This window comes from Bufo bufo, chromosome 1 (genome assembly GCF_905171765.1).
Source record: "Bufo bufo chromosome 1, aBufBuf1.1, whole genome shotgun sequence".
NCBI classification, from domain to species: Eukaryota; Metazoa; Chordata; class Amphibia; order Anura; family Bufonidae; genus Bufo; species Bufo bufo.
Genome location: NC_053389.1, coordinates 419,540,505 through 419,612,593, shown reverse-complemented (window position 1 = coordinate 419,612,593; position 72,089 = coordinate 419,540,505). Strand labels below are relative to the sequence as shown.

The window sequence follows — 72,089 nt, the reverse complement described above, 5'->3', positions numbered from 1 at the left end:
CTCATTTTTGGCGGAACAATCTGTACTTTTAATTGATACCATTTTGGAGTATGCGTGACTTTTTGATCACATTTTATAAAAAAAATTGGGGTAAGAGAAGCAATGAAAAAATGGCAAATCGGACATTTTGACCCTTTTTTCCGTTACGCCATTCGCCGTATTGGAATTTTTTTTTATTTTAATAGTATGGGCATTTTCGGTCGCGGTGATACCCATGATGTTTATATTTATTGTTATTTAGTTTTTTTTTTTTATTATACGGAAAGGGGGGTGATTTAAACTTTTATATATTTTTTATATAATTTTTTTATCATTATGTGCCTCATATATGAGCTTATTACATTTATTTTTTATTTTTAATTTTGGTTTATCAGGAATTTATTACTAGCTTATTTTGCTCACTTTTGCTCATTTCTTATCCTGGCCTGCCATCTGGTGGCCAAAATAAGAATTGCAGTTTGAATACTGTTAGCCTACTCAGTAAGGCTACCAGTATTCAATGCAACTATCTATGCCCGGATTGGACACACGGAGCATAGGTAGGAAGCCCGGAAGCGCGTCATGGCAATTAGCCGCAGGTCTCTGCTGTATGTAAAAGCAGAGATCTGCCGCCCATAAATGCCGCTGCACGTGCGAGCGGGCGTCATGTTTACACATTGCAACAGCGCCGTACATGTATGGCGCTGGTAGCCTAAGGGTTAAAGAAAGCAGAGGTTAATAAAGTGATTTTCTAAAACTAGAGTATGCTGGTTAGTAACTATGATTAACTGAGATTGTACATGATTAGTTTGGTTTACAAGGCCTAACACATCCCATATTTTGTCATCTAGGTAGTCAGTGGAGTTAAACTTAAAAATTTTATTTTATGGTCTTCAGATAGATAAGAAGTCTCTACAATTTATGTCAGCAAGTTGTAACCACGGTACCAGAATCGCTAAATAAGGCAAAGTCTTTGAACTCACAGGACTGTGAGTACAGATCCAACAGTTTTTATAATTGTCCGCATCTGTCTTTTTTTTTTTTTTAACATGACCTGATGATGCCTAATAAGGGCATTGTCCTAGTCACTTTTTAGGTTCACATGTAGAGCTTGAATGCTCAGACCCAGGAGTAGCAGTGCAAGGATCTCCATCCTCAGGGTTGGGCACCTTTCTTCTGCAATGTGAGGCGTGAATCAAGTTAGGCTTTCCTTACACCTTTATAGAGGTTGCAGTTTTCAACAGGACCATCAAATCTGGGCTCAAAGGTTTTCCCCACGTGCCTCTTTATCATTACCCAGTCTCCAGGCTCAAGACTGTGTGTGCCTTCTACTGAATCAGGGTCTGGAATGGAAGCAAACCTTCATGTAACTGACCATACTATCAGTCTGCAACTGCAACTGTTGAGGAAAATACAATCCTAGCCTTGGGGCACTACCAAACAATACCTCAAATAGGGATAACCCCAGGGGTGTAGCTATAGGTCAAGTAGAGGAAGCGGCTGCTTTGGGGCCCTGACCCAGAAGGGGCCCATCCAGGAGGAGGAGGACTAAAAGATTTTGTCAAGGCCCCTCAACAGTATTACACAATGAAATGATATACAGTGGCAGTATAGACGGATGGAACAGCTGCCGGTGCTGATCTGAGAGAGTGATCTTTACTAGCCACAGGAATCGGGGCGGCATGAAAGGAAGGGGTTGCGAAAAAATTACTGGGGGAGGGGGGCCCAATTCAAAAATTTCCTGTGGGGCCCAGTCATTTCTAGCTACGCCACTGGATAACCCTGTCTTCTTGTTTGGAGTGGTTCTTATGGAATATAAGGCTAGAGGCAAACACTTTGTCCAGAGCCTCTGGGTCTCACGCAACCTGAAAAGAGATCAACACACACGAGAACAAACTCATACACTCCTACCTTTGGTAGTTGTATGTAGTCTATCTGCAGTCTCTGAAACAGGTAAAGTGGCCTAGGGGTGTGCTTGCTTGGAGTCTTCACCACTTGCCCTGGATTATTTAATGCACAGACCATACATCCTTGCACAAAACGGCTTGAACTGTAGAGAACACTGGAGCAATCCAGCCAATATTTACCACACCACTTACCATGGCACCTTTTGACAGATGTGTAGGCCCATTGGCCTCCTGAGCCATAACCGGGTACAGAGGGAGTGGCATGCAGATTCTGTCTTTGTTTCTCCAAAGTCCTTTTTCAACTAGCCCAGCCGCTTGTTTAGTCCGTAGTTCTTTTTCTTCAGGTGGGGCCCCCTTAGACAATTTGATCAGAGTGTCTTTGGATATATTCACTAGTGATGAGCGGCAGGGGTCATATTCGAATTCGCTATATTTTACGAATATTTTGTAGAATATACGTCGAATATTCACGAATTCGAATATATTTACTCGAAAAATCATCAAGGTAATGATTGCGTAATATGCAAATATTACACGATCAATACAGGCGTGGGTCAAAAACAACTATATAGCACTATAGAATATAGTGCTATATTCGTTTTTTAGAATATTCTGCTTTTTTTTCCATCTGAGGTTATGATTCCTCCCTGCTTAAGTTGCTTGTCAAGCAACATAAGCAGGGAGGAATAATGACTTCAGATGGAAAAAAAAATGACGAATATTCTAAAAAACAAATATATAGCACTATATCGCTATATATTTGTTTTTAGAATATTCGTTATTGCCGAATATTCTAAAAAACAAATATATAGTAATATATTGAATATAGAGCTAAATATTAGTTTTTTTGAATATTCGTAATTTTTTTCCATCTGAAGTCATGAATCCTCCTGCTTGAGTTACTTAAGCAGAGAGGAATCATGACTTCAGATGGAAAAAAAAATCTGAATATTCAAAAAAACTGATATATAGAGCAATATAGCTAATATAGTGCTATATTCGTTTTTCTGAATATTCGTAATATTCTAAAACAAGAATATATAGCAATATAGTGAATATTCGAAAAAAACAAAACAATATAGAGCAAATTAGCTAATATAGAGCTATAATCCTTTTTTTAATAGTCGTAATTTTTTTCAAATCTGAACGTCAGATGAGAAAAAAATTACAACTATTAGACCAAGAAGATTATAGCACTATATTAGCTAAATTGCTCTACATTCATTTTTTCGAATATTTGCTATATTGCTATATATTCTTGTTTTAGAATATTATGAATATTCTAAAAAACTAATATACACTGCTCAAAAAAATAAAGGGAACACTTAAACAACACAATGTAACTCCAAGTCAATCACACTTCTGTGAAATCAAACTGTCCACTTAGGAAGCAACACTGAGTGACAATCAATTTCACATGCTGTTGTGCAAACGGGATAGACAACAGGTGGAAATTATAGGCAATTAGCAAGACACCCCCAATAAAGGAGTGGTTCTGCAGGTGGTGACCACAGACCACTTCTCAGTTCCTATGCTTCCTGGCTGATGTTTTGGTCACTTTTGAATGCTGGCGGTGCTTTCACTCTAGTGGTAGCATGAGACGGAGTCTACAACCCACACAAGTGGCTCAGGTAGTGCAGCTTATACAGGATGGCACATCAATGCGAGCTGTGGCAAGAAGGTTTGCTGTGTCTGTCAGCGACAGGAGACAGGCCAATACATCAGGAGAAGTGGAGGAGGCCGTGGGAGGGCAACAACCCAGCAGCAGGACCGCTAGCTCCGCCTTTGTGCAAGGAGGAACAGGAGGAGCACTGCCAGAGCCCTGCAAAATGACCTCCAGCAGGCCACAAATGTGCATGTGTCTGCTCAAACGGTCAGAAACAGACTCCATGAGGGTGATATGAGGGCCCGACGTCCATAGGTGGGTGTTGTGCTTACAGCCCAACACCGTGCAGGACGTTTGGCATTTGCCAGAGAACACCAAGATTGGCAAATTCGCCACTGGCGCCCTGTGCTCTTCACAGATGAAAGCAGGTTCACACTGAGCATATGTGACAGACGTGACAGAGTCTGGAGACGCAGTGGAGAACGTTCTGCTGCCTGCAACATCCTCCAGCATGACCGGTTTGGCATTGGGTCAGTAATGGTGTGGGGTGGCATTTCTTTGGAGGGCCGCACAGCCCACCATGTGCTCGCCAGAGGTAGCCTGACTGCCATTAGGTACCGAGATGAGATCCTCAGACCCCTTGTGAGACCATATGCTGGTGCGGTTGGCCCTGGGTTCCTCCTAATGCAAGACAATGCTAGACCTCATGTGGCTGGAGTGTGTCAGCAGTTCCTGCAAGACGAAGGCATTGATGCTATGGACTGGACCGCCCGTTCCCCAGACCTGAATCCAATTGAGCACATCTGGGACATCATGTCTCGCTCTATCCACCAACGTCATGTTGCACCACAGACTGTCCAGGAGTTGGCAGATGCTTTAGTCCAGGTCTGGGAGGAGATCCCTCAGGAGACCGTCCGCCACCTCATCAGGAGCATGCACAGGCATTGTAGGGAGGTCATACAGGCACGTGGAGGCCACACACACTACTGAGCCTCATTTTGACTTGTTTTAAGGACATTACATCAAAGTTGGATCAGCCTGTAGTGTGTTTTTCCACTTTAATTTTGAGTGTGACTCCAAATCCAGACCTCCATAGGTTAAAAAATTTGATTTCCATTTTTTAATTTTTGTGTGATTTTGTTGTCAGCACATTCAACTATGTAAAGAACAAAGTATTTCAGAAGAATATTTAATTAATTCAGATCTAGGATGTGTTATTTTTGTGTTCCCTTTATTTTTTTTGAGCAGTGTATAACACTATATCAAATATATATTAGTTTTTTTGAATATTCGTCTTTTTTTTTTCAATTTGTACAGTTGTTCAAATTCGGCATACTCCTCCCTGACAAGCGTCCCCATCACCATGGGAACGCCTGGGGGTTAGAATATACCATCGGATCTGAGTTTTCACGATCTCAGGAGGAGTATGCTGAAGTGGAACAACTGTACAGATTGAAAAAAAAAAGACGAATATTAAAAAAAACAGATATATTCGATATAGTGCTATATATTAGTTTTTTAGTATATTCGTCATTTTTTCCATCTAAAGTCCTGATTCCTCCCTGCTTAATTTGCTTGTGGGCCAAGGACTCATTGGCCCACAAGCAAGAAGCAGGGAGGAATCATGTGTTCAGATGGGAAAAAAATGATGAATATGCGCTATAACAAATATATAGCACTATAGAGATAAAAATTTGCTTATTGAATATTCCCGCTCAACACTAATATTTTTTTAAGGTTTTAAGGCTCATACCGGGGTGGTATCAGCATTCAGTAGCCAAAGCACAGCTAACTTGGCTGCCTTATCAGCTCTGTCATTGCCTTTTATCTCTGCCGTGGTACACCTTGTGTGAGCCTTTGCTTTCACAATAGCAACTTCTTCTGGCAACAGAAAACCTATAAAAGGACACTGAAAGCTGATGAACTTATAAAAATATTGTTTTATTTGAGTACTTGATTAAAAACATACATAGAGATAACAGTGCAGCACAATCCTGGGAGAGTTAATAGAGTACAAAAAGGGTAAGGAGACAGGAGTGACCCGAATATGGATATATCTAAATAAGGCAAAGTTACCATGTAAAGTATATGTTGAAGGGATACCCACTGTTGGTAAGAGTACAAATAATCTCGTCAAATATAAAGTGCAAGTGCAAGCTTATATATATAAGCAAAGGAGAGGAGAAATAACCCTTCAATGTGGGTACCTAAATACATATATGTATATATACCTATTCAAGTAGTCTAGGCGGGTAAATAAAGTGCAAGTGCAAATCACATGACAATTTGTAAAAGAAAACACATAATGAGTGTTTAGTCAAAAAGCACAAGACAACCGCAAAAGTTAAACAGGTAAGCAGATGAACAGGGATAAGGTCACATACCGTGTGTAAAATGATGGTAAGTCCACAGGAAGACTGCACACCCCGACGCGCGTTTCGATTTGAAACCTTCCTCTGGGGGTACAGTCTTCCCACTGGAGCAGTCCCTCTTAAACAAGTGTTCCGCCAATCGGAGTCCATTAATCGGACACATGGGTTCTAAGGCACAGGTGAACCGCGCGGTGGCCAAACGCGCAGGTGCAGCTGCGTCTATTCACTCAAGGACCTTCCGTGACGTCAAAAGCGTCATAATCTCGCGGGATATTCAAAAGTCATATGGTAGCCGATATTACAACTACGTCTATTGTTCAAGGACCTTCCGTGACGTAATAAACGTCATGGTCTCGCGAGATATTCAGCAGTCACGTAACAGTTAGTTATACAACCAACAAGGTCATGCAGGCGGATCACATGATCGTGAGTTATAATCACATGTTTCTCCAATGGTTCGAACGTCATCCAAAAGGGGAGGACACAAGTAGGCACGTCACGATGTGTGAGCAAGTAAGTGTCTAAGCGCAAAATAATGCGCATATATATTCGTAAAATTGTGATGCACATTAAGTGCATAAGAAAAACAATGAAGGAATGGGAATTTGATGAGGTAAAATGAGTCGCGGCTACATAGTCTCTCCTGAAAGGGTAATAACCTATAGCGGATATCCTCACAAGGAGAGTCCACGGCCGCGCGTCATAACCTCAACAGGTGAAGTCACATATATAGCGTAGTGCAATTATATATATACATAGTGGTGCAATATGCACAACCTGATGAACAAGGTGAAAATTGGACTGGGTAAGATGAATCACAGCGATACAATCTCCCCAAAAGGAGGAGAGAGTGCATGGCAGGGAGTCAAAACCAAGCACAAAAAGAATATTAGTAATGTGCTTATAAGTGCATTGTGCAAATTTATAAAAAATTGGAAGAGGTAAAATGAGTCACGGCCACACAGTCTCCCGACAGGGCAACACCCAAACGGGACCCAATAAGGGAGACTGTATGGCCGGGAGTCACAACCAAACCCAAAGTACAAAAAAAGAGAAAAAAAGAAATTGTTGATGCACTGGATAAGTGCATTGTGCAAAATGCAAAATATTATTGCTAGGTGAAAAGGAGAAAAACAATCAATAAGTGAGAGAAGGGCACGTATATGACATACATATATGAACCTGAGGGGACAATACATATATGTCATTCATAAGCCATAAAAAATATTAATGTAAAAACACAAAAGAAACAGAGACGTGAAGTGACATTTCGATCCTTCAGATTGTATCATCGGTGACGTAGATAATCCAATAGAACATGCTCAAAGTGCTTGTAGAGAGCGTGGAAATAGATCTAATAACCTATAATAGAGAAACATTATTAATAGCGGGACTCCCCAGTGGGAAGATACATAAAACACTTATGAACATGAGATCCTATCTAAGGAAAAAGAAAAGTTAAAAAACAAAAATATATAGAACATTTTTGTTAGTAAAAATGTAAAATTACATGTTCACTGTAGGAAAGGGGCATACGACAGGGCATCATTGAGGCCCTTTGGTTGTTTAGTGTCCAAGGTCCAAATCCACTTTGTTTCCAATTGGGCCAGCCGTTTCATTAAGTTACCACCCCGCATTCTTCTGGCAACAGTAAAGAGTTTATTAGTTCAAGCACAGAGTCTTTGTTTTTAATGGGCTGACCTACAGAAGTCAAAAAGTCTCTAGCCCGCCAGATGGGTCCATTCTATCGGGGTCCAGCTGTTCCATTCCGCAAAAAACTGAATCCACACGGACGTCATCCGTATTTTTTTGCAGATCCGTTTTTTGCAGACCACAAAATACTGAAAAAGCCATACGGTCGTGTGCAAGAGGCCTCACACTAAGTACCTCACATACATTGCCTTGTTATTTTCTCTTAAAATTGCAGACAGTGTTCTCGCTATCACACATTCCAATGCCGTGACGTCACTCCCCACAGCTGCAAGCAGCCCCTGCATTCTCCCCTCTGTCTCACTCTTCATACTCAGCTTTCCGTCTCTATATGTTCTCTAACTCAGCAAACAGAGTTCCTACGGCTTCTGCCACATATTTACTGGGCAACAGGTCACACAGATACACGGACAGGCAAGACATAATACTTCCTATGCGTTACACCGAGTTTCCACACTCAGTTCTCTATTTGAATCACATCCTGTAATCGTCCGCAGTCCAGATACATACAGGGAGTGCAGAATTATTAGGCAAGTTGTATTTTTGAGGATTAATTTTATTATTGAACAACAACCATGTTCTCAATGAACCCAAAAAACTCATTAATATCAAAGCTGAATATTTTTGGAAGTAGTTTTTAGTTTGTTTTTAGTTTTAGCTATTTTAGGGGGATATCTGTGTGTGCAGGTGACTATTACTGTGCATAATTATTAGGCAACTTAACAAAAAACAAATATATACCCATTTCAATTATTTATTTTTACCAGTGAAACCAATATAACATCTCAACATTCACAAATATACATTTCTGACATTCAAAAACAAAACAAAAACAAATCAGTGACCAATATAGCCACCTTTCTTTGCAAGGACACTCAAAAGCCTGCCATCCATGGATTCTGTCAGTGTTTTGATCTGTTTACCATCAACATTGCGTGCAGCAGCAACCACAGCCTCCCAGACACTGTTCAGAGAGGTGTACTGTTTTCCCTCCTTGTAAATCTCACATTTGATGATGGACCACAGGTTCTCAATGGGGTTCAGATCAGGTGAACAAGGAGGCCATGTCATTAGATTTTCTTCTTTTATACCCTTTCTTGCCAGCCACGCTGTGGAGTACTTGGACGCGTGTGATGGAGCATTGTCCTGCATGAAAATCATGTTTTTCTTGAAGGATGCAGACTTCTTCCTGTACCACTGCTTGAAGAAGGTGTCTTCCAGAAACTGGCAGTAGGACTGGGAGTTGAGCTTGACTCCATCCTCAACCCGAAAAGGCCCCACAAGCTCATCTTTGATGATACCAGCCCAAACCAGTACTCCACCTCCACCTTGCTGGCGTCTGAGTCGGACTGGAGCTCTCTGCCCTTTACCAATCCAGCCACGGGCCCATCCATCTGGCCCATCAAGACTCACTCTCATTTCATCAGTCCATAAAACCTTAGAAAAATCAGTCTTGAGATATTTCTTGGCCCAGTCTTGACGTTTCAGCTTTTGTGTCTTGTTCAGTGGTGGTCGTCTTTCAGCCTTTCTTACCTTGGCCATGTCTCTGAGTATTGCACACCTTGTGCTTTTGGGCACTCCAGTGATGTTGCAGCTCTGAAATATGGCCAAACTGGTGGCAAGTGGCATCTTGGCAGCTGCACGCTTGACTTTTCCTCAGTTCATGGGCAGTTATTTTGCGCCTTGGTTTTTCCACACGCTTCTTGCGACCCTGTTGACTATTTTGAATGAAACGCTTGATTGTTCGATGATCACGCTTCAGAAGCTTTGCAATTTTAAGAGTGCTGCATCCCTCTGCAAGATATCTCACTATTTTTGACTTTTCTGAGCCTGTCAAGTCCTTCTTTTGACCCATTTTGCCAAAGGAAAGGAAGTTGCCTAATAATTATGCACACCTAATATAGGGTGTTGATGTCATTAGACCACACCCCTTCTTATTACAGAGATGCACATCACCTAATATGCTTAATTGGTAGTAGGCTTTCGAGCCTATACAGCTTGGAGTAAGACAACATGCATAAAGAGGATGATGTGGTCAAAATACTCATTTGCCTAATAATTCTGCACGCAGTGTACAGTTATGTTCAAAATATTAGCAGAGTGTTTAAAAAAGTGAATAAAGCTCAAAATCCTAATAGCTTTTATTTCCATACACACAAATTCATTGGGAACACTACACAATCTATTCCAAATCAAAACATGAAGAAAAATATATCAAATTTGTGTTGTTCCTCTAAAAATAATTGAAGAAAAGTGAATATTAGACTGTTCAAAAAAATAGCAGTGTTTCTATTCTTCTTTACAAACTCAAACATTCACTATATAAACTGAAAAATGTTTGAAGATTTTGCTTTCCTTTAAATCACTTAACTAATATTTAGTTGTATAACCACTGTTTCTGAGAACTGCTGTACATCTGTGTTGCATGGAGTCAACCAACTTCTGGCACCTATGAACAGGTATTCCAGCCCAGGATGATTGGACTACATTCCACAGTTCTTCTCTATTTCTTGGTTTTGCCTCAGAAACTGCATTTTTTATGTCACCCCACAAGTTTTATATTGGATTAAGATCCGGGGATTGGGCTGACCACTCCATAACGTCAATCTTGTTGGTCTGGAACCAAGATGTTGCACGTTTACTGGTGTGTTTGGGGTCGTTGTCTTGTTGGAACACCCATTTCAAGGGCATTTCTTCTTCAGCATAAGGCAGAATAACCTCTTCAAGTATTCTGATGTATTCAAACTGATCCATGTTCCTTGGTATGCCATAAATAGGCCCAACACCTTAGTATGAGAAACATCCCCATATCATGATGCTGTGGCTTGAATTCAGTGTTTGGGGGTCATCTGACAAACTGTCTCCGACCACTAGACCCAAAAAGAACAATTTTACTTTCATCAGTCCACAGAATGTCTCTTTAGGCCAGTCAATGTGCTCTTTGGCAAATTGTAACCTCTTCAGCACATGTCTTTTCTACTCTCTCTCTCACTATTTGTCTGGCAGTTTTCCTCTTTTTCTCCCCGGACTTACTTGGTATGGTTCCCATGGTCTGTCTCAGTCCAAACCCAGGATTTCGGTCTGGCTCACAAGGCACTTTAACACCCCAAATCCTAAATTAAATCCTTCCATGAAGGCAGACGTGAGAAGTTTTTCTCCCATTTGTCCTGAGGCATCTCACCCCATGTCAGTCCGGACAGTTCCTAGTCTTGACTCAAAGGAGATTACATCCTCTTTAGCCTCCTGCACTACGTTCTTCAGGCTCCGTGAACTCTCATTCTCCTTTGTCCTGGCCCATCTACCAAAAGTCCTGCAGTACTCTGTCCCTGACTGTTCTGTCTTTCCCAATCCCTCCAGGCCACATTTGGTCATTTTTCACTCTGTCGCCCTCTAGGGTATTCTTACGGCTATACTGTGCCTCCCCTAACTTCAGGGCTACCAAGTCATTTAAGTCTGCCCATGTTGCTCTGTAAGTTGCCTGTATCTGTTGTAACATTCGGGATGTAGGCATGGGTCGCGTCAGTGGGTCAGGTATCCTTGACAGTAGTCCCAGTTGGTCCTTAGGACTCCATGGAACATACTGTATAAGGTGCTGTTGAAAATAATGGGGAGCCGGAGGAGGTAGTGCTGCCTATTGGCTGTCTTGGCAATCTCCACCACCAGCTCCATCGGCGGTGGGCGCCTGAGGGACCTGTGGTATCATCCCTGTTCTCAATAGCACTGGATATAATCCAGTGCTGTATTTGGGGGCACCACACACTCTGCAGGTTTCAGTCCAATCTGGATTCTGATTCTCGCAGGTCCTGCATATCCATCCTCGGTCCCTGTGCAGGGGCCGTGGGAGAGGCATGCGCCCTTGAAGGATTATAAGGTGGTGGACCTCCAGATTTAACCTTTTCAGTTTCCTCTTCAGGGGGTTTGTAACAACTTTCCCCTGTAAACTTGTGGCTTCCAACCTTCGGTTTCTATCTCTCTTGCTACCTTAATCCAGATGTTAACTACATCTTCACATGCATGATCCTTAATCCACCCACTGTGGGTGTCCACAAAATGTCTCTTTAGGCCAGTCAATGTGCTCTTTGGCAAATTGTAACCTCTTCAGCACATGTCTTTTTCAAACCTCTAAATCGAGGTTTCCATGCTTCATACCTGCTTTTTCCAACAGCTTTCTTTAACGCATCTTTGCCACCTGTCTTTCCTACCAGTCGTTTAGCTGCCTCATACTCTTTGGGAACGCTTTTCTGATTACCCATTGTCTATTCCTGAATCTGTGCTTACTAGAGGGAACCTTAGGCCCCTTTCACACGGGTGAGATTTCCGCGCGGGTGCAATGATTGAGTTGAACGCATTGCACCCGCACTGAATCCGGACCCATTCATTTCTATGGGGCTGTGATCATGAGCGGTGATTTTCACGCATCACTTGTGCGTTGCGTGAAAATCGCAGCATGCTCCTCTTTGTGCATTTTTCACGTAACACAGACCCCATAGAAATGAATGGAGTTGCGTGAAAATCGCAAGCATCCGCAAGCAAGTGCGGATACGGTGCGATTTTCACGCACGGTTGCTAGGAGACGATCGGGATGGGGACCCGATCATTATTATTTTCCCTTATAACATAGTTATAAGGGAAAATAATAGCATTCTGTATTCAGAATGCATAGTAAAATAGGACTGGAGGGGTTAAAAAAATATATATATATTTTAACTCACCTTAATCCACTTGTTCGCGCAGCCGGCATCTCTTCTGTCTTCTTTCTTCAGGACCTGGGTAAAGGACCTGTGGTGACGTCACTACGCTCATCACATGATCCATCCCCATGGTGATGGATCATGTGAATGACCATGTGATGAGCGCAGTGACGTCATCAAAGGTTCTTTTCCTCACAGATGAAGACAGAAGAGATGCCGGCTGTGCAAACAAGTGGATTAAGGTGAGTTAAATTATTTTTTTTAACCCCTCCAGCCCTATTTTACTATGCATTCTGTATTCAGAATGCTATTATTTTCCCTTATAACCATGTTATAAGGGAAAATAATACAATCTACACAACCTTGAACCCAAACCTGAACTTCTGTGAAGAAGTTCGGGTCTGGGTACCACAGTCGGTTTTTTATCACGCGCGTCCAAAACACATTGCACCCGCGCGATAAAAACTGAACGGAACGCAATCGCAGTCAAAACTGACTGCAATTGCGTACCTACTCGAGCGGGTTTGCCACAATGCACCGGGACGCATCCGGACCTAATCCGGGCACGCTTGTGTGAAAGCAGCCTTAGACGTCAATTTTCTCCCACAGTGGCTTCCCCACCCTGTCCTTCCAGGTGTACCTACTTTGTTACTTTAAAGCCAAAGCCTCTCTGGGCTTCTGGCCCCTTCCCCTAGTTTTCTGCCAGATTCTACACACACAATAAACAATGTAAACAGCTGCCCCAGAACAATCCTAAGCAACTCCCAGCTAAAATCCTGGTTTAAATCCATCCACCACTCATTCACTTATCTGCTAGCCCTTTATCAGGGTCACAGATTCTTAAAGCGAACCTGTCACCATGATTTTGCGCATAGAGCTGGGGACATGGGCTGCTAGATGGCCACTAGCACATCTGCAGTACCCAGGTCCCACAGCTCTCTGCGCTTTTATTGTGTTAAAAAACCGTTTTGAGTGATATGCAAATTAGCTGATATGAGTCCTGTAGCCGGAGATGAGTCAAGCGTCAAGGAGCCCAGCACCGCCCCGCGTCCTCCGAATCTCCTCCTTGCCGGCTGACGTCACAGAGCTGGAGCGCCGAAATCTCGCGATGCGCGAGCTAGCGCATGCCTAGTTCGTTCCCTGTGCTGATGCCAGCACAGGGAATGAACATGATGCCGACACTGCGCATGCGCTAGCTCGCGCATCGCGAGATTTCGGCGCTCCAGCTCTGTGACGTCAGCCGGCAAGGAGGAGATTCGGAGGACGCGGGGCGGTGCTGGGCTCCTTGACGCTTGACTCATCTCCGGCTACAGGACTCATATCAGCTAATTTGCATATAACTCAAAACGGTTTTTTAACACAATAAAAGCGCAGAGGGCTGTGGGACCTGGGTACTGCAGATGTGCTAGTGGCCATCTAGCAGCCCATGTCCCCAGCTTTATGCGCAAAATCATGGTGACAGGTTCGCTTTAAACATAAATTAGGCACGACTGTAAAGTTACCTTATACTCTGCCGGACTCTCGAACAAGACAAATGCCAGACAGGGAGGTACAGACTACTTGTAAGAAAAAGCTCTTACCTCAGCGCTGATTTTCATCTGTTGTCCAGGTGTGGCACGTCCAGGCGTCGGAGGTCTCAGCAGGAAGGACTTAGTCGTGCCCCACATATCGGGCGCCACTTTTATGTTTGGGCAAAGACCCCAATGCCGGATGAGCGGTGGACTCCGAATTAGAAGTTATGGATATTCATAGAGAAAAACCAAAATAGGCATAGAGCTGTGTATCAAGAGTTTCTAAACTTTATTAAAGAAAGCAGAGGTTAATAAAGAGATTTTCTGGATCATTTCCAACTGAAGACGTAGTCAAATATTTACGTCATTAACTCATTAAAAACACAATCTGAAATGAGCATCTTCTTGGCTATATGCCTAGAACGTCTCCTTAATCTTAACTGTGGGTGCTAGCCACATACTAATACTCCTAGTGCTTGTTAAGATTCCTTTCTAACAAGCGTTGGTGGGGGCTAGGAGTGACCTTGAAGTTACAGTAACTTTCCACAAGAAGCTCACAGTTCATTACACAAAAATGGCAGTATGAAATACAAACATGGAGGCTGAGGACACAACATGGAGTCTTAACCCTCACACCATTCACATTAGTTATGCCTAGATATGTGCTCCCTTCACAGTAGTTATGTCCAGATATGTGCTCCCTTCAAAGTAGTTATGTCCAGATATGTGCCCCCTTCACAGTAGTTATGTCCAGATATGTGCCCCCTTCCCAGTAGTTATATCCAGATATCTGCCCCCTCACAATAGCTATGTCCAGATATGTGCCCCCTTCACAGTAGTTATGTCCAGATATGTGCCCCCTTCACAGTAGTTATATCCAGATATCTGCCCCTTCACAGGAAGAAACATAACCAGTAAATCCTCATATAGTTCTTCCGAAGATCATCACAGCTCACCCTGCTTCACCGCAGCACAGTTATCTCTGCTGTGGGACACATGGCGGATTTTGTCACTGAACATACTCTGATATCCAGGGGAGGGCACAGACAGCAGAGGGCCCCTGTGCAAAGAATGTGCTTAGGCCCCCCCAACCCCCAGGTCCCTCCCACCTCCTATGCCAAATTCTCAACCTAACCATCCTAACATACATACAGCAATACAAAACATACAGGGTAAGGCTACTTTCAGACCTGTGGCAGTACGATCTTGCCATCTAATCCGGCAGAAAATGCAAGGAATCAGCTGGACACAAGCCACAGCATACAGCCGATCTCTGCCATACGCCATTGTAGTTAATGGATTGGCGGGCATTCTGTCTGCATCCAGCAGTGCTGGATCCAGTGAATTCCAGCAGGCTGTTCTCTGCTGGAACAGACTGCCAGAATCACTAACACAGATGTGAAGGTAGCCTAATCCAGCGCCACATACCTCGTACATCCAGTGACGTCTCTTTGATGTATATGTTCTCTTTCTTCATCTTCTCCATTCAGACCAGACCGCCATGATGATTTCTTTCAGCCATCTCTCGTCTTTGCAGAGTTTGACAAACAGACATCTTAGATTGCTACTTTTCCATCATCCTCCCACCTTCTCAACACCCCATTATGCACCCCCAATACTCAGACGCTGTGCTCCCCAAAACTATACTGCAGAAACAGATAAACCTCCTGAAAATACTAGTTACACACAGATAGTTCCCCTTTAATAATTATTTGAACACAATGCTCTAAAAAATAACGGCACCCAGCAAATAGTGCCCTTGACACTAAGGGTACTTTCACACTAGCATTTTTCTTTTCCGGTATTGAGTTCCGTCACAGGGGCTCAATACCGGGAAAAAAAAACCGCTTCAGTTTTATACTAATGCATTCTGAATGAAAAGCAGTCCGTTTAGTATGCATCAGGATGCATCACTTCAGTCCCTCTTACGTTTTTTGGCCAAAGAAAATACCGCAGCATGTTGCAGTTTTCTCTCCGGCCAAAAATCCAGAACACTTGCCGGAATGCCGGCATTAATTTCCATTGCCGTTCTTCCGGTCCGTGCATGCGCAGAGCTTTAAATCTGTGAAAAAAAAATAAAAATACCGGATCAGTTTTTTCCGGATTACAACTGGAAATACGGATCCGGTATTGCAATGCATTTTTCAGACGGATCCGCATCCGGATCCGTCTGACAAATGCATCCGTTTGCCTCTGAATTGTCGGATCCGGCAGGCAGTTCCAGCGACGGAACTGCCTACCGGAATTCTCTGCCGCAAGTGTGAAAGTACATTAAACATAATGTGCCCCCCAAAAAAACTGTGCTAAGCTGATTCTGTGCCAGGGTGCCCCCACAGTAATAGTGCTCTCCAAAATCCCAACAATAGTAAGGGTACTTTCACACTTGCGTTGTGAAGATCCGGCAGGCAGTTCCGTCGCCAGAACTGCCTGCCAGATCCGGAAATCCATATGCAAACGAATAGCATTTGTAGACGGACCCGGATCCGTCTAACAAATGCATTGAAACACCAGATCCGTCTCTCTGGCGTCATCCAGAAAAACGGATCCGGTATTTATTTATATTGCATTTTTAAAGGTCTGCGCATGCGCAGACCAGAAAACCGGATCCGTTTTCCCAGAACACTTGCCGGATCCGGAATTCGGGCAAGTGTTCCAGAATCTGGGATGGAGAAAATACCGCAGCATGCTGCAGTATTTTCTCGGGCCAAATACCGTAAGATTGACTGAACTGAAGACATCCTGATGCATCCTGAACGGATTACTCTCCATTCAGAATGCATTAGGATAAAACTGATCAGTTTTTTTCTGGTATAGAGCCCCTGTGACGGAACTCAATACCGGAAAATTTTAACGCTAGTTGTGGAAGTATCCTAATAATTCTGTGCCAGAGTGCAGTAATAGTGCCCCCAACAGTAATTGTGTAACAGAAGTAATAATGCTCCCATAGTCCCCCCTGTTGTAATAAAGCCCACCATAATGCCCCTGGTAGTAATAATTCTCTTTATAATGTGCGACAGTCGAAAAACGCCCCCTTATAATGTGTGCCCGTACCAAAAATACCCCGTTGTGTTGCAGTAAAAAAAAAAAAAAAAACTCCTCTTAGTGCCCCCAGTAGAGCCGATGTCCTAAGAGTGCCCTCATGTGCTCCAATGAGCCGTACTGTGTGCCACTACAAAAAACACTTTTAGTGCCCCCAGTTGAGCTTAGGTGCCCAGAGTGTCCCCATAATTTGTGCCAGTATAAAATACTACTATATAGTGCCCCTGTAACGTTACATTACACTACTTTGTGAAATTTCCCTACCTCGTAACTTCCGGTCGCACCGGAAATGACGTGATGAGGCGTGCCGGAGTTGTGCCGATCTGCGCATGAGCAAAACGACGGTTTAGGGAAATCTCACAGCGGAGTTCAGCTGGACACCGGGACACTGCGCATGCAGAACATCCATCCGATCTCCGCGCCTGCGCAGTGTGGGGGTAGGGAGATCTGATGGCCATTTTTTCTGTTAAATAAATATATACAGTACAGACCAAAAGTTTGGACACACCTTCTCATTCAAAGAGTTTTCTTTATTTTCATGACTATGAAAATTGTAGATTCACACTGAAGGCATCAAAACTATGAATTAACACATGTGGAATTATATACATAACAAACAAGTGTGAAACAACTGAAAATATGTCATATTCTAGGTTCTTCAAAGTAGCCACACCCATGTCCCACCTCCAGCCACACCCATGTCCCGCCTCCACCCCTGGTCGCTGTCGCACCACGATCGTTACGCCCCTGATCCCGTCACTACAGAAATACAGCGCCCCATACCTCTTACATCCAGTGACATCTCCCTTGATGTAGATGTTCTCTTTCCTCATCTTCTCCTTTCAGACCTTCAGACCAGACCACCATTTTGTCGCCATTTTTCGTCTCTGCTGTTTGACAACAACAACAAAAAAATCTTAGTTTACTACTTTTCCATCATCCCATCTTCTGGACAAATCATCCTACTACCCCCAATACTGTGCCGCTGTGCTCCCCAATACTATACTGCAGAAACAGATAAATCCCCTGATAATACTAGTACAATGCAGAGCCCCCCATATAAAATACCCCTTCTTTGTGGCCTCAGTAGAAGCCCCCAAATAATGTGCCAGTAAGAAGTGCCCCCCATGGATGCCCCCCATGTGTCAGTAAGAAGTGCCTCTTTTCTCCCCCCCCCCATATGTGCCAGTATAAGGTGCCTCTTCCCCCCCCCTTCCCTTATATGTTCCAGTATCAAGTGCCTAATTTCTCTCCTTCCCCCAATATGTGCCAGTATAAAGTGCCTCTTCCCCCCCTTCGCTTATATGTGCCAGTATCAAGTGCCTCATTTCTCCCCCCCCCCCAATTTGTGCCAGTATAAGGTGCCTCTTTCCCCCCTATATGTGGCAGTTTCAAGTGCCTCATTCCCTCCGCAATATGTGCCAGTATGAGGTGCCTCTTTCCCCCCCCTTCCCCCATATGTGCGCAGTTTCAAGTGTTTCAAGTGCCTCATTCCCCCCCCCCCCAATATGTGCCAGTATAAGGTGCCTCTTTCCACCCCTTCCCCATATGTGGCAGTTTCAAGTGCCTCATTCCCCCCCCCCCCCAATATGTGCCAGTATAAGGTGCCTCTTTCCACCCCTTCCCCTATATGTGCCAATTTCAAGTGCCTCTTTTCTCCCCCCCCCCCCCAAATATGTGCCAGTATACCGGCCTCTGATAGGCTGCAGGCACAAGGCCCGCAGCCTATCAGAGGAACAGTCTCCTCTCCCTCCCCTGCCGCAGCAAAGCCGTCTGTATCGCTGTCCTGAGGACGGCGATACAGATGACTATGGAGATGAACGCTTCCACAATCACCGCCATCATTCACAGCTGATCCTGTGCTTGGGTCTGAGAAAGGCTTGTACCCGGGCACAGGATTGCAAACCCGGACTGTCCGGGTCATTCCCGTATGGGTGGCAACCCTACCCATAGTGCCCTCCATAATGTGCCAGTATAAAACGCCCCTATAGACTGCCCCCATAATGCTCCTTTCCCCCCTTCCCCATAGTGGTACCAAAATGGGTGCTCAGGTGGCACGATGATGCCATTGCACTAGGCCTGCAGCCTATCAGAGTCGCCTCTCTCCTGCCCCGCCGCACCATTCATCCGTCCAGAGATTTCTGGGCAGTCCATACGAATAGGCGACTTTGAAAAGAATAGATGTGTCCGTGACTTTTTTGAGGCTGCTGGTACTCTAGATTATTATGGTGGTAATTATCACCATTTTATAGCTCACGGTAAATGCTGGTAATGAACTCTTATCATTATATTAAGCTATAGACGTGTATTACTTATAATTTGTATCGTTCATTATGGTTTTCCAATTTGTCCGTGAAAAACGTTCGCTGTCCAGGATTTCGGGATGTTGTCTAGAAAACACAAACATTCTGGTTAGCAGTACCATATCTGATAGTGTGTTTAATGTAAATGTGATCTAGAATAGTTTAGGGTGTAGCACATGCTGTGGTAGAGCCCAATGTCCCCGCTCATTGACCAGCAGCTGACAGGACCGGCCTGTGACATCAGCAGCACAGCAAAGGAGGCCCAGACTGAGGGGTGTGGAGCTTAGTGACGTCAGAGGCGCGTCCCCGCGACGTTCTCTTTCCTTTTCCTCGTCACCGGTCTCGGTGCCGCGCAGCGTGAGCGCGCCCGCCCGCCCGCGTGAAGGCAAAAGGGAAATAACGGCAAAGGCTGCCCCCGCCGGCACCCATGGGAGGGTGTGTGGGCACTCACCACGACTCCTCGGGCAGCCTGAACGAGAACTCGGACGGGACCGGAGGTGAGGAAAGGAGGAAGGATGGTGTGGAAGAGGAGGGGGAGGGGAGATGAGAAGGGATTCGCTGCTCTTTTGTCTGACACTGGCCCGGTGCAGATCCCTGAGTGTGGGCAGAAAGTGCATGGGGGCAGGGGTTCACCTATGCCATGGCTGGTCCTCTCCCCACTACTTTAGGGCTCAGGTCAGACTGCGATTCTTCTCATGATGCTACAATGGAGACCCAACTCTGCCTGCCATCCTTCAGCGGAATTGGGTACCCACCTGGCATTGCGTTCAGTCTGATACAGTTTATGTATGTTCCTTTACATTTCATCACCCATTATTTATTTGGGAATATATATTCTAGCAGTTGCGCGTCGTCGACATGGAAGCCAGGGAACTAGAGACCGGCCAGGAGTGGTAGCGCCACATCTGGGGGGGGGTTGTCCAGTTTCCTCCAGAAACCGGACAGCCCCTTTAAGGGACGCCCGCCTCTTGATAAATGTGTAGCGTCTTCTGCTGTTCATGTGCCAAACGGAAATCTTCAGCGAGGAGCCGGAGTAGATTTCTGGCGCACATGTTGGTAGGTGAGCTCGCCTCCTGATTTTTTGGAAAAGTGGCACAGGAAGGTAAAGAAAAAGTCGCAGAACCGCACTTGCAACAAAATTTGTGCCTTCCACAGAAATAACGCTGGCTCTGGAATGGGCAGACTGGTTCAGAAGGCCTTGCGCCACACATAAGAAGCGCCAGTGTTAAAAGGCACGTGGACAGTGGGATCAGGGTCCTGTCAGAGATTTTGCATTGGAAACTAGAATCTTAGTTATGCCTCTGATGCCAGGTTCACATGGTTTGAATACAATGAGATTTGCACTTGAAGGGGTTTTCCGGGATTTTCATATGTTATTTATTTTATGCACTTATATATCCTGCAACGCTTTACAGACATTAGCATCCAAATGGGGCGCACAAGCTAAGGCTACTTTCACGCTTGCACTTTCCGTTTTTGAGATCCGTTATAGGTTCTCAATTATGGGGGGGAGTGGAACGCTTCCGTTTTGTCCCCATTCTTTGTCAAAACTGAACGAAAGTGCCGTAGAATGCATTCTCTTCCGTTTGGTGCGTCCCCATCGCGGACAGAATAACACTGCAAGCAGCGTTTTTCTGTCCGCGATGTGATGCGGAGCAAGACGTATTCAGCATGACTCACAATGCAAGTCAATGGGGACGGATCCGTTTTATCTGACACAATAGACGGATCCGTCCCCCCGTTGACTTTCAATGGAGTTCATGACGGATCCGTCTTGGCTATGTAAGACATAATACAACGGATCCGCTCATAACGGATGCAGATCCATGACGGATCCGACAAAAACGCTGGTGTGAAAGTAGCCTTCGTTCCCTATCGGTATGTCTTTGAAGTGTGGTAAGAAACGGAAGTACCCAGAGGAAACCCACACAAACACGGGGAGAATACACAGACTCCATGCTACCCTCAGGATAGGCCATCATATAAGATTGGCGGGGATCCAACTCCCAGCATCCCTGCCGATCAGCTGTTTGAGGAAGCCACTGTGTTCACCGGAGCTCTGGTGGGTGCCATGGGTATCGCAGCTTGAATGGGACTGAGCTGCGCCTAGGCCATGTGTCCGATGAACGACCTCACATGGCCTAGGTAGAGGTCTAAGCGAAGAGACCCCAACGGCTTCTTCATACAGCTGATTGGCAGGGGGTGCCTGGAGTCGGGCCTCCACTGATCTCACATGGATGACTTGGGCTACTTTCACACTACCGTTCGGAGCGGGTCCGTCTGATGTCTGCTCAGACGGATCCGCTCCTATAATGCAGACGTTTGTATCCGTTCAGAACGGATTCGTCTGCATTATAACTTAGAAAAATTTCTAAGTGTGAAAGTAGCCTGAACGGATCCGTCCAGACTTTACATTGAAAGTCAATGGGGGACGGATCCGTTTGAAGATTGAGCCATATTGTGTCATCTTCAAGCGGATCCGTCCCCATTGACTTCCATTATAAGTCTGGACGGATCCGCTTGCCTCCGCACGGCCAGGCGGACACCCGAACGCTGCAAGCTGCGTTCAGGTGTCCGCTCACTGAGCGGAGCGGAGGCTGAACGCCGCCAGACTGATGCATTCTGAGCGGATCCGCGTCCACTCAGAATGCATTAGGGCAGTACAGATGCGTTCGGGGCCGCTTGTGAGACTCTTCAAACGGAGCCCACAAGCGGAGCCCCGAACGCTAGTGTGAAAGTAGCCTTATCCTGAGGATAGGACATCAATATGAAGACCCCCTTATAACTAGGGGTAGCATAAACTAGGGACAGGAACCCTCGGAAAAACATTGGTTCACTTTCTTCAACTTGAGTAGGCATTTCTCTGAAGTGTGTATTGGACAGCTCCAGCTTTTGAGCAGTTGACTACAATGTACGCCAGCAAGTCCTCATATTCATGGGGTACCTGGCTCTCCCGGGCCACTGACTGCAGTAGGAGAAAAGATGTCCGTCAGCGGCCAGGTGGGCAGGAGAGCCAGGACCTCATGCTGTGTATTCAACACATCAAGCGCTGGTGCTGTTCAGTAGAGATTTTGGCAAAACCGTTGGTTAGATTAAAGAAAGTGACCCAGCATTTTGGTAATGGTCTCTGTAAAAAGCCTTTATTTTCCCACCTGGGACCCACCAATCAAAACTGATGTCGCGAAGTCATTGATAAGGCAGCAGGTATTTTAGGAAACTCTTGTCAGGTTCCCAATCAATTAAAAAAAAAACTGTAATATATTCACATTTTAAATTGAAATGCTGTGCCAAAGGCGTACTGAGAAGCCATAGACGGCATAGCCCAGGGCTTGACAAATTTCCTTGGAATCTAGGAGCCAGCTAAAAAAGTTAGGAGCCAGGCGGAGCCGCGTCATAAAATCTATATTGCGATATAATTTTAAGCATGTGCGATATGCGATATATATCGCAATATATTGTTTTCTATATTGGGGGGGGGTGTTTAAACTTTTTTTTTTAACTTTTTTTTTTTTTTTACTTTTTATTTAATAACTATTAGCCTCCTTAAGGGCTAGAACCCTTGTCATATATTCACCCTAATAGAGGTCTATCAGGGTGAATAGGACTTTACACTCTCCCTGCTGCCCTGTGCTTTGTGCACACAACAGCAGGGAGCTGACCATGGCAGCCAGCCTCTGATCAGCCCCCCTCCAGCCTCTGATCAGCCCCCCTCCAGCCTCTGATCAGCCTTTCCCCCCCTCCCTCTTATCAGCCCCCTCTGGTAACAAACCCACCCCCCTCCCTCCCCAGTATTAAACATTGGTGGCAGTGGCCACAGGGTCCCCCTCCTCCCCCCATCATTGGTGGCAGTGGGCAGTTCTGATCGGAGTCCCAGCAGTGTAATGCTGGGGCTCCGATCGGTTACCATGGCAGCCAGGACGCTACTGAAGTCCTGGCTGCGATGGTATGTTAGTGAGCAGCATTATACTCACGTGTGCCGTGATCGCCGGGAGCTCCTCCTTCTCATAGGTCTGTGCGGCGCATTGCTAATGCTATAAGCATTAGCAATGAGCCGCACAGACAGAAGAAGGAGCGACCGGCGGCCACGGCGCACGTGAGTATAATGCTGCTCACTAACATACCATCGCAGCCAGGACTTCAGTAGCGTGACTCCTGACTGCCATGGTAACCGATCGGAGCCCCAGCATTACACTGCTGGGACGCCGATCGGAACTGCCCACTGCCACCAATGCAGACAAACATTCCCGGCACCCGACCAGGCTCTGACAGGACGCTGTGATCCGCGCGATTAACCCCTCAACTGAGGGGTTAATCGCGCGGATCACAGCGTGCAGTCATAGGGGCCGGGATATGGCCGGCACATTCATTGGTGGCGCAGTGGCCACAGTCCCTCCCCTTCTCCTCCTACTCTGTTCTTAGTGGCCAGCGGCAGCCGCGCACAGTGGGGAGGGAGGGACTCCTCTCCTTCTCCACTGTGCCGACTCAGGAAACCATGGTGCGCGCCGAGCGCATCTTTGAAAACGGGCTGACAAATACCCAAGCGCCAGGACCAAATTCCTGGTCGCCATGGCGACCTGGCGCCCGGGATTTGTCGAGCCCTGGCATAGCCAACCACTGACTGCTGTGGTGGCAAACTGGTCATACTGGTGGTGGAGCGGTTATGGCTAGAGATGAGCGAATTCCATCTTATGAAATTCATTCACGCTTCGTTTGGTGGCAAAAGCAGAATTGCGTTATGGATTCCGTTACCACAGACCATAACGCAATTCTATGGCGGAATGCCTTTAAAGGAATTCCTTTATGCATTCCGCCTTAAAAGAAGTCTATGGGCTGCAAAACGGATCTGTCCCATTTCCGTTATGCAGGGGAGCCCTCTCCTGCAGAACGGAAACGGGACGGATCCGTTATGCAGGCCATAGACTTTTTTTTATGACGGAATGAATAACGGAATGCCTCTAAAGGCATTCCGTCATAGAATTGCGTTATGGTCTGTGGTAACGGAATCCATAACGCAATTCTGCATTTGCCACCAAACGAAGCGTGAATGAATTTCATAACATGAAATTCGCTCATCCCTAGTTACGGCAGTGTTTTAAGGGGACAGACCTGCAAAGTGAAGCATACTTATCAGCTCCACGGCCTCGGCTGCTTTGTTGGGTCCCCCTCCTATCAACATCCACATTGACGCTGCCCCCCTAGTGTCACATGACCAATTGACTTGCTGCAAATCCCCCCAAAACTTTGACTAGACAGTCTATAGTGCACCAGATTTGTCATCCAGCCTCAGCCACCTATTAGTTGGATTACTTTTCACCAGAATTGTCCTCCAAGATTATGGCGCATGGTGCCCCTTCTTGGGTCATGCCCTTTCCCGCAGAGCCACACACCTGTAAAGCACATCACATTAAAAATGTCTAAGTTGCTTTATAAATGTGGCGCACAGCCTGTGCATTTTCATTAGTTAGCGCAGTGTCGCACATGTCTTTTTGTTGCAATTTAATGTATTATTTGGAGCCAAAGCCAGAAAAAGGTTGGAAGGGAATGAGAAACATAAAGGAAGAGCTTCTACTTCTCCTTCCTATTGGATCCACTTCTTGCTGTGGCTGCACTGCCCTATAATCACCATTTAATCACTTCCTTGTAGTTCTAGGATGGTTTCTGTAATATAGATCCGTTTTCCAATTTGTCTGTCACCTCTTATGCCTCTTTATAGTTCCCCAAATTCCATGTTTGTTACTATAGGTCACGGCCACGGCTTTAATGTTATCAACGGTGGCCGCGCAGGCGCACAGAAACCCTATCGGCCGACTGATCTGGTGGCCTCGTCTGAACTTTACTACAAGTTCATAGGATTTACAGGGTGCGAGCGCGCACAAGCAAGTGGCAGGGTTGCATCCTCCCTGCCCTGCTCACTGTGCCTTCAGCTCCGCCCCCAGCAAGCAGGGAGCCTGTAAATAAGGAGGTGAGCCAACCCCTTTTAATCTTCTCCACGCGTGAAAGAGGCCTTAAGATGTTCAGCAGTCTGCAAGTAGTTTCCTGATGAAATCTTGCTTAAAAGGAACCTGTCATCACCTTTATGCTGCCCATACTAACGGCAGAATAAAGTAGAGAAAGGTGAGTTGATTTCTGCGGTCTGTCATTTATAAGTTAAAAATAAGTGGTTGCCGAGAGCAAACATCACGATCATTGCAGACTGGGCCTGAGAAGAGTCCTGGTTATTCATGAATTCCTGCTCTCCTCCCCACCTGCTGATGACTGACAGACTTCTACCTAGTTTTCTCCCTTTCTGTCTAGGAGAGAACTGCCAATCATCAGCAGATGGGTGAGAGAGCAGGAGATTAGGAATAACCAGGACTCTTCTCAGGTAGCCGTGACTCTTTTCCAGGCCTGGGCTGTAATGATTATGATGCTGGTTCTCGGCAACCACTTACTTTTAGCTGATGTGTGACACACCACTGAAATCAGCGCGTCTGTCACTATTTTATGCTGCCCTCAGTAAGGTCACCATAAAGTTGATAACAGGTTCCCTTTTAATGCTTTATACCCCTGTTGGAATAATGTGTTCTTAGAGAGTTTATAACCCTTTTTGGTTAAGATGGATGTAATGTTTTTTTTTCTACACTTATCGCAAACCTATTGGACCTTGTAGTTGATTGATTAATATCATGATGCATCAATTTTCTTGACTTAAAAGGGTTTTTCAGAGACTTTGCAACTGAATTAGGTCACCAGTGTCAGATTGGTGGCGGCCTTCTCCATTCTCACACAAGCACAGCTCCCGTCCATTTGATAGTGGCAGTGCTTTATAGCATAGCTCAGCCCCTTTCACTTCTATGGGACTGAGCTGCGACTAAGCCAGGTGACCAATGAACATGTCGTCACTGGCCTAGAGAAAAGCTGAGAGAAGGCTGCGGAGCTACTGCAGAGTGCTGTGCCTTCTTAAACAACTGATCGGTGGGGGTCCTGGGTGTCAGACCCCACAATCAGATAACTGGTGACCTATCCTGAGGATAGGTCGTCAGTAGTAAAGTCTCGGAAAACCCCTTTAAAGGGGTTTCCAGGATTTTGATATTGATGGACAAACAGCTGTAAACTGTTTTTGGGGTCGCTGAGGCACAGGAACTGCACATTGTGTAGTAGAAGGAGTGGTAACTGCAGTGTTGCTGTCATCAATGAAACCACCCACAGTTTTTTACCAGTGGCCAGAATTTCTCCTTGGGAAAGGTGGCAAGCCTAGATATATTGCATCCTGTAATAAAGTAATACTAGAAAACACGGTAAAATAAAAATACCAGAATTGCTGTATTCAATTCATATCACCTACTAAAAAACAGAATAAAAGCAGTCAGAAATGCTACCAAAGAATAGGTAAGCCAAGATTCTGACTCCTCTATTTTATCACACTCTGACTCCTTCATAAATGGCCAATAATTGGTAATAAATTTACTGTTGTAAAGTGGTAACTTCGGTCTTTTTCTCTCCATCATGTTCGTAATTGGGCCACTTAGAACATAAAACATATTAATGGAATACAATTTCTGACACAATAACTTTTAGAAATTCCTGTAAGTAAGTAAGTACACTACGTATTTAACCACTTCTCGACCACGCATAGAATGCATATATACTGGCGGTCGGGACATATCAGCAGATATTACAGCTGCTAACTCAGCTAAAGCGGGGGGCTGCTGTCAGTGAAAGCATTGCTCCCCCAAAGAGAAGGCAGTAGAAGGATTTTCATCGTTTCTGCCTTCCCTATTGCTCTATGTTACAGTATTCAAGAAGAGTTGTGTATAGATTAAGTCATGCAATGCTTCTTCCTGATCTGCGTCGAGAGGCCATGTGACTGCCGGGGAATGGGAGTCTGCATGAGTTGAGGAGTTGAAGCAGACCAGATAAGCTGATGCAGTTAAAAAAAACTTAAATATGAACCATTCAAAAATGTCTTATGTACCCCAAAATGATACCAAGGAAAATGTCAACTCATCCCTCAAAAAAACAAGCCCTCACACAAAATTGCCAGAATATAAAAAAATATGGCTTTCAGAAAATGGCAAACATACTGGTTCCCCCCAGAGGCTGCTTGAAAGCAACATGGCGCCTGTAAACCAATCATTAATCTGTCCTGCAAATGTCACTACCAGAGCTTTGGGACGTTCTCACAGCTCTGTTTCTCCACCCCTGTGATGATGTCACTACTAGAGCTGGAGGAGTTCTCACTACTCTGTTTACTTTTGGTTTCTTTCACCACAGTGTTTTTCATGTGTTTGATTTCCCCTCTCTTTATATCCACCCCTCCTCCTATGATAGGATGTGGATTATAGTTCTCACTTCAGTTGTAGCTCTTGCTTTTGTTTCTTCACTTGTAGCTATCAGTTCACTGGATCTGTGTTCTGCTGCAGCTAGCACTCCGGATCTTGCCAGCCTGTCCTTGGATCCGTCTTCTCTGTGGCTGCAACACCTTCAGCTAAGTCTGCAGACATTGTTGTGTTCCTGTTTGTTTTCTGACTGGATCTGAGGTGGCCACGGTTCCCTCCATATACTGAGTAGGGCACTGGTGGCCGTGCCCCTTCCACTATTGTAGGGGTTACAGTGGTCATTAGTCTTAGGCACGTGGGCATGCCTGGTTCCGCCATTGGGATCCGGGCATGTGCTTTAGCAGAATAGGGAGAGCGTTGAGGGTCGGACAGGGGTCACCCTTTATCCTCCCTAGTTCTGGGTCCAGTCAGTTGCTCTGTACTGTGTATTTCTATTGTTGCTCACATACAGCCGTGACAGCAAAAGCCAAAAGGTGGTCTTTCCCTTCTGAACCCTGCAGCTGACCCAAACAGCAGTGTATGTCCATATTTATTATATTTCCGTGTCAGTAGAACCCGCTTAACAGTTAAAGGCATCTGGTGCCTCAGATGGCCCAAGCTGGGCACAGCATTTTGGACACTGAAATGCCATATCTGGAAAAATTGCAATTTTAATTTTGCACGGTACCCTGCTCATTCATTTCTGCAAAGCATCTATGATGTCAAAATGCTCACGCTACCCCTTGATAAATAACTTGAGGGTTGTAGCTTCTAAAAATGGGATCACTTGCTGGGGAATTCCACTCTAAGGGTACTCATGGGCTCTGCAAATGTGTTATAGCACCAAAAACATTCCAGCCAAATGGCACTCCTTCCCTTTCTGAGTTCGTGCTGTGTGTACATCCAGCAGCTTACGTTTATGGCATTTCTGGCAGGGAACGGCCCTGCTGGATCTCTTCATTCCAGCACTGCGGTAAGCTTGTAAGTCTCCATCCGGCCTCATTGACTTTCAAGGGCACTGGCTGAGATCGGCCGCAATCTGGCAAATATGCAAAGAATCGGCCAGGAGAAAAACACCAATTTTGCCCAACATGTAACGTCTGCAGGTAGCATTTTTAAAGGGAGTCTGTCACCACAATTTGCCCTTATAGGACCACTTACATAGCACTGTAGAATAAACTATAGATCAGTCAAACGGTACCTTTGTCTTTTTGTTTGATGTTTACCAGGGGCAAAACGGAGATTTATTCATATGTAAATGAGGGCTCGCAAGTGCCAGGGGCGGCGTTCGGGCTGTAAGTGCCCAGGTCCGCCTCTTACCTTCTTCTCACATAACCCTTCCCAGCCTTTTGCTTGGCCCGCCCTGTAAGCCTCTTACGTCATCCAGTGTACTGGCCGATATCCCGCCCCGCGCATGCGCACTGTGATGACCATTGTGGGCAGCAGCATCATTCCATGCAGTGCGCATGCGCGGGCGGGACTATCGTAAGAGGCATACAGGGCGGGCCAAGCAACAGGTGGGGAGGGGTTATGTGAGAAGAAGGAGAGCGGCTGCTGGCACTTACAGCCCAAACGCCGCCCCTGGGCACTTGCGAGCCCTCATTTACATATGAATAAATCTCCGTTTTTTGCCCCTGGTAAAACATCCAAACAAAATAACAAAGGTACAGTTTGACTGATCTATAGTTATGGCTTACAGTGCTATGTAAGTGGTCTATAAGGGCAAATTGTGGTGACAGACTCCTTTAACTGGGGGGGGAAGCAACTAAATGTGCTGCGTTTTTGAAAAGTAGTACATGTGTGAGACCACCCTAAAACATTACTTTCAAGGAATTCCTGTTGCTAATAGCATAAGACATTGCATTTTCTTCCAACAGATTAGACTTCTGTTATTACATTACTGCCTTGGAAGTTACTGAGAAAACTGATGCAGAAAGCAATTAGAGAATTATACAGTAAACCTAGGAAAACTCTGCAAAGGAGCTGACCCCAAAGGTCTTTCAGTGGTACGTAGCATCAAATATTAATGGCAAGGTAGGACACTTGGGCGCGTTTATAAATTTAGGATGAGTAGCTCGCTAATGAGTAATTTTTATATAGGTAGTTTGAGTATATGACTGGGCCGATATATACTTGAGCTTGCAGGGAACATTTGACACTGCAGATATCAACACACTTGTGAATCTTCAATGGTTTTTGGTCCCTAATAAACAGGCACTTTTTAGTAATTTTGCACATGGGTATTACAGCCCTACAGATACAGCCTCACATAGTTGGGTCTGCTGTGGATTTTCCAGAGTGGAACATCCACAGCAGATCCAGCTGAAAAAGTGCTACTGCAAAAAAAGAAAGCAGAAATGGCTTTTTTTGTGGCGGGTTTGTGGACATAACAAACAATATAAGCAAAAGTAGCTGCCAGTGTAATGCATGGGAGGGAGGAGCTGTAAGACTGAAATTGGTGGCCAGTTTCACACAAGCTTGTGATGGCTACATTTCCCTGACCAGATGCTGCTTCTCTGATCTGAATGGCAGCATCATCAGACTTGTGGTGCTGTGACTTCCTGCCCTGACACAGGTCCTAGTGTACGGCATTCTGTAGACCTTCGGTCAGGCAGGAATTCACAGCATCATAGGTCTGATGATGCTGCCAGTTCAGATCAGAGAAGTAGTATTGGTCTACAGAATGCCTAGAGTACAGTAGCCAAGACCTGTGGTCAAGCAGGAATTCACAGCATCATAAGTCATACAGATGCTGTGAGTTTGGGTCAGAGAAGAGCGTTTGGTCCAGGAAATTCAGCCATCACACGGGGCGGTTTTCAGACTGAACCCACTTGTGTGAAACCGGCCAACGGACATACCCCTTTTTAAACTTTTATTCATAGCTGTGCCATGATGGAGCAGCCAGACGGGAGAAAATGTCATTCTTTCCTTCTGAAATATCCACTTTCTAATCTAGATAAAATGTGTGGTGGTTGGCAGAACCGCAGCTCATATAAAAGTAATTTACAGGACTTTCTCTATGTAATTTATTATAAACAAAGGCTTCCATTTACTATTTAAAGATCTTGGTTGCAAATAATGGACAAGACGTCAATAAATTTGAAGGCATCACCACTGACCAGAGTAAGTTTCATTGATAATTTATGTATTGATTTGTCAGGCAACAAAATGTAATACGGAAAAAACACCAGACAATAGTCAATGCAGATTTTTTATTTATTTTAATTTTTATGCTGATTTGACATCAGAATTTTAGAGTCTGTCTTAACCCTTTGCAGAGCCAAATATATGGCTAAGAACGATCCTGAAGAGATGAGTGCGCAGAAAAGTTGTTTTTTTTTTTTTGCTGCTCAGCCCCTAGAGCTCCAGATATTGACGAAATTCACAATACATTGACCCAACCATGACACATTGATTGTTATCTTTCTCAGTACAGCATTGTAGATGTGTCCACATAGCAACAGGACATTTTTATCTAGGTCATGGGTCTAGCAGGGCGAGATAGGATAAATGTAGGCTGCTGTTCATCTGATTGCAAAAGGCAGAGCCAGTACATGGTGTGTCTTTATAATTTCCACAAGATTTACCGTCACTTCTAAGGTTTATTCCACTTTCAATGGTTTTTCTATAGAGCAAATTTCGTCTGTGAACAAAAATCTATAGAAATTAAAAACAGAAAACTGCCAGAAGAACACTTTGAAAGGTGTTCTATTGTAATTTTTTATTTTATATAATCTTACATGTATGCTGATATGTGATTGCTTGCCAAAACTCTGGGGCCATATATTCACACCTACTTTTTAAAAAAGCATTGCAAATGATAGCAATTTACAAGTGAATCATGTTAAATTGGTGGGGGCAGTTATCAAGGCTTTGCTCCAGGTTTTTTGCCCAAAAGAATAGCATAAATTTGCCACAAGGGGCATATTGTGCAGAACATGTTATTGCTGTTTGCCGTGGTCCTGGGCGCCGTGCTCAGCGGTGATCCTTCCATCCACCGCTGCAGTCCTGGGCCTCTGTCGCGGTCGTGCCTGTGGTGAGAGGGTTCCACTCACCCCTGGCCACTGCATGCTTGCTGCTGGTTTCTTGTTACACTGCCCTAGGGCTGCATGGGTTGGATATGTGACCTCAATGGCCAACCAGGCTCTCCTGCAGGTACTAAAGTGGCTCAGCCCCCTTCCCAGATGCCTCAGTGTCAAGGTCCCTGTGTTTGCTAAGCTCCTGATACGTGTGCTCCCTGACTTATACCTTGTTCCTGGATTCTGCTATTCGTCTGATACCTTTCTGCTTGCCACGACTCTCCTGTTGCCGATCCAGATTGCCTGACCTGTGCTGCCTGCCCTGACCTTTTGCCTGTCTGACTACGCCTCTGCCTTATCCTTCGGTCCTGCGCTGTGATCCTGATAACGACCCCGCCTGCCTGACTACGCTTGTACTTCTCAGGTACCGCCCTGGACCAGCTGCCTTATGTGCCTACCCTCCTTAAGAGGTAGTGACCTGGTGTTCCCCTCGGGAAAGTCTATCCCCCACCATCAGCGGTACTGTGAAGAATCGAGGGGTACCACTTAGACAACGCATTAGAGGAGGTAGGACACGTGGCACAGTGGGTTGACAACCGCTGGTTCGTGACACTGGTCTTGCCATTTTTTGTGTGGGCTTATCTTAACCACAGCCTAACACATTTACTGTCATTGACGCCAGAAGACTGACACACTGATTTTGAAGTGATTTCCACAAAATGTATGGGAAGCTGTTTGGACTTGTTTGTTGGTGCTGATTCCGAAGCAGAAAACGCTCTTTCATCGTGTGAAATGATCTTTGGTCTGGACACCTCAGTCATTGTTTCTAAGCAGCAAATTGTGGTGCCAGAAACAATACACTGTATGAGGACGGGCGATGGCAGTACCCATTGCTTGTCCCCGTACAGCGGAGGTGGTAGCTGTATGTAAATGCAGCTCTTCACCTCCCACTGACGAGACGGGCACTTATCAAGAAGGAACTGGCAGTGTAAATCCAGCATAAGAAACCAGTAGACAATTTGTAAATCTCTTTAAGACTAATTTCAGACGAGCATGTCCTCTGCAGTGAACACACTCCTTCTGGTGGCGTGAGTTCCTGTTATGGACACTGCTCCCGTGACATGAGCGCACGGCATTTAAGATTAGAAAACTGTGGGGCTCTGTTCGACCTCCACTGCGATGATTTGTGCTCCCATAATGCCATCACCTAAATCTTTACAGCGAGGTTGGACAGAGAGCATTCCAAATTCTAATGCCGTGCACTCATGTCATAAGAGCAGCGTCCATAACGGGAAATCACACAGACTGTTTCCCGCAGTGGACATTCTCCTCTGAAATTAGCCTAATAGTTAGCTGAGGTTGCTGTAATGAAAATATATGCACTGTGCTGCATTCTGGGAGAGATTTTCTTTGTTTTGCAAATTTTGAATTCTGTATGTGGTTAGGATATGTTCCAGAAGTTTTGCCATCTCCTAGAAATTTCCTATAAAAATTGTTGAGTGGCCAAGAACATTTGTTAGGTACAGCAAGTTCAAAATTGTTCCGCAGTTCTGGCATAAAATTATTTAGGACACTAAGGCTAGTTTCCCACTGCAGGGCTCCAGATGGTGACCAAAATGGTCTCTAATGCAACTTAGAATTGTAAAACTATTTGCGCTACACCCTCGCAGCTCTGCCCTCTTTAAGAAAAAAAGATTTCATTTCATTCAGCAGACACACACTGCAGACGTCTGCTGGGTGAAGATCCGACCCTCACGTTACCGGCATAGATGGTGGGCGTGGCTTGGGTTCCCGCATCTTGTTTTTTCAGTATGCTTTCATTTTCAACACTTTAAGGGCAAAACCTCTGACCACCACATGCTTTTTCATGCGGCCATCTTGCTACTCCAGGTCGAGTAAACATTGCACTTCACACATCCAATCTCCATCGCCAGCCCGGAATAGCAACAAACCTCATCCTCCAATCAGGTGTCCGGTCACATGCAGGCGAAAGACTTTGGATTCTGCTCACTGATTGGCTAATCTGGCACTCCTGCATTGCGATAAGCTGTTGCCGATGGGTGGATGTGGCTTAGGATGGCAGGCGTTTTGATGGACAGCGCTGATGGACTGCAGTATCCGTTCACTATCAGGGGCACTTGTGTGAAGGTGAGGGAGCCGGGGTGGTCGCAGTTTAGTGGCACATGTTCTGCCGCCGGGCGACTAGCGGGGGTTGTACAGTCAGTCAGATTTCACATGTGATTAGCTAGGCTCGCGCCGAGCTCTGTGGTACTTGTAGTACCACGAGTGCTGGGGATATTTGCTTCTTACAATGTTAGCATTTTACTCTTAAAGGGACCTGCACAAATTTTCTCTTCATTCTCTTTTATCGGACATTACAGACACTTTAAATACATAGATGCCACAGACAATAGAGACCATGGCACGTAAGCAGTTTAATAGATAAAGGGGTCTCCCCTGTCACCTATTGGTGCCCCATGAAAAGTGCCCCGAGTTTGGGGGGCAATGTTTTGTTGTCACCTGGAGGCGTAGTCTAAAAGTTTACCTATTAGTTTTACACTTAATGACAATAATACTGTGGAATACTGTTCAAAAACATCATAGTAGGGCAAAAAAGTTGAATAAAAGGGGTTATCTTGTGAAAAGTATGGAATAAAGCATTTGAAATTATGTATTATTGCAATACACATGCAGTAACCATATAGTTGGGATTTTTATGAACATTTTTCTCTCTAGTAGCACCTCTCGCTGTTTATCCTCTGGATGAAGTTCTGGTCCACCTTCTCCTGTATTAAGTGGTGGGTTTTTACTGATTTTACAGGAAATGGGGAACAAACGTTCCTGATTGTATGAGGAGGTGAGGGCTAAATTTAGATGCAGCAATCATCTCCTCTGTACACGATTGACCTATTGCTACTGCGAGCTCTTGTCATTTTGCACAAGGACATTTGCTGGTTAGAAATGATGATTTCTGGTGTCGGCCAAAACAACATGATCACCTGATGAATGAGCCAGCGCGTCATGATGAAGTGACCCAGACATCTTTCATTTATTCGCACCTAACTTCTAAATATATATACAATAACTTTTCATACCATAGTGCTATTTATTAATGGGATCACTGGGCCTTTTTGTAAGGGACTATTTTCTATGCAGAGGAGGAAGGGGTTAATTAGAAATTACTTCAGTACCTCTCTGAGATATGCAGGTGCTTGAAGAGCTCCTGCCTACCCACAGAAAGTAAAGAAACTAAAGTGGAGAAGTCATATCTGCACTTAAAGAGGACCTTTCACCGATTATTACTCTATGAACTAACTATACAGACATGTAGAGCGGCGCCTGGGGATCTCACTGCACTTACTATTATCCCCGGGCGCCGCTCCGTTCTCCTGCTATGCCCTCCGGTATCTCCGTTCACTAAGTTATGGTAGGCGGAGTCTGCCCTTGTTCTTCTGTATCGCTGGCCAATCGCATTGCAGAGCTCACAGCCTGGGAGAAAATAACCTCCCAGGCTGTGAGCTCTGCGCTGCGATTGGCCAGCGCTAGAGCAGAACAAGGGCAAACTCCGCCTACCATAACTTAGGGACTGGAATCTCCGCCTACTATAACTTAGTGAGCGGAGATACCGGAGGGCGTAGCTGGAGAACGGAGCGGCGCCCGGGGATAATAGTAAGTGCAGTGAGATCCCCGGGCGCCGCTTTACATGTCTGTATAGTTAGTTCATAGTGTAATAATCGGTGAAAGGTCCTTTTTAAAGGGGTTCTCCAGGATTTTAATATTGATGACCTATCCTCAGGATCAGTCATCAATATCAGATTATGTCTATGCCAAAGCAGCAGCGAGCAGGAAGAGAGATTGGAGACGGCAGGTGCACACTGTTCGCACCGTCTCTTCATATAGCTGATCTGATATTGATGATATTAAAAGTCCGGAGAAACCCTTTAATATGTTTTGGCCTTTTATAATCCACTTCTGATTTTGGCATCAAAAACTTAAAAAAACAAAACCTGAAATAATAATCTTTATTTATATAGCACCAACATATTCCGCATACTGAAGATTACACTGGAGAGCAACATTTTTGCATTGAGGCAGTTGAAATAATGGGGTGTATTACTTAAGATATTTTTTTTATTTGTGGGTTAACTCCTTTAAATTAAAGTTTAATAAACTAAAAGAAAAGCTTGTGGCAACATTTGTGTTTGTTCCCCCCAAAAAAAAAATTTAAAAAAAATAGTGTACTACAAAATGGTGCCAAAAATCATCTTGTGACGCAAAAACAAGTCTCCATATGGCTACATCAAAAAACTATGGGTCTCACAAAGCAGCTCCCCAAAATGATTTATTTAATACTATTTTAAGTACTAAACATTAAAAAAAAAAAGCTACCATATATGTTATTGCCAAAATCGCACTGTCCCAGAAAATACAGTTATCATGTTAATTTATTGCAAGGTCCTTGGTGTTAAATTGTAGCAGAATTGTTATTTGCCACACTTCCTAAAAAATGTAAAAACGTTAACAGTTAATTACAGTATATATAACTCAAAATGGCACAAATGAAAGTATAACTTGTGCAAAAAAAAAACAAGCCCTCCTACAGCTTTGTCCTCGGAAAAGTCAGGGTGGCTGCACATGTTGCGCATTACACTTGCGTGAATTTTGTGTGGAAAAACCACAGCATTATACAGTACCAAGAAAGTGAATGAGATCTTCAGATCTCATGTACACTTTGCTTTTTTCCTTGGGTACAGAGATTGGCCTGTTTTGCGGATTTTGCATTATGTCAATTGTTCGTGTGATTTCACACCTTCTGTAGAGGGGTTTTCCCCCATAGGCTTCAATGGTGCTATTAAACAGAAAAACCAAACAAAATCCGAACCACAAACCGCATAAAAAAATGCACATAAAACACACCAAAATCAAGAACAATAGTGCGGATTTATGTGCTTTTTTTGTATGGTTTTGGTGCAGAACTTCTGCACTGTGTGCAGGTACCCTTGTAGCTCTTGGAATGCGAGGAGGAAACAATTTGTTGCATCTGAAGGCTTAAAATAGACTGGTCCTTAAAGGTTATGTACACCTTTAGGGGGATTTTTTTTTTTAAATATTGCATTGTACTCTTTTTTTTTTTTTTTTTTTGTGCTAAAGATCATTTTTGAGTTGGTCTTTATTAAAAAAAATATGTAGCATTTTTATCTGTATAGAGCTCAGATGCTCTTTTCCGTCAATTGGGGACCTGAGGGGCTCCTTATCTCTCCTCTCTGACATTATAAACACTCATCAAAGCTCAGTTTTTATCTTACTGATAAGAATGTGACTTAAATAAGTGTTTATGACCTTTTAGTAGATTAGAGATAAGGTTTATTAGATGACGGTAGAAAGTACCATTCAAACAGCTAGAAAAACAGTAAACCCTTTGTGACAGAACAGCTCAGTATTTTTAATAAAGACCAATTAAAAATTGGATTTTTAGCCGAAAATGAGTGTAATGTGCTTTATAAGATGCATTGGATTATAAGATGCACCTAGGTTTTAGCGGAGGAACATTTGAAGAAAAAAATTATTTTTTCCTTAAACCCCTCAGATCATACTCCCATAGCAGACTTCAGATCAGACCAAAATAAACAAAATTAACTTACCTCTAATGCTCCAGATGGTGCGACAAGACCAGGGAGCGGTAAGTACAGCCAGCGCTACATTCACTGATTCCCGCTCCTCCTTCATAGTAGTTAGCGCTTCCATACTTTTTTGTGGAAAATAGTGTGTCTTAGGCTACTTTCACACCTGCGTTTGGGTGCGGATCCGTCTGGTATCTGCACAGACAGATCCGCACCTATAATGCAAACGCTTGTATCCGTTCAGAACGGATCCGTTTGCATTACCATGAACAAAAAACGGATAATGCAAACGGATCCGTTTTGACTTACATTGAAAGTCAATGGGAGGCGGATCAGTTTTCAATTGCACCATATTGTGTCAGTAAAGACGGATCCGTCCCTATTTACTTACATTGTAAGTCAGGACGGATCCGTTTGGCTCAGTTTCGTCAGACGAACATCAAAACGCTGCATACAACGCTTTGGTGTCCGCCTCCAGAGCGGAATGGAGGCTGAACGGAGGCAAACTGATGCATTCTGAACGGATCCTTATCCATTCAGAATGCATTGGGGCTGAACTGATCCGTTTTGGGCCACTTGTGAGAGCCCTGAAACGGATCTCACAGGCGGACCCAGAAACGGCAGTGTGAAAGTAGCCTTATAAAGCGAAAAATACAGCATATATCTGACATATTGAAGTTGCGTATAGGATGTGTTTTACATTTTCTTCAATATTTATTTGTGTTTTTTAATATATGAGCATCTTTCTACTTTTACCACCTAGATAAAATACAATATGTGATTAAAAACAATGTCAGAATTAGGGCTCATTCAGACGGCAGTTTTTTTGAGGATTAAATGCGGACCCGTTCACTTCTATGGGGTCTTTTTTTTCCCTTCTACAGCTCCACAAAACAAATCAAACTTGTCCTATACTTGTCAATGAAAATCAGGACGTGGCCCCATTAAAGTCGGTAATTAAAGCCTTTAGACGCCGTGATCATGTGAGATCACAGCATCTAAAGGGTGAAAAACCCGGAAGCATTTTTTACGGTCATCCTCTGCGGCCAACATGACAATTTAGCCTGAATACCAATATAGCATATCTACCATGTACTTTATCATTTAGCTGTAATAGCCTGCCTACATCCAATGCGGCACGTTCATAGCTTGCCCTGCGCTGATGAATGGCAGGAAAGGTCTAAGGCAAATTGGTACACCATAGACTTTTTCCAAGGCATGGGTGCCCATAGAGATGGCTGAGTGCCGCCTCTGGCACCTGTGCCATAGGTTCGCCACCACTGATCTAGGCAGTGCTTCTGTAAGCTGCCTGTAGCCTTCCCAATCTCATTTTGCATACTTGATATACTTCTCTAAATATTGGATACTAATGAGATTTTGTGACTCAATTCAAAGGCAGTGGATGCCAAAGTTCATACTACAGTCCTCATCGGACACTTTCTAAAGAGAATATTACCAAAAGGGACCCCATGAATGAGTATAAGCTGGTTATTTTCTGACCAATTGCAAACCACTGGGGAGCATTTTTAACGTGCTGGAATAACTTTTTAATAGATTTAGATTGGGAATCATTCAGCCTGAATAATCTGTGATCTGTGATAAATAAGACAATTATTTTTTTGGCCCTAAATCACAAAACCTGCTCATGAAACATTATTTATAGAATGTAGATGATCTGTAAGCGGCTTTCATGTTTCTGCATTTACTGTCCTGTCTGTGCTATGCATGTCAGCAGGGGAGCTCTGGCTAATAAAATATTTAAAGTACGTGTGACCTTCTCTTGTGGCGTACTGTAGCTCTCGCTTTCTTTTCTAGGTGAAGCCAGGCATCTTGCAAACTCAGATTACAGGTCCATCTCTATACTGCTGGCTTACATTTATAGCAACCTTTTTATGTGAAGAAGTTTATCAGTCTTCTATGAGTTCTGATTTATTTTTAGTTGATGTACTTATGGTAAATAATATACTGGTGTCATCAATCTTGAATACCATTTTAGTTTGTACATTTAATTGTTCGACTTTTACTTTGTGGGTATGATTTATAAAAAGAAAAAAAATATTGCGTTTTACATATATTAAGTAGAAAGAAGTATGATCTCTGAATTTACCTTCTTGAGTGGCAAAGAGTTTCAGTGAAGTATCTCTTTGCCATCAAATGGTGTGGTATTTCCACCGAGTCATGGTTTCTATATTCTACGTTGATGAGGGTTCAACAATCGATTGTTTTAACCACTTCACATCTGGGCCATTTACCCCCTTCCTGACAGAGCCTAATTTTGCTAATCTGACATGTTGGTTTTTTATGTGGTAATAACTTTAAAACGCTTTTACTTATCCAAGCCATTCTGATATTGTTTTCTCGTGACACATACATGTACTTCATGACAGTGGTAAATTTGAGTCGATATATTTCACCTTTATTTATAAAATATTCCAAAATTTACCAAAAATTCGTATTTATTACTTAACATTCCCCATATGTCTACTTTATGTTGGCATCATTTTTTAAGTGTCATTTTATTTTTTTAGGACGTTAGAAAGCTTAGAATTTTAGAAGCAATTCTTAAAATTTTAAAGAAAATTTCCAAAATCCACTTTATAAGGACCAGTTCAGGTCTGAAGTCACTTTGTGGGGCTTACATAGTGGAAACCCCCCATAAAGGACCCCCTTGTAGAAACTACACCCCTCAAGTTACTCAAAACTGATTTTACAAACTTTAACTCTTTAGGTGTTTCACAAGAAAATGGAGATTACTTTTCTAAATTTCACTTTTTTGGCAGATTTTCCATTTTAATCTATTTTTTTTCTTTAACACATTGAGGATTAACAGACAAACAAAACTCTATATTTATTACCCTGATTCTGCGGTTTACAGAAACATCCCACATGTGGTCGTAGACAGATGTAAGGGCACACTTCAGGGTGCAGAAGAAAAGGAACGCCATATGGTTTTTGGAAGGCAGATTTTGCTGGTTTTTAGATGCCATGTCCCATTTTAAGACCCCCTGATGCACCCTTGCAGTAGAAACTCCCAAAAAGTTACCCCGTTTTGGAAACTAGGGGATAAGGTGCCAGTTTTATTGGTACTATTTTGGGGTACATATGATTTTTAATTGCTCTATAAAGTTTTTTGTGAGGCAAGGTAACCAAAAAATAGCTGTTTTGGCACTTTGTTTAAAAAAAAAAAAAATTCATCTGACAGGGTAGATCATGGGCTGTTTTTATAGAGCAGGTTGTTACGGACGCAATGATATCAAATATGTCTACTTTCAGTTTTACATAATTAAGCTAATTTTGTCTCCATTTTCTGAACGCCATATTTTTATTTTTTTTCTGCCGAGTGTCTTGTGCAGAGGCTAGTTTTTTGCAGGAAGAGTTGACGTTTTTATTGGTACCATTTTTGGGTACATATGATTTTTTGATCATTCATTATTACACTTTATGGGGCAAGGTGACCAAAAAATTGGTTGCTTTAGCACAGTTTTTGTTTATTTTTACAGCGTTCACCTGAGGGGTTAGGTCATGTGACCTTTTTATAGAGCAGATCGTTACGGACGTGGAAATACCTTTATATGTATACTTTTTCTTATTTATTTAAGTTTTACACAATAATAGCATTTTTGAAACCAAAATAATGATGTTTTAGTGTCTCCATAGTCTGAGAGCCAAACCTTCTTTTTTTTTTTTTTTTTTTTTTTTTGACAAACAGTTTTGGCCTTTTTTTTTTTTTACAGTGTTCACCTGAGTCATGTGATATTTTTATAAAGCAGGTTGTTACGGACGTGGCAATACCTAATATGTCTACTTTTTTTATATTTATTTAACTTTAACATATTTTAGTGTCTCCATTGTCTGAAAGTCATAGTTTTTTTTAATTTTTCGACCGATTGTCTTAGGTAGGGGTTCATTTTTTTTGCGGGATGAGGTGATGGTTTTATTGTTACCATTTTGTGGGACATACGCCTTTTTGATCACTTGGAGTTTCACTTTTTGTAATGTAAGATTTTTTTAGATTTTCTTTTTTTATGATGTTTATCGGACTGGGTGGATCATGTGATATATTTATATAGCCGGTCGTTACGGACGCGGCAATACCAAATATGTCTATTTTTATTTATTTATTTTCATTTTATTTTTTTTTTATTACTTAATTGGGGAATTTTTTTTTTACATTTGAAACCTTTTTTATTTTTTTAAACACTTTTTATTTTTTATTTTACACTTTGCGTCCCCCCATAAGGTCATACAAGACCTCTGGGGGACATTTAATTTCACTTATTTTTTTTTTCACTATTGATTTCTCCTGTAACTGCGGCTGACATAGTAGCCCCAGTTACAGTGGAAATACACCCCCCAGAGAGGCTGTACAGCAAAATACAACGCTGTACAGCCTCAGTGCAGGGCTGATCGAGGTCTATGGAAGACCCGACAGCTCCTGCACTCTCCCGGCAGCGGCGGTCACATGACCGCCGGGCCGGGACAGGCAGCGCATAGCGCTTTCTGATCTGTATACACAGCACTCGAGCGCTGTGTATACAGCGATCTAGAAGGCAAGGACACCTGGGAACTGTCCCTGCCTTCTCTCTGGGTTGTCCTGCTATCACTGACAACGGGCCGCCCGCTCGGCAGCTGCACGATTAGCGTGCAGCTGCCATCTCTGAATGGCAGAACGTCCATTCAGAGACAAACCTCCACCGATAGGACATTTTATATCCTATTGGCGGATGTGAAGTGGTTAAAAGAGGCTCTGTCACTAGGATCAACCCTATTAGACAAGCCTGGTAGGGTTGATCTAGCTGAGTAAAACAATTCCTGTATTGTCTTTCTAGGCGCTGGCAAAATTTAGACTCCTATTTGTATGCAAATGAGCCATTGGAGCACTAAGAGGCAAACTTATGTGGTTTGAGCAGCGCCCCTGGTGCTCCAAACATGCCCCCTTCCCTTAGAGTGACAGCATTAGACTTTACATCTAGCGTTGAGTTCTTTACATCTAGCGTTGAGTACACTCTCGCAAACACAGTGCATGCGCACTCCGTCCTTTGCTGCTTGCCAAGCAGCGAAGATGATTAGTGCGCACCTGCCGTTGACATTCCACCCAGAAGTGGATGCGCTGTCGGCTCCATCTGCAGTCACCTCTATTTCTGGCTGGAATAACGTCAATGGCGTGTGCACACTAATAGTCTTCGCTGCCCGGCAAGAAGCAATAGGCAGGGTACACACGTGGCGTGTTTGTAAACGAGTGCGATTGTGCAAGAACTCTGAGCTAGATGTGAAGTCTAGCGCTGTCAATGTAAGGGGAGGCGGGCGTGTTGGAGCACTAGGGGCATCTCTGAAGCAGTGCTCAAACCAGTCAAAATAAGAGAAAGCATGCCCACTATTTGTGTATATATGCTAAATGTGTAGACTCCTTGACGAAAAAAGGTAACGCACCAAGAAGTTGTTGGAATCAAATGAAAGTTTATAGGTGTAAATGTAATGATTATACATGCAAGTAATAAATTACTTATAAAATTACAATTTTAGAGCGAAAGGTTACGTTTATTGTGGTAAACTGTGAAGTCTCTGGTACTCTGTTGGGCTGCCTCCAGCAGTGCTCAAACCACATAAGCCCGCCTCTTGGTGCTCCAATGGCTCATTTGCATACAAATAAGAGTCAAAATTTCTCCTAGTGACAAAGCCTCTTTAAGGAGGTTTATGTGGCTGTTGAAATTTGGGCTTATTCTATGTAATACGCTAGTGCATTGGTCTCCAACTGTCATGAAACTACAACGCCCAGCCTGTTGTGACAGTTATGTTGTAAGTTGTAGTTTCGCAACAGATCTGTGCTGCAATTGACAGAGTATCTAACCTGAACAGCTGCTTTATCTGATCTTGTGCTTCAAAGAAATAATGCAAGGGTGTGCATATCTGTTAATGTTAGCAAATGATGAATGTATAGAATAAGCTCATTTAAATGAGACTTGAATTGTGTAAACTCCTTTACTTTATATGTCAGTGGGCAAACAAGAGCTGTGCATACCCATCATTGTGCCACATTAGTCTAAAGCAGCAGAGGAAACTGGCACTTCTTCATTTTTTTCTGTGTCTAAAACAGTTGGCATAAGCACAAATGCAGAAAATAAATAAAACCTGTGATGCCTTAATGTGGCTGGTACCCAGCTGGATTTCTTTCATCAGTGCCAGCATGAAGACTTTGCGTAAGGCTTGGTTTCACAAGAAGTCCTTCCTCTGAAACATCTTTACACTGCCATCTTTTAATGTAGCAAGCATGTGAGCTGCCACTTTCAGCACATCTAGCGTTGCCTTACATTCTATGGTGCTCACGTTTGACCCACTGCTTTCTGAAATAAGAGAAAGCATGCCCACTATTTGTGTATATATGCTAAATGTGTAGACTCCTTGACGAAAAAAGGTAACGCACCAAGAAGTTGTTGGAATCAAATGAAAGTTTATAGGTGTAAATGTAATGATTATACATGCAAGTAATAAATTACTTATAAAATTACAATTTTAGAGCGAAAGGTTACGTTTATTGTGGTAAACTGTGGAGTCTCTGGTACTCTGTTGGGCTGCCTCCAGCCTGGATACAAGATGAGGTATGGTTGGACATGGAGGCATTCAGGTTCAGTATGGTATCCTGTGGCATATTTGCCCACAGATGATGCAGCTGGGCCTGTAGATCCTACATACTTGTAGGCTGCCGAAGCTGTTATCCCAGCTGCTCCCATAGCTTCTCAATTGGCCATAAATCTGGTAAACTGGCATGCCAAAGAAGTGTTGCAATCTGGCAGAGACATTCCTAGGAAACCCTTGCTATGTGTGGGTGAGCATTATCCTACTGGAAAAATACATTTGGAAGCCCTGTCATGAGAGCCAACACAAATTGCTGCAGGATGTCCTTCACATATCACTCAGCTGTTCGTGTCACTTGAATCACTACTAGGGGGGACCTACTGTCATATGCGATGGCTCCCCATATCATCACACTAGCAATTGGGGTAGTGTGTTGCTCCACAGCAAAGGCAGGATTGTAGAGCTCACCACGAGGCCACCATATTTGAACCCAACTGTTGTGGGATCCCAAACAAAACCTGGTATCATCGATATAGTTCCAGTAGTAGTCAAGGTGTCTTGTTGACCACACCACTGCAAATAAAGGCGACGGTGGCTGGCTGTCAATGGCAGGACACGTAATGGGTGCCATGACACCAAATTTTCTTCTGCTAAGCAGCTGGATATGGTCCAGGCAAAGACAGTAGTGTGTAATGAAGGTGCCTCCTGTGGATGGTTGACAACCAAACTGTGAGCTGCTTGTGTTTGTACTGATGGTCAGGCCATGTGTGCATGCCCTCATGTAACCACTGCCCCCCTACACCTCCTACCAGCTAGGTTAGAACAGCCTAGATTGTGTGAGATTCGTTGAAATGACCATCTTGCTTCTCAAAGTCTAATGATACACCCCCTCTGGGTAAAGTCTGTCAACTAGGTAAAATGTCTTTGAGTGCGTCGTAAAGGCATCTCTCACTAAAAGGTACACTACCAAAATAGCCTGAGAGTCTTCTTTTAGACTACTTTCATATCTGAATTTTTTAATCTGGCAGAGTTCACCGTTTGAGTGCACCATTTTTTTTGTCCGGCCAAAACCTGGCACTTATGCTGGAAACCGTCCGGATCCCTGCGGTTTCCCATTATAGTCAATGGGGTCCGGCAGTGAACAGCAGTATCAGAACAGCAAGAGAGAAACTTTTATGCCCTCTTGTGGCAAGGCCCAGTGTCTAATCAGACCACACTCATTATCGTTACATAGATGCTCAGTTTTGCAGCAATCCGGCATTTATATCTGGGTGTATTGTGTGTTGTTTTTTTTTTGTCAATGAGTATAGTACAGTTAGGTGCCATCTGGATAATACAATTTTGTATGATTGAATTCAACATGGACACTTCTGTTTCAATTAGTTTTGTTGTTCGATACATCTTTATATATTTGCTCCAAAGGCAGCAAGAACAAGAAGTATTAGACTGTTGGCTGCCTCCATGTTCACCTAGTCTGTTCCAACCACAGCACTTTATGGGTGATAACATCATTCCCATGTGGCATGACTACATTACCAAGTTGATATTGAGTGTTGGTTAGAAGGCTTTTGTGGCAGCACTGGGTAAGTGTCTCTTCATGCCTGGCATGGCTAAAAGCAGAAGAGGTAAGTCTAAGAGTGAGAGAGACCCTAATTCGTTTAGTTAGCTATGGGTGCACATAAGTCTGAAGACTGCCTTCTTGTACACAGAGCCTACATTTTTTTTCTAAGTAATTTGTTTCATGCTTTTTTGCATTTGGTTAAATGTATATTTACGGTTTGCATTTTTCATATTTAGTGGCCTTAGGACGTAATCAACCTTTGAAAAAGGATAAACCCAAATGGAAAAGTGACTACCCTATGACAGATGGACAGTTACGTAGCAAACGGGATGAATTTTGGGATACTGCACCAGCTTTTGAAGGACGGAAAGAAATTTGGGATGCTCTGAAAGCAGCAGCACACGCTTTTGAGAGTAATGATCATGAACTGGCTCAAGCAATCATTGATGGTGCAAGTATAACATTACCGCATGGTAGGTCCCTGGTAAAGACTATACCACAATTATGTTTGTTTATTTTCTATAAAAAGGCATTTTACATCTTTAAAACCAGTAACTATAAAATTAGTTTTACTGTCTTTAATCTAGTATTTTTTTTATATATGTCAGACATATAATAAATCTTCCAGCCCATTGTACAGTATTGGCATCTACAAGATTCTTGGTGATGAAAGCACCCAGTACACAACCCTTTGAACCTTATAAAGATTTTTTTTTTTTGTGACAGTCCTGATGGAAACCTATGGTTTTGTGTGGGTGATATATAGCACATACCCCTTATAAATTAACCCGTTATGGACATCTTGCAGAGTCACTGTATAAGGCCGAATGCACACGGCTGTGAGCGGTCCATGGTATCCCAGCCTGGCATCCTGCTGAGAGCAGGAACGCACAGCGTCATTGGTTGCTATGACGCCATGCGCTTCATGCCGCCGCTGCACTACAGTAATACACTCGTATAGATCATACGAGTGTATTACTGTAGTGCAGCGGCGGCATAGCAACCAATGACGCCATGCGCTCCTGCTCTCAGCAGCCGTGTGCATTCAGCTTAACCCTTTCTTGCAGAATAAAGGAACTGTACATCAGGATTATGAGTTACTCCATGCTGCAGTCAGAGGAGCTATGCTCACAGGATTCACAGTGCTGTACTGTACAACTAGGCTCCCACTGCAACAGCAAGGATTGGATATAACTGTGACCCTGGCTATTTTACTGCTTAGATGCCACAGTAAGTAGCGACTGTGGCATCTGAGTGTTTGACAAAGGAAAGCAGCTCGCTGTGTCACCCATCAGTTCCCCTTGATGTGATTGGATTGTCCATTGGTTGCAGTCGGAGGACGAATAGTGTCAGATGTAGTACTTAATAGGCCTTCTCCGTCGATAGAAAAGCAAAAATTGCTACACAAAAGCATGTATTAAAAAAAAAAAATGTTATATATCTAAATAGAAAAATTGAAAAAATATATATAAAGTTGGTATCACTGTAACTATAATGACTCGCCAAATACAGTTAACATGTCATTGATGCCGCACAACATAAAATGAAACCCAAACAACAATGCCAACATGGCTGATTTTTAGTCACCTTGCCATACAATAAAACAAATAAAAAGCTATCAAAAAGTCATATGCACACCAAAATAGTACCAATGAAAACACCACCTATCCCTCCTGCAAAAAATAAGCCCTCACACAGCTCCTTTGACGGAAAAACTTGCGTCTCTCAAAAAGAAGCATGTCTTTGTGTTGCCACTTAAGAATACTTTTTTTTTTTTTATTGTGTCAACGAAGTAAAATGTAACAATGTGTATAAATTTGATATTTCTGTAATTATACTGACCTGCTGAATTAAATTAACATGTACAAGTTAAAACAATTCCAACTATGGACACAAGGGGGGACTTGGAGGGGCACAGATGAGGGGAATTCATTCCGTGATGCATCACTCTGCTGTAACCCCATAGATGCAGCGGCATCCATGGGGTTAATAGAGGGAGTGGGCTCCCTCTCTCCACCATCGGGGCTGCCGTACTGCGATTACAGCGTCCGCTGTTGCCACCCACAGGGCATCTGATTGTATTATACTTTGCAATGCAAGAGCATTGCAAAGTATAGTACAGCCATCAGCCCCACTGGATCTTCAAGATCCAAGAGGGACTTGATAAAAAAAAATATGTGAAAATAATAAAAGTAAAAATAAATAAAAATGTAAAATTAAAAAAAAATTGCTTTTTCCTATAAAAAGGGATAAAAATAAATACACATATTAGGTATCACCGTGTCCGTAACGAGCGTCTCTATAAATATATCACATAATAGACCCCGTCCAATAAACACCATAAAAAAATAAAAGCTGTGTAAAAAAAGCCATTTTTGTCACCTTACATAACAAAAAGTGCGACAGCAAGCGATCAAAAAGGCTTATGACCCCCAAAATAGTACCAATCAAACCGTTACCTCATCCCGCAAATAGATACCCTATTTAAGACAATCGCCCAAAAAATAAAAAAGCTATGGCTCTGACTATGGAGACTCTAAAACATCATTTTTTTGGTTTCAGAAATACTATTATTGTGTAAAACTTAAATAAATGAGAAAAAGTATACATATTAGGTGTTGCCACGTCCGTAACGATCTGCTCTATAAAACTGTCACATGACCTAACTCCTCAGATGAATGTTGTAAAAATAGCCAATTTTTGGGTCACCTTGCCCCATAAAGTGTAATAATGAATGATCAAAAAATCCTATGTACCCAAAAATGGTACCAATAAAAACCTCAACTCTTTCTGCAAAAAACGAGCCCCTGCACAAGACGATCGGCAGAAAAATAAAAAACATATGGCGTTCAGAAAATGGACACACAAAAACATAATTTATTTTTCAAAATTGCTTTATTATGTAAAACTGAAACAAACAAACAAAGAAAGTAGACATATTTGATATCATTGCGTCCGTAACAACCTGCTCTATAAAAATAGCACATGATCTACCCTGTCAGATGAATCTTGTAAAAAAAAAACTGTGCCAAAACAGCCATTTTTCAGTTATTTTGCCTCACAAAAAACTTAATATAGAGCAATTAAAAATCATATGTACCCCAAAATAGTACCAATAAAACTGGCACCTTATCCCCTAGTTTCCAAAATAGGGTCACTTTTTGGGAGTTTCTACTGTATGGGTGCATCAGGGGGGCTTTAAATGGGACATGGCATCTAAAACCAGTTTAGCAAAATCTGCCTTCCAAAAACCATACGGCGTTCCTTTCCTTCTGCGCCCTGCCGTGCGCCCTTACATCTGTCTACGACCACATGTGGGTTGTTTCTGTAAACCGCAGAATCAGGGTAATAAATGTTGAGTTTTGTTTGGCTGTTAACCCTCAATGTGTTAAAGAAAAAAATGTAATAAAATGGAAAATCTGCCAAAAAAGTGAAATTTAGAAATTTTATCTCCATTTTCCTTTTAATTCTTGTGGAACACCTAAAGGGTTAACAAAGTTTGTAAAATCAGTTTTGAGTAACTTGAGGGGTGTAGTTTCTACAATGGGGTCATTTATGGGGGGTTTCCACTATGTAAGCCTCACAAAGTGACTTCAGACCTGAACTGGTCCTTAAAAAGTGGGTTTTGGAAGATTTCTTAAAAATTTTATGAATTGCTTTTAAGCCTTCTAACGTCCTAAAAAAATAAAATTACATTTCCAAAACGATGCCAACATAAAGTAGACATATGGGAAATGTTAGTAGTAAATATTTTATTAGGTATGACTTTCGAAATTGAAATTTTTAAAATTGTGAATTTTTCAATTTTTATAAATTTGGGATTTTTTCATAAATAAAGGTGAAATATATTGACTCAAATTTATGACTATCATGAAGTACAATATGTCACGAGAAAACAGTCTCAGAATGGCTTGGATAAATAAGTGTTCCAAAGCAATTACCACATAAAGTGACGCATGTCAGATTTGTAAATTTTGACCTGGACACTGGGGCATCAATGACCCTTGGTCATGAAAGGGTTAACAATGCCATATCTGCCCACTGGTTTTGTGTGGTATTGCGCATAAGCCACATTCACTTCAGCTAAGCTGCAGTACCAGACACAACCCATGGACACGTGTGCTATTTCTGAAAAAAGGCAGTGTTTTTGTAATCCTATACAACCCCTTAAAGGGGTTTTCCCGGATTTTAATGATGATGGCCTATTCCTAGGGCCAATGGAGGACCCGTTCCCTTTTTTGAATATGCTGACAGTGGTGGAAAATTGTAAATAAGTTGCACATACTGGAAAATAAAAGGGCTTTAAAAAAGTGTTATTATATTTATAAATGAATCAAATGCAAAGTTAATGAACAAAAGAGAAATCTAAATCAGATTAATATTTGGTGTGTCCACCCTTTGCCTTCAAAGCACATTCTTCTAGGTACACTTACACACAGATTTTAAAGGAACTCGAGGAGAACTCTGTGGATGTAGGCTCGCTCATACTTCTCTCTTTTCCTGCTAATTCCAGATATACTCAATGATGTTGATATCAGTGCTCTGTGGGGGCCATATCATCATTTCCAGGACTTCTTGTTCTTCCTTATGCTGATGATTTTTCTTAAAGAGGTTTTCTGAGATTTTGATATGGATGACATTGCCTCAGGGTAGTCTGCATGCTTCTCAGGAGAGGACCATAATCTTGTTTGTTATCTGAAGAAGCCTGTTCAGCTCCAAATGAATCCCTAAATAAAAAATGTGAACGAGAATATTGTCTCTAACCCATTCCTCTCCTGACTTTCCTCAATTCCCTACTCTCTCCAGTCATCTATCGACCCGTCTGGGACCTGATCGCCCACGCAGCAAGCCCTTGGAACATGACTCCTTACTCTGCAAAGTGTTGTGCTTTTGCACAACTCCATAAGGTAAACCTCCAGGTTTATTTAATTACCAACCAGTCCTATGCCCCTCCCGATGTGCGCTTCTCTTTCCTGTATCCTCAGGATAGGTCATCAATGTCAAAATCTCAGAAAATCCCATTAATGACATTTCGCTGTATGTTGAGGGTTGTTGTCTTGCTGCAGAATAAATTTGGAGCCAATCGGACGGCTCCCTGATTGTATTGCACGATTGATAAGTATCTGTATTTCTTAGCATTGAGGACACCATTCAAGGGGTTGTCCTGCTGTTTATATTGATGACATATCTTCAGGTTAGGTCATCAGTATCTGATCGATGGGGGGTCTGACACATGGCACCCCGCCGATCAGCTGTTTGAAGAGTAGGCAGCGCCCCCCCATCAGATATTGATGACCTATCCTGTCGATAGGTGATCAGTATAAATGGCAGAACAACCCCTTTAATCCTGACCAAATCCCCAACTTTCATTTTCTGAAATGCAGCCCCAAAATTGCAAGGAACATCCCCCAAGTGTCACTGTTGCCTGCAGACACTTATTATTGTACTGCTCTTCAGCCCTTTGGTGAACAGACTGCCTTCTGTTACAGTGAAATATTTCACATTTTGGTTCATCTGTCCAGAGCCACCTGCTGCCATTTTTCAGCATCCCATTTCCTATGTTTTTGTGCATAGTTGAGTCTCTTGGCCTTGTTTCCACCTTGAGCATCTGCTATTCTTCCAAGACCATTTTTGGCCAGACTTCTCTGAACAGTGGATGGTTGTACCTGGGTCCCACTGGTTTCAGCCAGCTCTGAGCTAATGACACTGGAGGACATCCTGCAATTTTGAAAGGAAGTGCGAATGATCTATCTTTCATCTGCTGCACTAAGTTTCTTTGGCCAACCACTGTGTGTACGGTCCTCAGTATTGCCCATTACTTTGTTCTTCTTCAAAAGAGCTTGATACAGGCAGATACTTATAAATAATGAAATACCATCAAGGAGGCATCTGAATGGCTCCTAATGTATTTTGCAGCAGAACAATGTCTTACAACATACAGCCAATGTCGTCATTAAGAACTATCTTCATTGTAAAGAAAAAAAGGAGTCTTGGAAATCATGATATGGCCTTCACGGAGCCCTGATCTCAACATTAACTCTGTCTGGGATTGCATGAAGGATTAAAGCAAGCATGTATCCACTGAAGGTCTGTGGTTAGCTCTCCAAGATGTTTGGAACAACCTCCCTGCCGAGTTAATTCGAAAACTGTGTGCAAGTGCACCTAGAAGAATTGATATTGTTGGGAATGCAAAGGTTGGTCATAGGGTGGTTTGATTTAGATTCATCTTTTGTGAATTAATAAAAATAAACTATTAATACTTCTATTTTTGAAAGCATTCTAACTTTTTTGCACACCTACCTAAAACTCTTGCACAGCACGGTGTGACCTGTGCAAACTTCAGAGAATTTGTCAAGCCAAAATACTGGTGCAATTTGACTGAGTTTGGAGTTCTGTATTTTCAGAGATATAATCTATGTATTTTATTGGTTTTTGCTTTTTAAATTTTCAGTTTAGAACTAGATTTTTGCTCTCTTTACAGTTGCAAGAAAAAGTATGTGAACCCTTTGGAATGATATGGATTTCTGCACAAATTGGTCATAAAATGTGATCTGATCTTCATCTAAGTCACAACAATAGACAATCACAGTCTACTTAAACTAATAACACACAAAGAATTAAATGTTACCATGTGTTTATTGAACACACCATGTAAATATTCAGAGTGCAGGTGGAAAAAGTATGTGAACCCTTGGATTTAATAACTGGTTGAACCTCCTTTGGCAGCAATAACTTCAACCAAACGTTTCCTGTAGTTGCAGATCAGACGTGCACAACGGTCAGGAGTAATTCTTGACCATTCCTCTTCACAGAACTGTTTCAGTTCAGTAATAATATTGGGATGTCTGGTGTGAATCGCTTTCTTGAGGTCATACAACAGCATCTCAATCGGGTTGAGGTCTGGACTCTGACTGGGCCACTCCAGAAGGCGTATTTTATTCTGTTTAGGCCATTCTGTTGTTGATTTACTTCTATGCTTTGGGTTATTGTCCTGTTGCAACACCCATCTTCTGTTGAGCTTCAGCTGGTGGACAGATGGCCTTAAGTTCTCCTGCAAAATGTCTTGATAAGCTTGGGAATTCATTTTTCATTCGATGATAGCAATCCGTCCAGGCCCTGACGCAGCAAGCAGCCCCAAACCATGATGCCCCCACCACCATACTTCACAGTTGGGATGAGGTTTTGATGTTGGTGTGCTGTGCCTCTTTTTCTCCACACATAGTGTTGTGTGTTTCTTCCGAACAACTCAACTTTGGTTTCATCTGTCCACAGAATAATTTGCCAGTACTGCTGTGGAACATCCAGGTGTTCTTGTGCAAACTGTAAATGTGCAGCAATGTTTTTTTTGGACAGCAGTGGCTTCCTCTGTGGTATCCTCCCATGAAATCCATTCTTGTTTAGTGTTTTACGTATCGTAGATTCGCTAACAGGGATGTTAGCATAAGCCAGAGACTTTTGTAAGTCTTTAGCTGACACTCTAGCATTCTTCTTCACCTCATTGAGCAGTCTGCGCTGTGCTCTTGTAGTCATCTTTACAGGACGGCCACTCCTAGGGAGAGTAGCAGCATTGCTGAACTTTCTCCATTTATAGACAATTTGTCTTACCATGGACTGATGAACAGCAAGGCTTTTGGAGATACTTTTATAACCCTTTCTAGCTTTATGCAAGTCAACAATTCTTAATCGTAGGTCTTCTGAGAGCTTTTTTGTGCGAGGCATTATTCACATGAGGCAATGCTTCTTGTGAAAAGCAAACCCAGAACTGGTGTGTTTTTCATAGGGCAGGGCAGCTGTAACCAACACCTCCAATCTCATCTCATTGATTGGACTCCAGTTGGCTGACACCTCACTCCAATTAGCTCTTGGAGATGTCATTAGTCTAGGGGTTCACATACTTTTTCCACCTGCACTGTGAATGTTTACATGGTGTGTTCAATAAAAACATGGTAACATTTAATTCTTTGTGTTATTAGTTTAAGCAGACTGTGATTGTCTATTGTTGTGACTTAGATCAAGATCGGATCACATTTTATGACCAATTTGTGCAGAAATCCATATCATTCCAAAGGGTTCACATACTTTTTATTGCAACTGTAGATCTAGACTATGCCTCCAGGATGGTGAAGTATAATCTTCTATATCTGATGCTTAGGACATACACTAATCACAAAAAGTTAAGGATATTTAGCTTGTGGGTGAAATTTCAGGATGAACCTAAAATGCACTTTAACTTTTACAGGTGAACTTAATGTGACCTTCTCTACACTTTTGAATGCACATGTCCAACTGTTCAATGTTTCAGTACTTTTTGCACAACTTGCTGTTCTCTAGCAAGGAGCTTAATGGCAAAATTCACAACAAGATTTTTGATCCATGAGTCACCCAATAAATTTCCGGGTTCAATTAGAATTGGTATTTAAACAGTCCTCCTCATCATGCTGTTCACATTTTGACATCGTGAGACCAAGACGACACATAACAATTGATCAACAGTACCTCGCCATTGCAAGGCTTCAAGCAGGATATTCTCAGGGGAAAGTGGCTACTGTACTTAGTGTTATCAGCAGGTTGCAACAGAGATGGAGAGAGAGAGACTCGAAGAGTCACAGAAAGTCATAAAGTGGACGTCCTATGGCCACATCCCACACTTATGACCGCTTCATTTTGAACAATGCCCTGTGGAACTGTATAATGGATGCCACACAACTCCAGGCACATTTAAGGGAGGTGAGAGTTACCCAAGTGTCACGTCAGACCATTTGCAACAGTTTAGATCAGCGTGGTCTGTGTGCTAGATGACCTGCAAGGGTACCTGACCTTAGGCGCCCTTGTCTGCATGGGCCAGGTAGCATCTATGCTGGACGAGGGACCACTGGGCCTTAGTGCTGTTCACTGATGAAAGTCGATTGACAGTGAGCAGAAATAATGGGTGCCAACGATGTTGGAGATGTCAAGGAAAGTGCTATGCATCAGCCACTGTTGTCACCAGACGAGCCGTTGGTGGTGGTGGTCTTAGTGTCGGCAGGTTTGTCTTGTCAATACAGAACTGCCCTACACTTTGTGAATGGTACAGTGATAAGCCCATATACTACTTTAATAACAACATTAATCCAGTCATTGTGCCTCTGCATGAACAACACAGGCCTAATTTCATCTTCATGCATGACAATGCGCCAGCTCATCGAGGTCGCATCATTAGGGAATGGCTACTGGAGAGTGGGGTACCTCAAATGAAGGGGCCTGAGCTTTCTCCAGACCTGAATCTCATTAAAAACCAAAGGCAGTGGCCACAGGCGCTCCCCCTGATTGTTACATTCATTGGTGGCAGTGGCCACAGGGTCCCCTCCCCTCCTCTTCATTGGTGGTGCAGTGGCAGCTTCTGATCGGAGCCCTAGCCGTGTAATCCTGGGGCTCTGATCGGTTACCATGGCAGCCAGGACGCTACTGACGCCATCCATGGCTGCCATGGTAAGCTCCCTGCTGCTGTGTGAGCTCTATTAGGGTGAATAAGACAAGAGATTAAAAAATCCCAGGTTCTTGCCCCTAAGGGGTCTAATAGTAAGTAAAAAAAACAACAACAAAATACTATGTTCAAATCACCCCCTTTCCCAATTGTACATATAAAATATATAAACAATAAAAAAATAAACATATTACATATCGCCACTCCTGAAAAAGTGTGAACTATTTAAAAATATCTCCTATGCGGTAAACACCGTAACAGAAAATAAAAAATAATAAAAGAAACGCGCGATTCAGCATTTATTTATTTTTTATATTTTTATTTTTTTGTCACCTTGTCCCCCCCCCCAAACAATAGGATAGGACTGTTCTATTATGGGCCGAACATTTCATAAAATGTGGAATGCACAGGGCTTTTTTGGTGTTTTTTTTATTTTTTTCGCATGGTATTGAGTATCGCAATACTGTTTTATGGTATCAAAATCAAATCAAAATTTTGGTATCGTGACAACCTTACTATGCAGTAAAACTGACCTGTACCCTTCATTCTCCAGGTCAGTACGATTACAGCAATACCACATTTATTAAATTTTTCTTATGTTTTAATATGTTTTAATCACCATATTCTGACCTTTTTTCTACAAAACTGCATGAAGACTTAATTGTTGCGGGGCAGTCTGGACTTTATTGATACCATTTTGGAGTGTATTACTTTTTTGATCCTTTTTTTTTTTTTCTTCTTTTTTTGGGATGTAAAGCAACAAGAAAAGGCATCAGCCATTTTTTATTTTTTTTTGTTTGTTATGGCATTCACCATATGAGAAAAAAACGCTTATTTTAGAGTACTTTCACACGTTTTGGGCGGATCCGTCATGGATCTGCAAAAACGGATCCGTTACAATAATACAGCTGCATGCATCAGTCATGAACGGATCCGTTTGTATTATCTGTAACATTGCCAAGACGGACCCATCATGAACTCCATTGAAAGTCAATGGAAGACGGATCCGTCTTCTATTGTGCCAAATTGTGTCAGAGAAAACGGATCCGTCCCTATTGACTTACATTGCGTACCAGGATCCGTTTGGCTCAGTTTCTACAAGCGGACAGCAAAGCAATGTTTTGGTGTCCGCCTCCAGAGCGGAATGGAGACTGATCGGAGGCAAACTGATGCATTCTGAGCGGATCCTTTTCTATTTAGAATGCAATAGGGCAAAACTGATCCGTTTTGGACCGCTTGTGGGAGCCCTGAACGGATCTCAGAAACGGAAAGCCAAAACGCTAGTGTGAAAGTAGCTTTAATACTAATGGCCATTTTGGGACAAAGCAGTGCAAATAATCTTTATTTTTTTAGTTTTTTTTTTTATGTACATTTTTTTTGATGGGATTTATTAAGTTTAATCTTGTCTCATTTATAAAGACAATTTCATATCCCTATGCTTTTTCATGCCAAACTTAATGGAACTGTATATGATTATGGCACGTATGATACTAATGAATGCTCAGCTACATTGTAAGCTTTACTATCTTCCAGCGTGGGCAGTTAAATGTTCACAATTATGTTTATAGCTGCCCTGTTAGCATTAGTTTATAGCCTTTACTTTCTTTAAGGAGAATTCTTCAAAGCTTTTAAGGGTCATTTAGGGTCTACTTCATACTGACCCTTCATATTACAAACAAGTCCATTTCTCCATCCCTTTTTAGTAGTCACCAGCCTAGCTAGACTCCGACGCATACCACATACTTAGGCTACCTTGAATGCAGCCAGTGTACTCCTAGCGGGTCATTATTTTGATTTATTTGGTTGTTTTCAGTTTGCCAGGAAGAGATACTATGAAAAGGCTGTAGAACATTAGCTCTTCATCTTATGAATAGTGTTGTACAGTTGTCAGCAGGAGGTCAAGAACTACAGATTTGCAAGAAGGTGGAAAAGTAAATGTCTACGTAGTCATTGCATGGGATCTTTAGCAAACTTTGTGTGGCTTTTTTTCCAAGAATACAGGGAGGTGACTTTAGCGTTGACAGTCCTTCCAAAGGTGGAAAATTCGGCAAGGATGTGTCCAGGATTTTGTTTTCCTGGAACAGCATCATATTTGTCCGTGGGATGAATTGATGCAAACAGGAGAAAACAAAAACTAATTTCCAATTGAGATATTTGTGACCTATCCACAGGATGTCACTTTGGAAGACATTGCAGCCCTTCACATATGGGAAAAAGTCCCATCTTTTTTACATCTACAGCAACTCGCTTAGATCTTTCATAAAGGGCTTGTCTCACTTCTGCAAATAGCATTGATCATGTAGAGAAAGTTAATACAAGGCACTTACTAATGTATTGTTATTATCAATATTGCTTCCTTTACTGGCTGGATTCATTTTTCCATCGCATTATACACTCTTTGATTTCCGTGGTTATGACCACCCTGCCATACAGCAGCAGTGGTCATGCTTGCACACTATAGTAAAAAGCATCAGCCTATGTGTGCACCCACGCTCCCGGCCACCATAGAGGCCAGCGCTTTTTCCTATAGTGCGCAAGCACGACCACCACTGCTGAATTGCAGGGTGGTCATAACCATGGAAACTAGCTATGTATAATGTGATGGAAAAATGATCACCCAGGAAAGGAAGCAATATGTATAATAACAATACATTAGTAAGTGTCTTGTATTAACTTTCTCTACATGATAAATGCCACTTACTGAAGTGAGAGAACTCCTTTAAGCCATGTACGGTATAGACAGTTATATAAACTTGACATCCCATGAATTCTCCTCATGGATCATGTTTGGCTAAACTTTATTCTCGCCTCAGACATTTCTGGCATACCCACAGAATATCTCATAAACATGTAATACATTTGGGTCCCACCCCTGGGAACTGTACCTGTGTAGTGAGGCAGCAAATGAATGGACCGGTGCTGCATTCTGCCTTTACTTTTATGGGAACCCCCTTCTCAGCGTGTGTGCAAGTTACAAAGGTGGGATGCACGGCTGTCTATATACAGTATATGGCAAATCCTGTGGACATTACATCAATTTCAGTGTTAGAAATACCCCTTTGAAATAGTTTTCAGAGACTTTGGTATGGATTTCCTAGCATTTGACTAGGTTGTCAGTGCCACACTTGTGGGGTTCGTTCCAGCTCTAGCACCCCCATAGAAGTGAATGGGGAAGCCTTACTTGTAATTACACCTGCTAACCACTGCAATTTCTGCAGTGGGCAGGCAAACATACCAGAGAAGGCAGTGCTTGTATGAGAGCTGTGTTCTCTTCAATCAGCTGATCTGACTCCTGGCACCCCCGCCAATCTGATATTGATGACCTAAAAAACAGACAACCCCTTTAAAGAAGGACCACGACTGCAGGATCAAACTTCACAGGATTTGTTTATAACTTGTATCTATCAATACAAGCAGGTTTGCGTCACAGCTGTAGGCACAAAATGGTTGGGGCGAGAATAATTAGGTTACAAAGGTGGACATACCCTTTAACAATCATAAATGGCTGCCAGAATGTGAAAAAGATATCTACCATTTACAACATATAAAAATAATTTCTGCTGTGGATGTCTGAGATTGCAGTTTGATCCTACACCTGTTCTCCTAATGAAAGACAGCTTGGGCTGCATCTCGGAGAGTGTTTGAAAACTTGTATTCATTTGGTTCTTTGTGTCATAGTGAATCAAAGCCTACACTCTAGAATAGGAAACCAGCAACCTCGGGCACTCCAAGCTGTGGTAAAGCCTACTTTCACACTAGCATTATTTGGCGGATCCGTCATGGATTCTCAAAAATGCTTCCATTACAATAATACAACCACATGCATCTGTCATGAAAGGATCCGGTTGTATTATGTCTTCTAGAGCCATGACTGATCCGTCTTGAACACCATTGAAAGTCAATGGGCGGTGGATCCGTTTTCTATGGTGTCAGAGAAAACGGATCCGTCCCCATTGACTTACATTGTGTGTCAGGATCAGTTTGGCTCCGCTTCGTCAGGCAGACAGCAAAGCGCTGCAGGCAACATTTTGGTGTCCACCTCCAAAGCGGAATGGAGACGGAACTGAGGCAAACTGATGCATTCTGAGCGGATCCTTTTCCATTCAGAATGCATTAGGGCAAAACTGATCCGTTTTGGACCGCTTGTGAGAGCCCTGAACGGATCTCACAAATGGAAAACCAAAACGCCAGTGTGAAAGTAGCCTAAACTGCAACTCCCAGCATGCACACTTGCTTGGCTGTTTTCCTAACTCCTATAGAAGTGAATGGAGCATGCCGGGAGATGTACTTTCACCAGAGGTTGATACCTGCTCTAGAATGACTTTGATAACATGAAGCTTTTATCAACAATGTAAAATGAATATAATGTTTTGGGCAGTGGATCCATGAGTCTCAAGAATGGTCCTTCCAGAAGTTGGGCGATTAATCAGACTGACAGAACAGGTCTAATTTATTTTTAAGAGTACGGCTCACAGTTATGGGATAGAAATAGGAGAGTAACAAGCTTTCAGAGTAGCACATGGCACATTTATCGTAGTATGCCATTTTAGACTTCAAGTAGACAGGTATTGATACATGCAAGGACAGCACACAGTTGTAATGAGTCCATATTTCAGACTTCTAGGCATGGTTTGTGCAGCCATATGGTATGTGCATTGGAATATTATGTATGAGGAAAAAACCTCTGCATGCTTTCAAATAAATCAGAGGCACAAAAATGTAGTTTGGGTCCAGAGCAGACTGACTATGGTATTCTAGCCAACACAATCAGAATGCAGTCCACACAACTCCATGCAGTTTTCTGGCCTGACTCGCTTAGAAGTCCCAGTGCAAAAGTTTCTTTGCAGCCCCAGCCTTAGGCCTCATGCACACGAACGTATTTTCCGTGTCCATTCCGTTTTTTTTTTGTGGACCTTATAAGTAACCCTTCATTTCAATGGGTCCGCAAAAAAAACAGCAGTTACTCCTGTGCATTCTGTTTCCGTTCCACAAAAACAATAGAACATGTCCTATTATTGTCTGCATTACGGACAAGGATAGTGCTGTTCTATTAGGGGCCAGCTGTTGGGTTCCGCAAAATATGGAATGCACACGGACGTCATCCGTATTTTTTGCGGACCGTAAAATACATACGGTCGTGTACATGAGGCCTTAGCCACACATACAAAGGCAAGTAAAAGAGGATTGAACTAGATGCCAGTCTATGGATTATAACAAACCTGTTGCAGTGTAAATGTGTGTATTGAGCAATAAACTGAATAAATAGGAAATGAGAATTTTCTCATTTATGAATTATTTTTTTATAGTTTGTAATTGTCACATGCATATTGTGATCAGAAATGCAACATCATTTGCAGCACACACAATACTAGGAAAGTATAGTAAAAAAAACATCTAAGCCAGTAAATAGATAGTAAAATAAAATGAAGACTCCGTAGTTGTTGATACCTTTTAATGGCTAACTGAAAAGAGGATGAGAACGTAGCAAGCGTTCAAGACCTCCTCCTCACTATCTGAAGCCTCACATAGTTACAACAGTACCTAGAAATAGTGACCTCACGGTTTCTTTGTGCTGTAAGGCTACTTTCACACTAGCGTTTTTGCTGGATCCGTCAGGGTTCAGCAAAAACGCTATCATTAGTGATAATACAACCGTCTACATCTGTTATGAACGGATCCGGTTTTATTATCTTAAACATACCCAAGACTGATCCGTCATGAACTCCATTGAAAGCAAATGGGGGACGCATCCATTTTCTATTGTGAAAGATTGTGTCAGAGAAAACTTGCATTGTGTGTCATGACGGATCTGTCTTGCTCCGCATCCCAGGACGGAAAGCAAACCGGTTTACTCTCTGGTATGAGAACGGAATGCATTTTGGAGCACTCCGTTCTGTTCAGTTACGTTTTGTCCTTTTTGACAATGACAAGCGGAAGTGTTCTTTCTGGTATTGAGACTCTATGACAGATCTCAATACCGGAAAATATTAACGCTAGTGTGAAAGTAGCCTTAGCCATCACAAGGCATCAACCACTAAGAAATCAATTTTTTTTTTTAACTTCTAGGAAAATATAAACATCTATGTTATAGCTGTATCACAAGCTGCATGTGTGTAAATGGTCCTTAAAGGGAACCTGTCATCACCTTTATGCTACCCATACTAATGGTAGCATAAAGTAGATACAGATGAGTGGATTTCAGCGGTCTGTCATTTATAAGTTAAAAGTAAGTGGTTGCCAAGAACCAACATCACAATCATTGCAGACTGGGCCTGGAAAAAGAGTCCTGGCCACCTGAGAAGAGTCCTGGTTATTCATGAATTCCTGCTCTCCCTGCCCACCTACTGATGATTGACAGACTTCTACATAGTTTTCTCCCTTTCTGTCTAGGAGAGAACTGCCAATCATCAGCAGATGGGTGAGAGTGCAGGAGATTAGGAATAACCAGGACTCTTCTCAGGTAGATTTGACTCTTTTCAAGGCCTGGGCTGTAATGATTATGATGCTGGTTCTCGGCAACCACTTACTTTTAGCTGATGTGACACACCGCTGAAATCAGCGCCTGTCACTATTTTATGCTGCCCTCAGTAAGGTCACCATAAAGTTGATAACGGGTTCCCTCTAAAGTGAATTCCCACCTTTAAACACAAATTGGGTCCCCCCCCCCCCCCGTAATTAGTTTCTAAGTTGAGGTCTAATTAATATATCTTTGTTTGAAACAGAGCTCCAAATGTCCTGCCTAGACAGTTGATTGTCCCCAAAAATCTTGCTTCCTGCGGCAACCAACCCCCTGGGAAGTCTTAGCTCATTGTATAGTTTATTTATACATATAACTCAGTAAGAACACAGTATGTGGTGATTGCAACACACTAAATTGTATAATTTGAAGTGACCCTCCAGGATCCCCCATAAGCCTAGTGAACCTTAAAGAGGTTTTCTGGAATTACTTATGTTTTCAGTCATGCCCCATAGGGTGTATGACCTAGTAAAAGATTTATGCTTACCAGCTCCCTGTTGCTCTGGTCCTGCTCGGCCATCTTCTAGTACCTGGCTTGTTTACTCCTGGTTGAGTGTGGACATAGTCACCAGCACAAGTGACCATGTCCATAACTGGGGAGAAGTAAACAAGCCGGGGACGTGGGGAGCAGGTAAGTACGAACATTTCAATAAGTCATACACACGATGAGGATAACTGAAAACTTGAATAATCCCAATAAACTTGGTACAATTGAATAAAATAAACCTGCTTCTTCCTCAACTTGTGAGCCATTTCTTCTCCTCCCCCTGCCTCCTGAACTAATCGTTCAGCAGCTGCCCAAGTCAATATGCTAAGTATTACTGTCTAGGGACACCCACTCTAGCCGTTTTCTCATGCTCTTGGCTGTTGAACAGTTGGAAGAATACTCGAGGACAAGATTCAGTCATTACTGGCACTCAATCTCTGTCTTAATAGGCTGATGCCAGATTTAAAAGATGCTGAGGTCTCCTAGCAGTAAATCTCATGCACTGTTCCGTTCCTGACAGATGTCATAGAGCAAATATGGTACCATATTCATTGACATCTTGAAAAGAGATTCTGGATGCAGAAGTGTTATGATTTGATATCTGCTCTCCTCTACGGAGGCATATTAAATCTCTAAATGTTGTTTGCTGTAGGTGATTTATTCATATGGTATGTCATTAACCCATTATGGACATAGACACTGATTTTTCAAGACCGGCAGGTGCTATGAGTCACAGGGCTGGTCATATAGTAAATGCCTACTCCAGCAGTCTGTGCAGATCCAGAGAGCTCCGGCAGGCTGATCTCTCGCCGCATATGTGAAACTAGCCTTAGCCATCTACTTATGTCTTAAGGGAGTCCTGAAAGCCTGGGAGGGTACCTTCCAAGGGTTACTATATACTCCAATTAGATAAGCTTGTACATACTTTGGAATTTCTAGTCCCAGTTCTAGACGGGCTGGGACTTGTAGTTGTACACGTTTTTGGAGTGAGTAGTGGATTGCATTACCAGGATAGGTTCTGTGAAATATTCGGTTATATCAATGTGACAGGACCACCTGTCAATACATCTAATACTGCTACAATTCAGCAGTCCTCGTGCTTATGGGAATTGCTACTTTACTTATACTAAAACCCCAGCTCCCACAGGGGTACCAATAAAAACAACAGCCCACCTCCCAAAAAAAACAAACCCCCACATAACTGTCACAAAAGAAAAGTGCTATGGATGCTACAATTATTGATTTTGTGATGCAGAAGTAACAAGCCCTCAAACAGCTGACGCGCTTGGCGATTTTTCAGTTCTGCCATGCATTCAGGATGAACTTTTCTATTTAGCCAGTTTAGCAGCCTCATTAAACCCTGTTATTCTGCATTGTGGAAATGATTTAATGAATTTCAGCTAGCTACAATAAAAAAAACTGTATCCTAACTGGCGCCGCACCTGAGGGGTTAATTGTGCGTATCATAGCCCGCTGTAAGAGATCAGGTGCTGCCAGGCAGGAGGGGGCAGACCCCCTCCCTCCCCAGTTTTAAATTCATTGGTGGCCAGTGCGGCCCCCCCTCCCTCCCCTGTATTTAACTCATTAGTGGCCAGTGCGGACCCCCTCCCTCCCCCCCCCCTAATATTATATTCATTGGTGGCCAGTGCGGCCTCCCCTTCCCCCCCCCCCTAATTAAAATCACCTTCCCCCATCATTGGTGGCCAGTGCGGCCTCCCCTCCCCCCCCCCCCCCTTAAAATCACCCCCCCCCCCATCATTGGTGGCCAGTGCGGCCTCCCCTCTCCCCCCATCCCTAATTAAAATCACCTTCCCCCATCATTGGTGGCAGCGGAGAGTTCCGATCAGAGTCCCAGTTTAATCGCTGGGGCTCCGATCGGTTACCATGGCAGCCAAGACGCTACTGCAGTCCTGGCTGCCATGCTTACTTAGCAATAGAAGCATTATACTTACCTGCGATGTCTGTGACCGGCCGGGCGCTCCTCCTACTGGTAAGTGACAGGTCTGTGCGGCGCATTGCTTATAGCACAGACCTGTCACTTACCAGTAGGAGGAGCGCCCGGCCGGTCACAGACATCGCAGGTAAGTATAATGCTTCTATTGCTAAGTAACCATGGCAGCCAGGACTGCAGTAGCGTCTTGGCTGCCATGGTAACCAATCGGAGCCCCAGCGATTAAACTGGGACTCCGATCGGAACTCTCCGCTGCCACCAATGATGGGGGAAGGTGATTTTAATTAGGAAGGGGGGAGGGGAGGCCGCACTGGCCACCAATGATGGGGGAAGGTGATTTTAATTAGGGGAAGGGAGGCCGCACTGGCCACCAATGATGGGGGAAGGTGATTTTAATTAGGGGAGGGGAGGCCGCACTGGCCACCAATGATGGGGGAAGGTGATTTTATTTAGGGGGGGAGAGGGGAGGCCGCACTGGCCACCAATGAACATAATACTGGGGAGGGAGGGGGGGGCCACACTGGCCACCAATGAATTTAAAACTGGTGAGGGAGGGGCTCTGCCCCCTGCTGCCTGGCAGCACCTGATCTCTTACAGAGAGCTATAATACGCACAATTAACCCCTCAGGTGCGGCACCTGAGGGGTTAATTGTGCGGATCACAGCCCCCTGTAAGAGATCGGGTGCTGCCAGGCAGCAGGGGGCAGTCATGTACACAGTTCTCAGTATATTCTAACTTGAAGCTTCCCCATCTCCATGGGAACGCCTCTGTGTTAGAATATACTGTCGTGAAAACTCAGATCTAAAAAGCTTTTGTGCAGACTGATCAGCGGATCCGTCTGTGTAAAAGTAGTCTACGGACACGGATGACGGACGCGGATGATAATCTTGTGTGCATCCGTGTTTTTTCACAGACCCATTGACTTGAATGGGTCCGTGAACCGTTGTCCATCAAAAAAATAGGACAGGTCATATTTTTTTGACGGACAGGAAACACGGACGCGGATGTACAACGGTGCATTTTCTGAGTTTTTAACGGACCCATTGAAAGTCAATGGGTTCGCAGAAAATCACGGGAAACGGAACATCGGACACGGATGCACACAACGGTCGTGTGCATGAGGCCTTATTCACGCGTCTGTGTTCGGTCAGTGATTTGCATCAGTGATTTTGAGCCAAAACCAGGTGGAGATCTTTCCACTCCTGGTTTTGGCTCACAATTAGAGATGAGTGAATTTCATATTTTTTAATTCGTTCGCACTTTGTTTACTAGTAAAAGGTGAATTGCGTTATGGATTCCGTTACCACGGACCATAACGCAATTCTATCACTGAATGCCTTTAAAGGCATTCCGTTATTCATTCCGTCATAATAGAAGTCTATGGGCTGCATAACGGATCCATCCCAGCATAACAGAAATGGGACGGATCCGTTATGCAGCCCATAGACTTCTATTATGACGGAATGCCTCTAAAGGCATTCCGTCATAGAATTGCGTTATGGTCCGTGCTAACAGATTCCATAACGCAATTCACCTTTTACCAGTAAACGAAGCGTGAACGAATTTCAAAATATGAAATTCGCTCATCTCTACTCAAAATAACTGACAAAAACACTGACGTGTGAATAAGGGTGCATTTACACGATCGTATGTATTTTGTGGTCCTCAAAAATTGGATCTGCAAAAAAATACAGATGACGTCCTTGTTGCATCTTTTTTTTTTTTTCCAGATCCATTGCAACAATGCCTATTCTTGTCCACAAAAGGGAGAAGAATAGGGCATCTCTTTTGCAGGGCTAGGGAACGGTTGTACGGACAGCACACGGGATGCTGTCTGCATTTTTTGCGGACCCATTAATGAATGGGTCCACATCCTACCTGCAAAAAATGCAGATCAGATGCAAACCAAGAAATGCAGTCATGTGAATGGGGCTTAAAGAGGACCTTTCACTAGTTTAAAAACTAACTATATCAGTGGGCAGAGCGGCGCCCAGGGGTCACCCTGCACTTACTAGTATGTCTGGGTGCCGCTCCGTTCGCCCGGTATAGGCTCCGGTGTCTGCAGCTCCCTCTGTTGTACTGGGCGGAGTTTTTGTATTAGGGTTGTCCCTTGCTGCAGCGCTGGCCAATCGTAGCGCACAGCTCATAGCCTGGGACTCCCAGGCTATGAGCTGTGCGCTACGATTGGCCAGCGCTGCAGCAAGGGACAACCCTAATACAAAGACTCCGCCCAGTACAACAGAGGGAGCTGCAGATACCGGGCGAACGGAGCGGCACCCAGACACACTAGTAAGTGCAGGGTGACCCCTGGGCGCCGCTCTGCCCACTGATATAGTTAGTTTTTAGTTTTTAAACTAGTGAAAGGTCCTCTTTAAGGCCTTCTTTTTTTTCACCCTGGTTTTGGCTCACAATCGCTGATGGAAACCACTGATCAAACACTGATGTGTGAAAGTTGGCCTCTCTGTTTTGGTCAGTGATTGTGAGCCAATACCAGCTGTGGGTCAAAAACACAACAGGAGCAAATCTTTTTATTATACCATACTAAGTCACTGATGCAAAACTCTGTGAATAAGGCCTTTGTTTTGCCTATTCTTTAGTCGGCAATTTCAATCAGGGATTGTGAGCCAAAACCAGGAGAGCAGCCTACACAGACATAGGTAACGTAAGGGAAAGAGATACCTCTTCTGCATTTTTGGCTCATAATGACTGATAGAGATCACCGATCAAATCATTGACATTTGAAAGTGGTTTGAGAGTGCTGCCAGACGTTCAGGTTTTTTTATGTAGTTTTTGAAACCAAAATCGGATGTGGATCACAAAGGGAGAAAAAGTATTGACAGATGTGGCTTCTCCACTATTTTTTAATTCACTCCTAGTTTTTGCTTCAAAAACTGCATAAAAAAGCCTGACCATGTGGCAGCACCAAGTGCAATGTTGCAGTGATTGAGCGATGAGATTACCAGAATCGTTGTAGCCAGTTACTGCTGTCAAGAATGAAATCAGAACAGACATACCACTTTGTTCCGCTCAGGGTGCTGCACACATTCAGGTTGTTTTATGCAGTTTTTGAAGCAAAAACCAGAAGTGGTAATAGTATCTGCCCTTAATACCGTTCTTTCTTTCTTTGCTTTTACGATCCACTCTTGATTTTATCTTCAAAAACTACATAAAAACCTGCATGTATCTTCAGGCTGCAAGAAGCTGTGCCAGCTGACACCAATAAAAACCAAAAGGAGAAACACTCATACAATTGTTAGGGTCCATTCACACGTCCGCAAGTGTTCAAAACACGGACACCGGCCATGTGCGGTCTGCATTTGTGGACCGCACATGGCCGGCACTTTAGATAGAAATGCCTTTTCTTGTCCGTGTCTGCGGACAAGAATGGGACATGTTCTATTTTCTTGCGGAACAGAAGTGCGGATGCGGACAGCACACTGTGTGCTGTCCGCATCTTTTGCAGCCCCATTGAAAATTAATGGGTCTGGATCCGTTGCGGAACAGATCCGGACCCATTTTGCGGACGTGTGAATGGACCCTTAATGAGGACCGACTGAGAAACGTGCAGGATACCTGCCCAATCGCTATTCAAAGAGCTGTGGTTTAGGTCTTGGCACCACCTAGTGGACAGAGTAGGCATCATGAGAAATGATTTATCTTGTATGAAGTTTGTTTTAAGTAATTTATTATGGCATATAATAATACATACATTTTTTGGCTAAATGGTTAATGAATGCTATGGCAAAAGAATACATTGGACTAATGCCACAGTCTTAAATGTTTAACACATTACATAGCATATAAATTTAGTTGGCGTAGAAAAATACAGTATTATCTCTGGACTATAACTCTCCTCACTACTATTGTACACTTTCACATTGTAAAGCATATGTACTAAATTGCTAGAGATGGTTCGTTGTTCCAGAGATTGTGTGGATCAATCCACATTTGTGAACATGCTCTGTGAGTCTGTGGCCCTGGTTTATCAAGGCTACTGTGTGCTACACTGGTCTTGATGGAGCCCGTGCTGTCGGAGGAGGCATGTCATTTATGACGAGGCGTAGGCTGAGTCCTAAATGACATGCCTCCTCCGGCAGTCCGTGCTCCAGCCTTGAGACCCTCAGCTATGCTGCGACTTTTTGTACCGGGACTGATTGATTTAAACTATTGAGTGACATCTGCAGTCCACAAGATTGCGTCCAACCGAATGCATTCATTAGGACTGAAGCTGTAGTTCAGTTGTTACAATCTTGCTACAAAAAGTTGCAGTGTAGCCGAGGCCTAAATCTATGGCAGCTTGGAGGTGCTGTCAATTTAAGTCGTTATTTAGACCAGTTTCTGGCATAAATAATGATGAATGTGCCGAGGCCAATGGCCACCCTCCACCTTCATCGCGCCTCCTTTTTGGGAACTGGCGAAGGCGGCAAAAAACTAAATGCCAGTCTCAATGGCATTTAAAAGTCACAAAACCAGGGTTATGCCAAAGGGGTTAACGCCAAAAAAAAGGCTTAAGGGGAATGATAAATTCCCCCTATATGTATGGTTGATGCCGCACGCACTGACATTGTATGGCAGCAGATGAAGTGCCCATACATTAAATGGATGTGCATCTTGCTACCTTCCTTTGCAGCCACATTATCACAGTTTTTTCTGTCAGATGCAAGGGCAGACTGGGAACTTAAAGGGTTTCTACCACCACATTTTCACCTATTTAGCTGTCGGACACTAGCGATCTGCTAGTGTCCGCTCTACCTAACCATGCTATTGTAATCCCTTTCTGTGCAGTGGTTACCCTAAAAAACGTAGTTTTATTGGTATGCTAATGAGCCTCTAGGTGCTATGGGGGCGTCTTTTCAGCACCTAGAAGCTCCGTCCACTCACCATTTCTGCCGCCCAGCGCGCTCCAGCCCGCCCCTCTCCTCTAGATTGACAGACTACTTCTCTGCATCTCGGCCGAATTCTCGCGCCTGCGCCGTGTGCTTCTGTATTCAGCGCAGGCGCAGTGACTGTCTCCCTGCGCCGGCATCTTCACTGCGTCTGCGCCGATTACGGCACAGGGAGCAGTCCAACAGTCACTGCGCCTGCGCCGAATAGAAGCACACTGCGCAGGCGCGAGTAGGCTGTCAATCTAGAGGAGAGGGGCGGGCTGGAGTGCGCTGGGCGGCAGAAATGGTGAGTGGACGGAGCCTCTAGGTGCTGAAAAGACGCCCCCATAGCACCTAGAGGCTCATTTGCATACCAATAAAACTACGTTTTTTAGGGTAACCGCTGCAGAGAAAGGTATTATAATAGCATGGTTAGGTACAGCAGACGCTAGCAGATCGCTAGTGTCTGACAGCTAAATAGGTCAAAATGTGGTGGTAGAAACCCTTTAAAGTGGCCCTATAAAAAACAAACAAAAAGTGGCCCCATTTTGTAGTCTGGTACAAATTGACAGAAGGCAGGATTAACGCAAGTAGGCAGGCCAGCAATTCTATATTGAGGCACATTATACCACACCACACCACAGTGCATCACAAAATACCCTCCAACAACTGCTCCCCTGTGGTGGCCAACGCTAGCTGCCACGTGCTGTCTTACTCCAGTTGCCTCGGGAGGGGAGCGGCCCCCTGGGCATTGGCCTCCTGGGAAGTTTCCCTGTAGTGTGTATGGCCTGTCCGGCCCCGGTCACATGCATAACGTTATTCCTCTAGTAAATATCTTTTCTTCAGTGTATTTTACAGGATATACTTCAAATATGTTTTCTTTTTTTAAAGGTGCCCTTACCGAGTGCTACGACGAACTGGGAAATCGCTATCAGCTGCCCGTTTACTGCCTTGCCCCTCCTATTAATATGATTGAAGAGAAGAGTGACACAGAAACTTTGGATATCCCTGACCCCCCTCCAAATTCTGGTCATGAATGCCAGCTGCGACTGCGCCTCTCAACAGGAAAGGACCTTAGGCTCTTGGTGCGTAGCACGGACACTGTATATCACATGAAGAGACGCCTCCACACGGTGGAAGGTGTGGAACCTGCCAGCCAGCGCTGGTTTTTTTCTGGCCGGCCACTCACAGACAAAATGAGACTGGAGGAGTTGAAGATTCCCAAGGACTACGTAGTGCAAGTAATAGTGAGCCAGCCTGTTCCAAATCCCACACCAGTAGAGAATTGACCATCTCAAAGACCATGCTCACTATCCTCATCCTCTTTACTCTTGCTATGTTTGTACGCAGCCTGTAACTTTTTTCTTTTCATTTTTTTAAGTCCTGAGCTGTCAGAGCAATGTAACCCATTGCAGGCCTCTTTGGCATCACAGGACTTGTAGCTGGTTCAGTGGACATGTAACAGCAGAAGGAAGAGCCGGGCCTTCCTCTGAGTTTTAATGGAGGGGGGGGGGATCAGTTGTATTTCTTAATAATGCAAACAAAAGACTTTTTATAACATCAGGAAAACTGTCTTTTTTTATCTGTTCTATAAAGGTTTGGACTGTACGTGGAGTATTTAGCATTGCACTTTTAAAAAAACAATAATGAAAATTTTAAACAACCAAATGTTTGGTCACTTTTTGAAAACGGTACTCCTGCCTGACCTTATGGTGTGTGGGGAGGTTAGTCCGTATTGCAGAAGACATTGTCACAGTGTAATATGTATTACCTTGACTTTAGGACAGTCGGAGGCTCTGTTCTGGGCCGCAATCGCAGATTCAATCAAAAATGGCAGACAAAGTACCAAAGCGTGCTGCACTGTTTGTTTCTGGTAAAATGCTGTGCTCCCTGACTGACCCCATTATAGTCCGAGCAGTCAGTTGTGCACAATTCATGTCTGTCATATGACTAAATCTGCGTTTTGGTTATTTCAGCGGTTCTGCTCTTACATTGGAGCGGAACTACAGAAATAAAAAGCGGTGATGCAAAGATAGCTGTGCATTGGTATATGGTTTTCTATTGTACAGTCTGGTTTGAGCACAGATTTCTGAGTTAAATTAGACTCCTACTAAATAGATTCATTATTCCAACAAAGGCCAAAGACTGTTCATAAGGGTCACTAGGGGTTGTAATAGTCTAGTTAAAGGGGTTATGCCATGAGTGATGTAAAAAATGGAAATCAGACACCATATAGTACATGACAATCTCTTTCTAACAAAGCTAGAACCAGCCCTGTAGCTTACATGGATCCAGAGATCTCCCCATTCATTGCTGCATGCTCCTTGATTATCTTCAGCCTGGCAGCTCAGGGGTGTGTCCTTTCTGCTACCGCTCTTTCCCTGTAACTGCCACAGCTTCTAATAGAACATGACTGGTGTCAGTTAAAGATTTAAACTGAGCACGTTCGACCAGCTCAGTGAGATGGACAAAACATAAGGAAAAGAATAAACAGCAGGTGGCGCCATACAGATAATTTTATTAAATGGCTCACTGGTTATACTATATTTAAGGGTACTTTCACACTAGCTTTCTTCTTTTGCGGTATTGAAATCCGGTAAAGGGTCTCAATACCAGAAAAAAAACGCGTCCATTTTGTCCCAATGCATTCTGAATGGAAAGCAATCCGTTCAGTATGCGTCAGGATGTCTTCCGTTCCGTCCCTTGTACGGTATTTGACCGGACAAAATACCAGAACACTCCACACTTGCCGGATCCGGCATTAATTTCCATTGAAATGTATTAATGTCAGATCTGGTACCAAGTGTTCCGAAAATTGGCGCATCGCTGGATCCGGTTTTCCGGTTTGCGCATGCGCAGTTCTTTTTAGCTTTGAAAAAATTAAATACCAGATCCGTAATTCCGGATGATACCGGAAAGATGGATCCGGTATTTCAATGAATAAGTCCACCGGATCCAGAAAAAAAAGATATCCGTTTGCATATGGATTTCCGGATCCAGCAGGCAGTTCCGGCAACGGAACTGCCTGACGGATTCTAACAACGCTAGTGTGAAAGTACCATAAATTATATGCAATTACAAAAGTATTTAGATCCAGGTGCTGGTTTGAAAAATGTACAATATGTTTTGTGACACAACCCCTTTAATCTAGGATCGCACAGTGCACTTTTTGATGTATTTTTTTTTTAGGGGTCTCATATATAGAATCATTTTATGGCTCTTCACAATTCAGAGTTGTATGGAGCTCTAATACTCAACCCATAGAAGTTTGAGGCCCTTGAATGTAAAATGCAAACGGAATTCTTACATATGTGATTCCTTTAATTATGGTATCTAAGGCCTCATTCACACGACCGTATTTATTTTGCGGTCTGCGAAAAATACGGATGATATCCGTGTGCATTCCGTATTTTGCGGAACTGAACAGCTGGCCCCTAATAGAACAGTACTATCCTTGTCCATAATGCGGACAATAATAGGACATGTTCTATTTTTTGGCGGAACGGAAATACGGACATACGAAGTAGGGCTCCATTCACACGTCCGCAAAATGGGTCCGCATTCATTTTCTATGGGGACAGAATGGATGCAGACAGCACACAGTGTGCTATCCGCAT

At 43.3% G+C, this 72,089-nt stretch overlaps 1 protein-coding gene across 2 annotated transcripts; it reads left to right on the top strand.

The window, feature by feature from the left end:
• Positions 1–19,424: 19,424 nt before the first annotated feature.
• Positions 19,425–70,132, top strand: UBTD2 (ubiquitin domain containing 2). Of its 2 annotated transcripts, XM_040415692.1 has the most exons (4): positions 19,518–19,615; positions 30,372–30,412; positions 45,424–45,662; positions 69,364–70,132. In XM_040415692.1, exons 3-4 carry the CDS (start codon positions 45,488–45,490, stop codon positions 69,759–69,761), a joined length of 573 nt encoding a protein of 190 aa, XP_040271626.1. In that variant the 5' UTR covers positions 19,518–19,615; positions 30,372–30,412; positions 45,424–45,487; the 3' UTR covers positions 69,762–70,132. The 2 variants fall into 2 exon arrangements, with proteins under 2 accessions (XP_040271625.1, XP_040271626.1); XM_040415691.1 differs by lacking the exon at positions 30,372–30,412 and having other exon boundaries at positions 19,425–19,615; positions 45,426–45,662.
• The last annotated feature ends 1,957 nt before the right edge of the window (positions 70,133–72,089 follow it).

Excerpts from the sequence above, each read along its gene's own strand:
- UBTD2 (XM_040415691.1), top strand. The coding sequence starts at position 19,546 with ATGGGAGGGTGTGTGGGCACTCACCACGACTCCTCGGGCAGCCTGAAC. Across the intron at positions 19,616-45,425 it reads GAACTCGGACGGGACCGGAG|TGGCCTTAGGACGTAATCAA; the intron begins GTGAGGAAAGGA and ends TTTCATATTTAG. Across the intron at positions 45,663-69,363 it reads AAGTATAACATTACCGCATG|GTGCCCTTACCGAGTGCTAC; the intron begins GTAGGTCCCTGG and ends CTTTTTTTAAAG.